At 40.5% G+C, this 59,514-nt stretch overlaps 3 protein-coding genes across 6 annotated transcripts; 2 read left to right on the top strand and 1 right to left on the bottom strand.

Annotated features, from left to right (window-relative positions):
- The first annotated feature begins 3,192 nt into the window (after positions 1–3,192).
- Positions 3,193–13,884, top strand: LOC119742456 (amyloid protein-binding protein 2-like). The gene is made up of 12 exons (XM_038218389.1): positions 3,193–3,333; positions 4,418–4,506; positions 5,195–5,346; positions 5,506–5,629; positions 6,440–6,608; positions 7,653–7,810; positions 8,196–8,301; positions 8,667–8,791; positions 9,032–9,117; positions 9,754–9,944; positions 10,259–10,424; positions 10,877–13,884. The coding sequence occupies exons 1-12, from the start codon at positions 3,193–3,195 to the stop codon at positions 11,113–11,115; spliced, it is 1,746 nt and encodes a 581-aa protein (XP_038074317.1). The 3' UTR covers positions 11,116–13,884.
- A 3,973-nt stretch (positions 13,885–17,857) lies between these two features.
- LOC119742455 (F-box only protein 21-like) lies at positions 17,858–27,812 on the bottom strand. Its single transcript, XM_038218388.1, has 12 exons — positions 27,594–27,812; positions 26,645–26,893; positions 25,638–25,762; positions 25,278–25,418; positions 24,351–24,481; positions 24,089–24,222; positions 23,340–23,552; positions 21,987–22,092; positions 21,066–21,179; positions 20,156–20,238; positions 19,548–19,705; positions 17,858–18,257 (listed from the first exon to the last, which is right to left on the bottom strand). The coding sequence occupies exons 1-12, from the start codon at positions 27,791–27,793 to the stop codon at positions 18,088–18,090; spliced, it is 1,824 nt and encodes a 607-aa protein (XP_038074316.1). The 5' UTR covers positions 27,794–27,812; the 3' UTR covers positions 17,858–18,087.
- Positions 27,813–27,829: 17 nt separating this feature from the next.
- On the top strand, positions 27,830–53,842 carry LOC119742453. Of its 4 annotated transcripts, none has more exons than XM_038218385.1 (11): positions 27,830–27,904; positions 33,356–33,560; positions 36,689–36,805; positions 37,082–37,213; positions 39,892–39,946; positions 40,630–40,725; positions 41,333–41,597; positions 43,572–44,660; positions 44,917–45,811; positions 45,973–46,079; positions 53,103–53,842. In XM_038218385.1, the coding sequence occupies exons 3-11, from the start codon at positions 36,778–36,780 to the stop codon at positions 53,310–53,312; spliced, it is 2,877 nt and encodes a 958-aa protein (XP_038074313.1). In that variant the 5' UTR covers positions 27,830–27,904; positions 33,356–33,560; positions 36,689–36,777; the 3' UTR covers positions 53,313–53,842. The 4 variants fall into 4 exon arrangements, with proteins under 4 accessions (XP_038074313.1, XP_038074312.1, XP_038074315.1 ...); XM_038218384.1 differs by having other exon boundaries at positions 33,356–34,035; XM_038218387.1 differs by lacking the exon at positions 37,082–37,213 and having other exon boundaries at positions 27,831–27,904; positions 33,356–34,035.
- The last annotated feature ends 5,672 nt before the right edge of the window (positions 53,843–59,514 follow it).

The raw sequence follows: 59,514 nt of genomic DNA, 5'->3' as shown, positions 1-59,514 counted from the left end.
AAGCGCCAGTTCTCGCAGCAGTGTCGTACCGTAGCACGGTCATTTTTATTGGGGGGGGGGGGTCAAACATTTCTTGAAAAGGGCACTTGCACATTCGTGGTGAAATGTAGACACTTTTTTTTGGACGCTTGGCCTCCGTGAAATCAAAAAGCGGTGGGGGGGGGGGGGAGGAGGTGGCTGGTACCATCTGTTGATGGGGGCGCAATATATGATGCTTTTCAGGGCGATATGATGCTTTTCAATTCACTGAGGGCGATACCGTGCATGAAATTTAAAAAAAAGGCATCTGGAAAACGTACGGCCGATGGCACAAAAAAGAGCACCACTTCTTTTTAAAAAGGGCACTTCTTAAAAAAGGGCAGTCTTTGCAAAATATTGGGGGCCTATGATGCGCAGTGTGCATGCTATCAGAAAATTAAAGTTTAAATCGTACTATAGGATAATGACCGGTAGTAATAATGCTGTTCAGTCCTCAGTGTGAAACGGTGACATCCATGCAGATAACTTCTGCTTAGCATTTAAAAACGTTTTAACACTTTTGATTGTTTTCAATTGTTCAGTAGCATACTCCAGTTGACCTCTAAACACTTGAAAAATCTGTGATAGGATTCGCCTCACTTTTTTTTTTACTACATGTACTGTACTTACATCGGACTAGTGAAACGGACTCTAGTCCACGGGCCTTTCCACTATAGTCGGCAACTTTAGTAGACTTTTAAATAACAACTTGTACCATATAGTCAAGAACAATGTTATTTACAATATTTTTGACTCGCCAGGCGGACTAAGGAATCGTGGTTTTGACTAATCCGCCCTACACGCATACATCGAGACTATATATACCAACAAGTGCACATACGCACCTGTGATTGGACTCAATTAGGCAAATGTTCTGTTAAAGTTTGGTCTGCAACTGCAGCCTATGGCATGTTGTTTTCGTGTTAACACAAAACACTGTTGATGGAGAAAAAAAAAAGACATTTTGTCTCAATATTCTGTCTTGTTTGTCTATTTTTCGTAACCAATCATCGGGCCACAATTCAAATCAATGCATCACTTAATTTTTGAGAGAGCGTGTCCACCTAGTTTTGGCTGCGCAAAAGTGAGGCAAATGTTCTGTTTGGACTGCGACTGCAGCCTATTTCCAAGTTTTTTTTTCTCCGCGTTGACACAAGACACTAGCTGTTGAGGAAGAGAACAACCATATTTTGTCTCAATCTTCTGTCTTGTTTGTCTATTTTTCATGACCAATCATCGGGCCACAATTCAATGCATCTCTTACTTTTTGAGACAGCGTGTCCACCATTGATTCTAGATGCTCATGTGGTGTGATCTGAGGCAATTTTTGACCACTTTAACCAATATTTTCCCAGCAAAAAATAATGATTTAAACACCAGTTTCGAGGTTGAAGTAATTGAATAAGCTATTATATTCTTAGCTAAAGGCGTGGGGTTCGGGGCCCGCTTAAGGGCCCCGAAAAAAAAAAATGATTGTGGCGATCTGAGGCTATGATGACCACTTTAACCAATATTTTCCAAGCAAAAGATAATAATTTGAAAATCATTTTCGAGGTTGAAGTAATTGAATAAGCAATTATATTCTAAGCTAAAGGCGTGGGGTTCGGGGTCTGAGGGCCCCGAAAAATTTTGGATTCTAAATGGTCTGTGGTGCGATCTGAGGCAATTTCTGACCACTTTAACCAATATTTTCTTAGCAAAAGATACATTGTAGTACATAAGAGGGCCCTGTAAATGAGGCACGAGTTCAAAAATCTGGGGGGGGGGGGACATTTGATATTGTGTCCCCCAAAAGTGGGGGGGGGGGACATGTCCCCCTGGCCCCCCCCCCCCCCCGGAATTGACGCCCGCGAGACACTGTTGAGGGAGAGAAAAATCATATTTTGTCTCAATTTTCTGTCTTGTTTGTCTATTTTTCAACGATTCAATTCAATGCATTTCTTATTTTTTTGAGATCATGTCCAGCCGGAGTACTGTTTCTGTGCAAAAGTGAGGCAAATGTTCTGTTTGGACTGCGACTCAGTGCAGCCTATCGCCAACTTTTTCTCCGTGTTGACACAAGACACTGTTGAGGGAGATAACAAACATATTTTGTCTCAATCTTTTGTCTTGTTTGTATATTTTTCATGACTAATCATCGGGTCACAATTCAATTCAATGCATCACTTAATTTTTGAGATAGCGTGTCCACCTGGACTATAGTTTCCGTGCCGTAAGGCAAATGTTCTGTTTGGTCGGACTGCGAATGAAGCCTGTCGCGATCGCCAAGTTTGTTTTTCTCCAAGTTTGTTTATTTTTTCTCCGCGTTGACACAAGACACTGTTGAGGGAGCGAAAAAAACATATTTTGTCTCAATCTTCTGTCTTGTTTGTCTATTTTGTTCATGAGTAATCATCGTGCTACAATTCATTTCAATGCATTGCTTATTTTTTGAGATTTTTTGTGTCCACCTGCACTATCGTTTCTGTGCAAAAAGTGCAAATGTTCTGTTTGGACTGCGACTGCTGCCTATCGCAAGTTTTTACCGTGTTGACACAAAACACTATTGATGGAGAGAAAAACAATAGTTTGTCTCAGTATCAGTTCTGTCTTGTTTGTCTATTTTTCATGATCAATCATCGGGCCAGAATTCAATTCAATGCCTCAATTAATTTTTGAATGAGGGTGGCCCCGGCCACGAGGACTATCATTTCTTTGCAAAAAGTCGGAAATTCCGCCGCTCCATTACTTCCAGTATTGTAACTGTGAATATTCACTCTTTTGTATCTCGAGTGGGGAGAGAGAAAAAAATGTGAAGCGTAAAAAACTGAAGCAAAATTAGTGATTTCAATAAACAAGCGTGTCTGTTTGTTGGTGTTTTTTTTTACAATTTTGTCTTGATAATCGATCATACATTTTTCGGGCAAGCGAGGGCGCTGTGTAGGTTTTACGATCATCCCCGAAGTGCCGATGATGTGTGCTGAACAACATCATGTACATAAATAACTAGACCGACGATTGTGCGTGCGTGTACGTACGTGTATGTAGCGATATCGTACGTGCATTGTAGAGAATATCGTGCACTGTCAATCATTTCAATAGTTTTACTTCCCAGATACATGTCATGCATGTAGTAACATGAATGTCAACAGAAGACCACAACCGTGAAATTGGCGATTTCCTCACATTCTCAAAATGGCGGTGGCCAGCGAATTGGAGTGGATCCCGGAGACATTGTACAACTCGGCCATCACTGCCGTCGTGTCGACTTATTCTCGGCACCGCCCGGAGCTCCGATCGCTGCCGGAAAACATCCAGTTCGATGTTTACTACAAGGTGAGAAATAAACAATTTCACAATCTGTCGATCGATTGATGAATGTAGGCAAACGTGCTGATATTGGCAAATCCATATATTATGGTTGACTGCTGTACTAATTGATCGGTCATTCATGTCATTTTTGTAATATTTTGGCCTTTCTTTCTAGCAACATTTGTCATTTTTAAAGAGTAAAATTTCTTTCTGAAATTTATTTTTCTTTCAGAAAAGATTTCTTTCTGACTTAGAATAGTTGGTTACCTTTCATTTACCAAATGCCTTTGGCAATTTAGAGTCTATGGTTTTACTTTGATTTGTTTTAGGGCCAATAATTTAACATGACTGTTTGACGTGTTATAATTTATATTGATGTGTGTAATGTTTGAGTTAACGTTATTTACTGAATGACTCCATTTATAATTTTAGTACATGTATCATCAGACCCTTTAAAACTACACCATCCTATTTCTACGCACTTGCTTTAATTTGCGTTGGCAACGTGCGCGATGCAAAGCGTTACCTGCGCAGATTATGAAGGATTGAGGATGATCATATTAATAAATACGCAGTAGGCCCCAGCTGTCAGATGGCAGTTGACCACCTGGTTCCCAGACCTGACAGTAGTCCACATCAGGATCTTCGGCTCTTGGAACCACCGAATCAGACTATCAACCGAATGGGTCTTGGGCTTATTACCCTTTTAACAAATTCTACCAAGCCATGAATCACCAAGTAAGACCCCCCAAAAAAATGAATTATGCTTCAATTCGATTAAAAACAGAAAAGCAAAAAAACTTATTATTAAAAGAACAAAAAGGGAAATAAAAACATTTCACAGTGCGGATTCTATCCCAGATGTAACACCCAAACTATGGCTTCGTCCCAACTGAAGTTATAGTTAGGATGATCCCAACTACAGTTAGGATCGCTGTACTATACTTAAAAATTCCCCAACTATTGTTAGGCCTGTTCCAACAACAGTTGGGACCATTGCCATAGTTGGGGCGTAATACTGATAGTTTCAAGAGATGAATGACTGAACTGTCTTCCAAACAGAGACCTTATCTCCAGCTTGTGCTGTTGTTTTCTATCACATCCGCAGCTATACAAACAGGGTCGACTTTGTCAGTTAGGCATGGAATTCTGTGAGCTGGATGTCTTTGCGAAAGTCCTGCGTGCCAACGACAAAAGGTAGTAATATACAGTGCTGTTCACATTTGTAAGTCCAACTCTGGACAGCAACTTGATAAAAGACTGGCTGATCTTTGGAGTAAATTTTTATACTACACAAGTATGGGTTCATTGCACAATTACAAATCCCTTTGTTTATTCATACCCGTAATATTTACACACACAATACTACACACTTTCCCAACCATTGGGAAATCCCAACCTCTTGTTGAGCAAGTCTTAACTATAGTTGGAAGAGTCACAACCTCTAGTTAGGAAAGTCCTAACTATAGTTGAGAGAGTTCCAACCTCTAGTTTGAAAAGTCCCAACTATAGTGGGGAGAGTCCTAGCCTCTAGTTTGAAAAGTCCTAACTATAGTGGGGAGAGTCCCAGCCTCTAGTTTGAAAAGTCCTAACTATAGTTGGAAGAGTCCCAGCCTCTGGTTAGGAAAGTCCTCACTATAGTTAGGAGAGTCCCAACATTAAGTTGGGAAAGTCCTAACTATGTTAAAAGTCCTTACTTTAGTTGTGGACAGTTCTAGCTATAGTTGGGATGCTGCTTAATGTTTACTGTGGTATTGAATCACAATTCACCAACTACCCAGATTAAACCTAAGCTGCATTGCATCACGGATCATATTTGTAAATAATTTGACAAAAGTTTTATGATACTTTCCCTCTAATTTGTGTTGATGGTCTTGTTTTGTAGACATCTACTGCACCATTGCCTGCAAGCCTTGATGGACCATGGTGTTAAGGTGGCATCGGTGCTTGCTGATTCCTACGCCACCCAGGCTGCATTGCTGCGCGTCGAGCAAACCAGCAGCATGGAGAAGGCTATACAACTGGCATTTTCACTGGGTAAGGAGCTCACTTAATACATGGAATATACACTCACGTATTTAGAGGAGAAAATGAATTGAGTTATCCTCTGTATTCCTTACCAGAAGATCTACAAGTATGAATACATTGTGTTGGTGTACCTATTCTAATTTCCCTCCACCACTGTGTTTCTCCTAGGTGGGTTCTTGTCGGAGGCTGGGTGGTACTACGAAGCGGAGAAAGTCATTGACGCTTGCCTGAGGCTGTGCATGCTGCATGAGGATGAAGCCCATCAATGCATGGCGTACGAGTGCTGTACAATGTAAGTTGTATATCTGTAATATAAAAACAGTGATGGATTTACACGGATGCCTTCAATCCAAACTTTCACCACGCCTTAAAGACATGTTTCAATTACCCCAAAATGTACCTACCAATTTAATGAGAAAAATCCTTGCTCAAAGTGAAGATAGAACTGGTACCACCGTACCAAACACCCTGTGAAATTATTCCGCCCGAAATGGTATCATTCGGGGAAAAAACCAATCATTGAAGGTGGTTTGAGAAAGTATGCCTGCAGGCACAGTTTTTTATGTGCATTAGCAATAGAATCCAGATGTGAAACCTGAAAAACTGTGCATACATTTTCTCTGATTTAAAAAAAAGAAGTTTAGTATCCACTAAGCTGAAACTTCAGTAATTCAGTTGTTATGCACCCTTCTTAGGATTTTGAACAAAATTGTAGCTTCTAAAAAGAAATTCACAAAAGGTAGATATTCCCACGTACCTTCAAGTTTTGGTTTACCTGTATGCTCAACACTTCTAATCATGAGATTTTTTTGGCAGAGCCACTGATTTTTATTTTGTTTTAATAATATTTGAAGGTTGGCAGATTTTCCTAAAACTCTGCATCTTGTTCAGACATGTACAGTAAGCACATAGGCTGAAGGAAAGTACATATAGAGGCCAGCACCTATTCCGTCACATGGGTCTTGATGCTGCTTGAAGGTTCAGGCAATGTGTAATAGGGTTCTTTTACTTGTAAATGTCGAAGGATTTCACACAAAATCTACGGTATTATAAATTCCTTTGTTATTGAAATTGATATTGAAATGTCCATGTGTATATGTAGGTTGATCCATGTGCGGAATGCTAACTGCCGGTACGCTCAGGCGGAGGACTCCTACAACAAAGCCATGAGCATTATGAATAACCTACAAGAGAAGAAGCGACAGATTAACCTGGCTGCACTCCACGGTGAAATGTGTGCTCTGCTGTTTGCTAAAAGCCAATATGATGAGGTATGGTTGGAGGGTTTTCATAAAGACAAGAAAAACTTGAGTAATGTAACTTACCTTGTTGTGTAAACTACAAATTGGAGCAACAGTTCGAACGGTTTAACTTAATTAAAGTCATATTTCTCCGGTAAGAGGACATTTCTTGACAACCTTTTTCAAACCATTGTTAATAAGACAATGGGATGAGTTTGTTCCAGAGGAGCTGGCTTTTTTGATCAATAAATTTTCAAAAATAGAGTAATCATAGCTTTCTGATGTGAAGTTTGTCTGCTGAACTGGTATTATGTACACACAAAAGGATTCCCATATGATATTTCAAAATTAAAATTGCATCGTCTGGAAGGAAACAATCATTGATGGTGATTTTAAAAAGAGTGCCTATGGGCAGAAATAGCAAATGATCCTATGTACATGTAAACATCCTGATATGAGCCTAGTGTACTTCCAGTTAAAGCTATAGTCCATCATTTGCAGCCATCCGAAAAGTAACTGGCGTAATTATTGTTGAAAAACAAACTTAGTTGAAAGATAGTAAGGGAACTAAACTCCCTGTGAAATTATTATTTCTGGGAAGATGTCATTTTGAAGTAATCAACGAAAGAAGGCATTTCCAATGGTAATTCTTAAGAAGCACGGTAGGAAAATTTAAATTAGTAGTTCGTTTTGTTATTCAGCGCAGCGCGCAAGTGTTGGAACGACGCACACGCGCGCGCGGTTGTTATAATTCGTCGGATCAGTGCGCGACGTCGTGTATAGCTTCAATTCAAAACATGATTCAGTAACTTTTGATTTGAAATTGAGATCTTAGAATGCTGTTTTTCTCGGAATGTACAGCTGAAGCTTAGCTGAAACCTTATCAGGTTAGTTGCTTAGTATCCTTTATTAGATTTTGAACTCTTTTGTTGCTTCAAACGAACAAAATGCACAAATTACAAATGATGGACTATAGCTTTAAAGTATAAGTACAGAAGTCTGGTGTAAGCAGGTTTGAATCTTACATATCAATTTCACAAAAATTAAGAATATGTACTTTGTTTTTGGTAACAGGCTTATAACCACTGTGTCCTGGCACTCAAGAGCATCAACAACAACATACCAGTCCGCTGCATCGTTCACATTCTGCGGCAGGCTGCCAAGGCCTGCGTCGTCAAGCGAGAATTCAAGAAGGCTGAGCTGCTCATCAAACATGCCATCTTTCTGGTCAGGTAAGAGGAATCAAATACTTGTGTTTGACAGGCCCGGTTCATATGACACGCAAACTTCAGTGCGAAGCAAATTTGTCCGGGTAAATGCATGTGTCACAATGGAACTTCAGTATTCATGGAAGTTGCTTTTGCTTTCGTGTGAACTTTCAGCGGGCCGATAGAGAGGAAAAAAAAGGGAACATACACATCATACATTGTAAACATCATGATTGCCCAGGCCCAAGTTTCATGTTGTCCACCGGGCTAGCTGTCCAATAAATGTCAAGCGTTCTTGACAAGTTGCTACAGTAAAAATTATATGCATGGTGATTTGGGAAAGAATAAATCTACATGTGTGTATGTGTAATCATTTGAATGAATGCAAATTTCCTTTTCTTGCTTCCAGGGAACATTTTGGAACGAGACATCCCAAATATTCCGACATCCTTCTGGACTTTGGCTTCTATCTGCTGAACATTGACTCCATCAGTCAGTCAACAGTTGTTTATCAGGTACTTTTACTTATCAAAAAAAGTACTTCTTTCCAAGATTCCTTTGATACTGCAGCTAACTGCCCACAGCAATTTGAATAACTCCTCTTTGAGCTGGCAAGTTAAAACAATTCTGAGCTTACGATAACTGCTCTGTGCTTATAGCATTTAGCACAGAAAGTCTGTGCTATGCCTGTAAGCACAGAATCCTTGGTTAAGGAACCTACACACACGCACATCAGAGTGCATGGCATGAAACGTCATGCCGTCCAACTTGTTTGAATTGGAATATTTGAGGTCAATCCAGTCAGTAAGCAGTTGGCAGCAGTTTTATTCATTAAAACGTGACCTTATACATTGTTATTGTTTGCTTTCTGCCCCGACAGCAAGCCCTAGACATCAGGCTCTCAGCGTTTGGGGGTCGCAACCTCCATGTCGCCATTGCGCACGAGGACCTGGCATACGCGTCTTACGTCCACCAGTATAGCTCAGGCAAATTTGATGACGCTCGGTAAGGATATCTTGGTTTTTTTTTATCACCGGCGTACATTTTTTGAAATGAACCAGTTAGAAACCCAACGTCATTAACCAATGAGATTCCTGCTTTTAAGCAAGAAAATGACACTGTTTTGCATTGTGACATAAGAAGACATGCGATTGGCTGTTATTATAAACGTTGTATCATTTACACATAGTAAACAATTTCGAAGTATTTACTTCATTCATTTTGTTTTATATTTTGATAATGCAGAGAGCATGCGGAAAAAGCTATCTCCATTATCACCCAGATCCTACCAGAGAATCATCTATTATTAGCATCGTCTAGAAGGGTCAAAGGTCAGTATGAAAGGTCATGACGTGACCTTTACAATCATATGCTGGTTAATTTCAGAGTAGTTCTTACCTCGATGTATGGAAGGCACTTCATCTCCAATTACAGACATGTAACATTATAAACTCCACCCATTATTACTCCACATGCCAGTGCATGAATAAACCTAATAGTTCAGTTATTTGGACCCTCTTAAGGACCAAAAAAGCTGTTGTGTTGCTGACCCAGAAATCTCTGGTCAGGCCATGAGACCATGCGGCAGCCGATATCAGCACACATTCGGTCCTCTACCCTCACAGGTACCCATTTATACTCCTTGGTGGAGAGAGGCAAGTGTCTTGCCCAAGGGCACAAACACCATGTTCCTGGCAGGGTTTGAACCCACGCATCCTCATACACGAGTCAAACACTGTAACCACTGGACCATGTCATACGTACCAGAGAATAGAACCCCAAGATAGGTCCTACATAGACTTATATGCAACAGTAGCGACCATAAGTTAGGTTTCTGGTGGTACCACACCAAAACCTTAATGGCAGACGACTTCACTTCGCATCAGAAGGTAGTCAAATTGACCAACATCTGGGACCAGTAATTCCACACTACTTTCTCTCATTTGTATTCAATCGTGTTCCCGCAGCCCTGATCCTTGAGGAGATTGCCATCGATTCCCATGACAAGGACACAGAAGGCAAGCTGCTCCAGGAGGCCCATGACCTGCACCTCTCATCTCTCAACCTGGCCAAGACGGCCTTCGGAGAGTTCAACGTCCAGACCGCTAAGCATTACGGCAACTTAGGCAGGCTGTACCAGTCCATGCACAGATACAAGGTATCACATTTCTCAGATCTTTTTTTTCTATCCTAAGTACTAGGCGCTCACTTTCACTAAGCACTGTCGTATGTCGTCACTTGCGTTGCAATGCTTGGCATATCACAACTTGCAGGACATATTGTTAGTTATTACAAAAAGCTTGTTGAGTTGAACTCATTGCAAAATATTCCACAATGGTGTAAAACATATGGTTTGACAAACATAAAGAAGTGTCTCCTCTGAGGCAGTTTCATGGATACAGTTTGAAGTACAAACCCAGCATTTGCCCTTGAACCTGAACGGTTGACAAATTTCCCCCTTTGGCTTAACAGGAGGCGGAGGAGATGCACAAGAAAGCCATCACCATCAAGGAGAGGCTTCTAGGCGAGGAGGACTACGAAGTGGCGTTGTCTGTCGGTCATCTAGCGTCGCTGTATAACTATGACATGAAGCAATACTCTGAGGCTGAGGCCCTGTACCTGAGGTCTATTGACATAGGTATGCATACGGTCGCTCATAAGGTTGTGAGTTTTCTGCTGCAGCTTGGGATCAGCGCAGTCTGGTCTCTGCCCTCACGGACATCGTTTTATACTCATGGGTGGAGAGAAGCAATTGTAGTGAAGTATCTTGCCCAAGAACACAAACACCATGTCCCCGTCAGGGTTGAATACAAATACCATTGCACAGGAGTTAGACAACGTAAACGTGACCAGTGGACCAAGATCCACCACTTGCTTGTGTCCCTCTGCAAGACGTGATCTTAATTGCTTTGCTTTACTCGGAACTCCATGGATACAACGCAGAGATGGAGTTAGACTCCATTGTCTAAGAGAATGCGACCACATGGCCAGGTGTACATTATCTGAAAGAGTAGCTTGTAGTTCAGAAAGTTTTGCAGAAGAGGGTAAATATGCTTGTTTTTAATGAAATTAACTGTTTATCACCCACAGGGAAGAAGCTGTTCGGTCCCGGCTACAGCGGTCTGGAGTACGACTACCGTGGCCTGATCCGCCTCTACATCAACACTGGCGAGTTTGAGAAGATGAACGACTACCACGAGGTACTGAACCGATGGAAGCTGCTGCGGGAGGGCTCGCCGAGTCCCGTCAATATCGTAGACTACCTGGCCAACTACAAGAGTGATCTGACCACGGAGCAGGTCATTCAGAAGTTCTTTAAGCAGGACTGAGGTCATCAGTTTCTGTTTTATGTCCAGACTTGTGATTGGAACCAATCTTAGGAACTATCTGGCCATTCTTCAGAACTGAAGCCATCTGATCTGTGTTTGTCCGGACTTGGGGTTGGAACCAGTATAAGGAACATTGTAGAACACCTGATCACAGAAAAGGTCATTCAGAAGTTCTTTGAGCGGACAGAAGCTGTTGACTCCTTGTCAATGTCTAAGAGCGGGACTGGAACCAATCTTCGAAACTATGTAAAATTAGGAGGCCCTTGTGGAGTTCTTGAAGCAGAATTGAAGCCATCTACATTTGTGAATGTCCAGGAGCAGGACTGGAACCAATCTGGGGAACTTTGTTGAAGATCAGATCACAAAAAAAAAGGTTATTAAAAGATCTTCCCTGAGAACTAAAGCTGTCGATGGATGTCAGTGACCAGGTGTGTGGCTGAAACCCATCTCAGGAGTGTCCGATCACAGAACTGGTGATTCTGAAGTTCTTTGTGATGTGCACCTGCTCTGTTTACAGGAGATAATGAGGGTTTGAACCCACTATATTTAATCATCATTAACCTTCAACTTTTTGTAACACTTGTGGTTTGCAGCAGCAAGGATTCAAACCAGCCATACCTCTTAAATACGTCGGGAACTTCCTGTAGGACTGTTCACATCATTGGCACATGACCCGCAGTTGGGAGAGCAATTCTAAATACAGAGAAATGCTGTTCCATCTGGGAAGTATTCCAGGTGGGAAACTGCATTCCATTTTCAAGACTAGTGCATTTACGGGTAGTACTGGAACCGGGTACCCTATTGAAGTAAAACACGGGTACCCGGGTACCCGTCAAAGAAACCCAACCCAAAATTCAAATCCTGGAAGTTGTCTGAAGGTTCTGAAGCTTTGTAGTGTAAACTGTAAGCTTCGCGAGCGTCATCTGTCACACGTTAAAATGCACATAAACGAGAAATCTGTTTTGGTTTTCCGTGTAGCCTGGTTTCCATTTTGAAAATTCCCAACAAAAAGGCATTTCAAAACCTTTCCTTTTCATATTCTGAGAAGTTACTTAGTAATTTGTAAAGTTGGTTACAGGTACCCGATGCCATAATCTGGAACTGGTTTCTGACATCAGCCGTCGGGCACTTGGGTACCCAGTTCCAATTCACAGCCCTATTCAAGACACTCTCTTACGTTCCATAAAATGACTAGCTGTAATTATGAATGAAAGATGATTGAATTAAAAGTTCAATTTTTTTTAATGTTTAAGTGGTACATATATGCGTACCAGAGAAAGTATATATTCATTATTTTGGCCAGATTTTCAGATGCTAAGCTTGACATGTTAGGCTTGGGTCTCTTCTTTATCTGATATATTTATTGCACCCCTAAACCCCTGTATTCCCTATCCGGTTCGTTAGTGTGACGTCAGTTCAGTCTAAACCACGCACACTAGCAATTAAGTAGCATTGGAACCATTGAAACCGGAAGTTAACGCAACTTCAGTGTTTAGCCAATGGCGCCAGTAATCATTGGTGCGCGCGCGTGCATGACGTTTTTACTAACGAACCGGATACCGCTCTTAACATCACCAGTATTGTGTTAACTAATCCAGTGAACAAAATAAGCCATTTTTAGGTGGCACCACGTCTGCTCGCATGCTGGAGAACAGCTGCTTCTTAAAGACGAGGGGCGCGCGCATTTTGGTAACCCTATTGGTCGTAGGAGCCCTGAGTGCACGCGTATTACCGGAGCGCAACTAGTGCGAGCCTAGTACCACATCAGAAAATGGCGGTTGCCGGATTAATCTATACATTGTTCATATTTTTTTTATGGATTCATCTAAGAATAAAACAAATGTAATTCAATAGGGTAAATAACAACCAAAAATAAAGTTTGAAATGTTGGTCCATAAAAGCCACTAGTTACTAGTCTTATGTAGAAATGTGTACATAACCTTCAAAATATTTAACTCAATTATGCATCAGTGGAAGGTCCAGAAATATAACTTGTTATATACCAGTTGAAAAATAGTTGGTGTTTTCGCTGCCAAAGTATGTAAGTTGCTGTTTGTTTGCACCTCACAAAAAACTGTTTGAAAAAGTTACCAGAAAAGAGTCACAAAAATCTGAAACGGCAACATTTTCTCACTTGAAATGAGTGGAATTTGTTTCTGCAGATATTGTCAAGGTTTACGTCTTACTTCTGACCAACCCAGCCAATTTTCTGACACTTTGTTTAAAGAAAACCCATCTAGGTTTGTACTACTTGTAATTGGCAGATATAATATACCTAAACTTGAAAACTCCCGTTAAAATTCCTTAACCATCCATCAGATATAGCCAATTTTTGGGAGAAAACTTATTATGAATATGTAATGTCTGATACAATTTTCACATGCCCTACCTCCCTATCTGCGAGTTTTTTTTTTTTTTGATTTAAAGTTTAGTTACACAAAAAAAAGGTTAAAGTGTAGCTTTTGAACCCCACCCCTCAGTATCCATTGTATTAATTATTTACTTTAATTTTAAAACTTAAGCTTTAAAATGTTAATGGCTTATGGCTAGCAACTTTTTTTGTTTAATTTCCTATGACTTTCAGGAAAGAAAACATCAATGTAAATAAAGCCAAACAAAAATAAAGATATGTCATAATACGTAGATGCAGTTTGGTGCAATATTTATGTAAAGCTTTATCAACCACTGTACATTACAATAAAAGCTGTACGGATAAAATAGCATTGAAAGCATTTAATCCTAATAAAGGTCTATTCAGAAAGAAGACATTGAGTTTTGTTTTTGTCCCTTTTCTTTTTCCAATCAGTTACAGGGAATTACATGCATGACCTAATTGGAACATTGGATGCTCCAACTTAAGTTGGGACCGTCTGGAGCACTTACGTTGGGATGGTCTCATCTTAAGTTGGGACGATCCCAACTTAAATTGGGATGATCCCATCTTAAGTTGGGACAGTTCCATCTTAAGTTGGGACAGTTCCATCTTAAGTTGGGACAGTTCCCATCTTAAGTTGGGACAGTTCCATCTTAAGTTGGGACGATCTCATCTTAAGTTGGGACGATCTCATCTTAAGTTGGGACAGTTCCATCTTAAGTTGGGATGATCTCATATTAAGTTGGGACGGTTTCATCTTTAGTAGGGACGATCTCATCTTAAGTTGGGATGGTCCCATTTTAAGTTCGGACAGTTCCATCTTAAGTTGGGACGGTCTCATTTTAAGTTGGGACGGTCCCATCTTAAAAACCGGTTCATACTTCATGCGAATGGAAATGCAATGGGTATTTGATATGATGAAAAACTGCAGGAATGCGGATTCGGTTACCACATCCCCCATAGACTTATGTGCATTCATCTGCTTTGTTTATCTCTCATAAAGAATTCGCTCTTGTCACACTCTGCCATTGGGCATGCAGAGCCTCGATCTGGCAACTTTACACAATAAAAATAGCCAGTTCAGTGATCTGAACCCCAACACGGGAATCACTGAACCGGCTATATTCATTGTGTAAAGTTGCCAGATCGAGGCGCTGCATGCCCATGGCGGAAGTGTGAAAAGAGCGAATTGTAGACTCTTGTTGTGCGCAGGCGCAGTTGAAATAGCAAAAAGGCTACTTACTAGAGTGCTATATACATATTGCTGTTGACTAATCCGGTGTTATATGAATTTTGGACTCCTATGAAATCGGGTCTCTTACCTTATTAGGACTCCGATCTGTCACTGTCCTAACTGTCTTCACTGAGGCATACGCAATACAATCAACGAGTCTGTATTTCACAAGAGTCCAAATTTCACACTACACCAGGCTCAGAGATGGTGTTCACTCACGATGGCCCCCATTAATGGTAGAAGCACTGTGCCAACTATTGTACAAAAAACACTTCACAGTACTTCCACCATTACTGCAGGCCACTGTTTAATAGTGAGCAACACATGTGGCTAATGGTCAACTAGTGGTTGGGTCGTGACGTGCCTAGCACATGCGCATTGAAGTTGAAGTGCAAACAACTCTAGTCGACCTACTGTCATGTCAACGACCGTGAGAAAATGGCGGTCGCACATCTGCTAAAGAATGTTTCAACACTTGATGTTTCTGTTTATTCACACCAATAATATTGATTGTGTAGTTAGGGACATCTTACATTTTCACCATTACTGTTGTACAATGGTGACAAAATCTTAAACCAACATGGAAAAACTATGCAATGAAAATTAAAGTTTGCACTCACAGTTTTGGTTTTTCCGCCATTTTGTGTTGATAGTTGGTCCCCTCTGCACTATGCCATGAAAAATTGGTATTGATAACCAGCCATAAATCGTGGCACGACCAACCGTGGTAGGCTGGTCCTGAATAGTCGACTAGACTTGTCCAACCATCATCGACTAGCGTGCATTCAATCAGAGTTAGTTGAACCATGGTTAACTATGGTCCCTGATCCAACTTGCCCTGTGTTCAGATCGGTCATCTGCATTATTTCATCAACAGTCAAATTTATACAAACCAGATATGCTAATTGTTATTAGGTTAGGGGGCTTTACTCAAACACTCCAGTTAGTAGATATGATTCCATGGGGAGGTTATAATTAGCTCATTGATGTTTAGTCCCTAGCTCTTGATATTGTGTACTTAACACAACTTACATGATTGACAAGCAATCTGAATATGATTTTCAAGAATTCAAGTTGAAGATGAGGTAAAAATATTACAACAGGAAGTTATACTTTCATAATATATCAAATTTTCCCTGAAAACTATGTACAAAATATATTCACAAACCTTTAACAACAATTGCAATAAAAAGTGAATAATTCCCTTTGTGCGTAAATTCTTTTGAAAAAAATTCCATTATTTGAAAAATTCATCTCAACAATCACATTTCTTCGGAGTCACATTTTATCAAAACTTTTAGTTTGAAAATACTGCATGGTAAACTGCGAATCAAAAAAAAATTAGCAATATATACAGTGCAACTACGTTCCATGAATATTAAAAGATATTTTTTACTCTGCAAATATAACCATTTACACTTTGCCCTTCACATTTTGTTAACAAGATTATGATAGATTTTAGCATGAAAAACAGCAGAGATGTACAAGGAAACTGCAAGCTTAGGGCTTTATAGCTCAGTTGGTGGCACACTGGTGCACAGTTCCAGTGGTCAAAAATTCACATCCCACGCCAGTCTGTCTTTACTTTAAAGCTGCAATAACCATGCTCATGATATTCAATATATTCCATTTTTGTCTCCCAATAATGTTTGTTTTATGTGTATGTTATATTAAAGGGAATGTACAACATTTGCTTTTGCTGTAATTTTCAGAAATAAATGGATTTGGAGGAATAGTATGTTAAAGCAAATATTGTTACACTGACTTGTTTCACGTTTTGGGTTCATAGATGCTGGAAAAAAAATCATGTTCTTGTAATCTGATTCCCTGACCCCACTTAAGATGAAACAAATCAATTTATAGACTTTGGGAATTATAAGGTCAGAGAATCATGCTAGCTGGCTTGTACCCCTTCACAGGTGTGTAATCAATTGCAAAGAAAATGCGGAATAACTAAATATGAACAATTCGGAGCAGTTTTTGAAGGGAAAAAACTCCAGTTTTCTCCAACGCTGGTTGGACAACCAGCGTTGGAAATTGATACCAAAATACCACTTACTTAAAGTTGCCAGCACACCAGGAGCCATGATTGTACAGAACGTTTTATAGACTGTCCTTCCCTAACAGTCGTGTAAAGAATGTTGTAGTAATTTGATCATTTTGTTTTTAGATGATTGCAAATGTTGTATCTTCCCTTTAAGACAGAAAAAGCTTTGTTCTATTTTGGATGTTGCCAACCCTCTGAAAATACACTTTCATTTTGGGTTACTTTGACGCCAATTATGCACAAAAGATTGCCAGGCCCAAAAATAATTCCAAATTTGTTAGAAGTAAAAATACCTTGACTAAAGGTGGGTTGATTTCTTTTTTCAATGTCTCATTCAAAAGTGAATAACTTTTGTATTGCTAGAAAATAAGCAATTTGAAAACAAAAAAACACAGTTTTTTTGCAACAATATGCAACACTTGTCAAAATGACACTCCTGCCCAGTGTAGCAAGATCTATCAAGTTAAACATTCTCAAGGCCAAACTGCCTCAGAGTCTATGGTCACCAACTACAGCAGGATACAACTGTGGCATTGTTTGATTGGACTTGCTCTTATTCAGGGATGTAGTTGAGTCCATCACAAGTCCATTCCCAGTCCAGTCACAAGAAACAGTGGATGAGCAATAACGAAGGAATGCCTTTGTCCAAGCTCATTTGAATAGCCTGCAATTTGAACTGGGACAGGGGGACTTGTGATGGACTCGCTGTGGAGTGCCCTGGCCTCGTGGTCTGGAGCACTGAATTCGTGGTCTGCGGGTAATTCCGCAGGTTGTTGGTTCAAGTCCAGCCTGGGGTCATGGTGCGTGTGCCCTTGGGCAAGGCACTTTGTCACTCATTGCTTCTCCCCACCCAGGGGTAAATTGGGTGCCTGTGAGGGCAGAGATGGTTGTTGTGGTTGATATTAGCTGCTTTGTTTGTAATGCTTTTATTGGCCCAAAATGCGTCGACATTTTATAAATCGTAACAGCGAAGAAAATAGACATAATTAATCATTTGTTGATAAAGTGTTGGAAGCAAAATTGGGGTTGGGGGGGTTGGGGGGCAAGGAAACAACTAAAGCCCCCCCCCCCCCCAATGAGCAGGGTAATAATGATGTAGCGCTTTGAATACCAATACTGGTGGATAGGTGCACTTTTTTAAATACCCATTATTATTATTATTATTATCCCTGCTCCCGTTGTCTCAGAATTGGCCATTTATGCACAGGTGTCGATGACTCAATGAAGCAAGGTCCAACAGACTTTTACACCTGATGCACTGAGAGTTGCGCTAAGCAGAGTAAGGGTAAATCCTCAGTTTGATGGAGCACGGCACAGTTACTCCGGGTAGAGTTCTGCAGCTTTCTGCGTCGTCACTGCCACGTCGTCCGGGTACTGACAGGCCAATTCTGCATTCGGCAGGTAACATTTCTGTGTGAACTCTTGGAAGTATCGGCCCACCTCAGGATGCGATATGGTGATAGGGGCATCGATGAAGTCCAGATTTTCTGCCCAAAAAAGGATTGATAAACAAGCTACAGACCAAATGCATTCCAGGTACCTCGGAGGGTGTTCTTTGCTAATTTAACTTAGTTACAGTGAATGCACAAAAAGATTACACATATCTATTCCAGCGATAAAAAATGATAGCTCTATACCAAAAATTAACAAATAAAACAAGTAATCCTACCTCTTCCATGTCAACTGTATCATTTTGATTGAGGTAAAACATCTTGCTTAAGGACTTAAGCACCATGAAACAATAATGCATCAAATTAAACTTTCTGAAAATATTTGCAAATTACCTGTCTTAATCAATATACCTTTTTTTTCTTCTTCTTTTTTTAAATGCATATTTGTCTGAACAAGACTAAATGCCAATCCAGCTACAGGGCTACAAGCGAAATAAAAAAAGAGTAAATACTCAAGAAAACTGAAGGTAGGAATTAACATTCCTCTAGAAACAGGACAGATTGCAAAGTTGGAGGGAAACAAGCACCGGCGAAGGAATACCAAAGAGATGCAGCACGTGGGAAAAAAGCTGCTAGAATATCCTTTTGTTCTACATCTAGGTACTGCAACAGTTTATGGATGAAAACAGGCAGAAAGGCAACTTTCTCTCTCAAACACTCTGATTGGAGGAACCAGGTTGGATAGACTAGTGCAGCATTGACCATGAAAATATCTGCCCCCCCAAAAAAAACCCAGAGCATGGCAACAGACCTAGCTGCAAATAATTTGATGACGTCAGGATTTACCAAGGTGTGATAGAACACTCTACATCTTAGCCCCACCTACACTTATCTGTAGTCGCATACGAGGTCGTGCGCTAGAAATCCAGCGCAAAATTAAGAAAAACATAAGCTTTCACTGACGATTGAACGTTTACGGCGTATGGACGATTAATGACGATCGGCAGCATATCCTCGCTATGCACGCAGTGCATTACAAATACAGCGTTAACAGCGACCTAATGCGGCCACTATTTTATGTTAATCAGCTGGACCCGATCGAACGTCTTGGTTCAATCGTCAGCGAAAGCTTATGTTTTTCTTAATTTTGCACTGGATTTCTAGCGCACGACCTTGTATGCAACTACAGATAAGTGTAGGTGGGGTTCAGATGTGGAGTGTTTAATCACACCTTGGTAAATCCTGACGTCATCAAATTTTTTGCAGCTATTCGCCTTTTGCGGACGTTTTATAAACCAAATTTTGTGTGCATTGGTGGCTGCTGTGTGTAATGTGAGACATCGACGCTCACTGAAACAATTTCCTTTGAGGTTCATGAGCACATACCCTGAGCAGCATAGCGACTGGAGGAGTCCTCCACCATCACATTATAGAAGGGTTGCTTCTCCTGGTTGGGCAGTCGATGCACGCCCATCTGATGCTGCCACTGTCTGGACAGCTTGCAGACTGGATCCCAGCCGTAGATCACACAGGAATAGTTATATCTATGGGATAAAAGTCATCAAACAAAATACATGTATGTACATGTGCTGGAATCGAACCTGGAACCAAAACCTGGCTAGTCAGGTGTTCTATTCAACTTTTGCGATTCATGTGTGAATTGTTTGACTGACAACGCCACTGTCACACACATGAAAATCAAAAAGACTACGTGCTGGAATAGAATTACAGTACATATAAATAATAAGTAGTGTATTTAGGAGGCACATGTCTTAACCAGTTAACGCCGGAGGCCGTGTAAACACGGTCTAGCAATGTATATTCGCAGGGGCGGGTGACAGGTTTAAATCGTCAAGCTTTCCCGAGCTTCCGGCGATAGACAATACAAATGGTCACGTTGGTCACCCAGAACAAGGGACCAGGAAAATGAATTTAATAACAAAAAAGATACATTCCATTCAGAAATGTTTTCAAAGAATAATATTTATTATTACCTTCTGTGCTTCATCACCATGCCGACTGCATAAGCAACTTCTTCATTGTCCTCTCGTCGCTTCGGTGCTGGCATTGTTGGCTCCTGTACATAGTAACACAGGTACCAATTTTATGCCCGGGAAGAAACAACTACACAAACATGACTGCCCAAAATTTGTGAGGCGTTCTCGCAAAATGAGACAGAACTGGGCAGAGGTCGAATTGAGGGTTTGCAGGTATTAGGAAAGAGAATAAAATTCTCCTTACAAACTGTTTGTGGCACTTCAATCGGACATTCCGTTGACAAATTATGGCTGTTTAAAAGTTCGCATTTATCAACATGTCGAAAAGTAAAATACTGAGAAAAGGGACATTGAACTTTTGAGTTTTGTAGTCGTGAAAATGAAAGATGCCAATGGTTTTCCTTTCACTTTCATTCTACGATTTTTATACTATATTCCACTTTACTGTACTTTTACTTTATTCCACGATTCTGTTACGTATGTGCAGAGACATATCAAAGATTATAATGGAGGGTAAACGTTATAAATGGGGTAAACGTTTTTCTTGACTGGAGATTTCATTGGTTACCATTATTCTTAAGTTCCGATAGGAAGGGTTCACAAGTACAAGAAGCAGCCAGTAGGCAGAGTTTGCACCAGTAAAAGGGTCACAGATAAATGCAAGAAAAACAACGCTGCTGGAGTATCTCTTTTGGGGGCAGGGGTAAGAATGCTTTTTGTGTCATCAGTTTCAAAAAAATAACTTGATCCCACAAAAATAGTTGGAATTTTTTTTTTATCTTTAAAATATTGATTTAGAATTGGCCACTCACTGAATTTCCTACCCAGATTTGAAAGTCATGGTATATTTTTTGTTTTTTTGGGGGGTGGGGTGTTTTTTTTGGGGGGGGGGGGGATATAAACTCACAGCATCTTCTTCTCCATCCTTCTGAATGGCCTCATCTATCATTTCCCTGAAGATGGCCACGCCCATGATCTCCATGTCATTCTGTGGCCTCACTGCTGGTAACATTGCTAGGGACTGTGCAAAGATACAATAAGACAAAACTGCCAAAACCATTTCACTGCATCATTTGTTTTTGCTTAAACCCCCTTCAGTTTCAACATTGTCAGTTCCATATATCTCTCAGATAGTCAGACCCAAGATCTAACACACTATTGAGTGTGTATCCAGTGGAGTGGAGTGCTGTGGCCTTGTGGTTAAGAGCATTGGATTCGTGGTCTGCAGCTAAAAGCTGCAGGTTGTGGGTTGGAGTCCAGCCTGGGGTTATGGTGCGTGTGCCCTTGGGCAAGGCACTTTGTCACTCATTGCTTCTCTCCACCCAGGAGTAAATGGGTACCTGTGAGGGCAGAGATGGTTATTGTGATTGAAGTAGCTTCCTTGCGCCCAACAGGGGCAGCATCGAGCTGTATGGGCTCCGTGCGCCAACGGAGAGGGCGCCCTTTTACTTAGCAACGACGTCCTATGGGCGGGACACATTCATTTTGCTGGTTGACGCCCGCACCGTTCCTTGTGTGTGACGCACGTACACCAGGGGATTTGTACTATGTACACACAGTGGCTACGCTTCGCTGCAAAATATAGGCAAGATGGCGTCTTTCGGTCACCCCTAACTGAATTTTCTTTGCCTGTGAGGGGGTACTTGTGAACGGAGCGGATACTCCCCACAGAGCTGAGATGGTATTTGGAATATTTCATGGGCCCAATGACCAGCCCGTAATAATGATGTACACCAAGAGCACCAGTCCTGGTGGATACTTGCACTTTATACATACCCATTATTCTTCTGATTATTATTAACCAAATTCTGAGTAAAAGACTAGGTACCTCAGTGTAATTAATATGGCGTTCCACATAGCACTTGACACAGCCCATGACTGTGTCAAAGTCTTCTGGACTCAAAACAGCTTGTAGTTCTAATCCGTCAAAATCACTGAAATCAAAATGACAAGAAAAGCAAATCAATACTTTGATTTCTAATAACGTTGGAATATTTTACAAACATGACGCACTTTACAAAACCAATTGTGAGTTTTTTGTTTTTGTTTTTGTATCTATGTATAATTGAATTTCTTTTCTGTTAAATAAAGAATGTCAGAACAATCAAAGAAAAAATGTAACTTGAACAGATGCAAAATATGGGGACAAAAGTCCAAATGATTATGAAATGAAAACAACAATGAAATTAAAAATGAAAATTGATATCATAAAATTGATACCATAAAATGAGAAAAGGCAAATAGGGTCATTTGCTTTTCATGCATTTTGTTCGTTTCCAATATCTCCACTCAAAATCCAAAGAAGAAAGTTCCAACCTAACCTGTTGAAGTTTCAGGTCAGTGGATACTTTTCGAAAACCAGTGAAGAACCATGCACAATGTGTTGATCGCAAAACACGATTACGTCCATTGCCCTCTTCATTTCCAAAAATCAGCCAATGGACTAATCGCTGGAAATCACCTACATTTCTTGATTCTTCTAAATGACAGCAAGCCAGACGGAATCATTTAATGGGGTGTTTAGTACCAGTACAATTTTTAATCCAAGTAAGTTTTTTTGATAATAATTCGGTAGGTCACTTGTGGGATAAATGCAAATGATCCTATATGCCTTTGACCAGTTCACGTCGGATGACGGGTATACATGCAAAGGTTTTGCGGTATTCGGAACGGATTACGGATAAACACGCAACAAGCGAGGCCAGAAATATCTGTCAGCGACCTGCTTGCAGCGAGCGAGGCCGGAAATATCAGGGTGTTCTACCCGCAGATGAAAGCAATCCTGCGGCTGGGTCCTCTTGGCGTGCTCACAGTAGGTGACTGCATCACGGATAACGTTCTCCAGGAAAACCTTGAGGACTCCGCGGGTTTCTTCGTAGATGAGACCGGAGATACGCTTGACTCCTCCATGGCAGGCCAGCCGACGAATGGCTGGTGTAATGGTTTTCCCTGGATGTTATCAGAGAGAACCTTGCGATGATGCTTGCCACGGCCAGACATGTTTGTATCTTCTCAGTCAGTTGTAGATGATATCAGGGTGTTCTACCTGCAGATGACGGCCTGAACTCGTCTGGCGGTTCGTGAAAACAATCCTGCGCCTGGGTCCGGGCAATGTCACAATAATCTCGGCGCAAAGTGGTTAAGAACCCCCTCTCCCCCTTCTCTATTCTCATCCCCTTACCTGGTTCTGCCGTGTGAAATGCCATGCCGCAGGTGCATGATGTTTGCCGTCATTCTTCGGAACACATCCCTAGGAGGGCAGGCATTTAAGTACTCCGGCCGGAAACCTAAAAGGTCCAGGCGGGCATTCCCCATCAGGATTTCCGCCGAGGTCATCACATGACCTTTCTTGAAGACGTCGACGAACAGGTTGGTGTCCAACTCTTTGAAACCACTGTAAAGAAACACAATTTTTTTGTTCTTTATACAGAGTGAGTAAAAAAACCCGAAACCCAAATGTCGGGACTATTGTTTTATTGAAGTACTGCATGTAGCACTTTCAAAATCTAGGATATGAAAGCCCAACTCATAAGCTTTCTTATTAATAGTACAAGAATCATTCAAATCACTCATGAACTTTTCAAGTTACAGAATTTTAAACACAACCACGGTTTTAAGGTTCTGTCCACGGATCACAAAAAAAGGTGTGCGTTCTTTCAGCAAAACAAAAACAATTCACACACATCCCTATGTGATTTCTTTTCGTTTCGCTGACAGAACATTGAATTCAGCGTGAGCTCTTCAGTACTGAATTAAATACACAACCTTGGTTTAGTTTTTGATGTTTTTAGAGTAAACACATTGATGAACTTTGGCTTGCAAAAATGAAGTATCTAGACCTACACATTCAACATCTTAGCTTGATTTATTAATCTATTTTTTTTAACAAAACTTAGTTCAGGGTCTACACAAGAGTAAGAAGTGTCGTACTCTGAGGAATAATTCCAGCGGAGCAGGAAGTGACCGGGGAAGTTGACAGGCCGAAGCACTAGGCCGAGTCTCCTGACCACCGCTTCATACAGGATGCACAGCGTGATGGGTATGCCTAGCTTTCTTGTCAGGACCTGCAAGAACCGACAGACATCGTGAAAATGGGGTGAAGGATGCCAGAGTAATAGCCATGGTTCAACTGAGGAATCAGGGCTCGATCAGTTTTTATCTTTCTTTAAAGCCTTTTCGCCTTGGACCTTACCAGAGACATGAAGGAGTTGCTCTCGTTGTAGTAATCTTCACTGTTGCCTTGGAAGTTCATCTCCTTAATCAAGACCTCATTGACTGCATCCAGGACGTCTTGGCACTGATTGGGTGTCATCTCAACCACTCCTGAATCGTCCAAGAACAAACACAAATATGACAGAGAATTCAGCTCGTACCATTCCATAAAGTAGTGTGTGGCAGCAAGGGTCTATGATATGCAAGCAGATTCGGTGATTGATTATGCAAAACAAGACTGCGTCTTAACCTCGAGATTCTGACCATTCAGGGGGCGCCTTCTACCGGGTTTTCCGTAACTTGTTGTTGTATTACAAAATCATGGCAGTCACATTGACCAATCAATAGCTTAGTACACATTTCCGATCGCATGACATCACAATTTCTAAAGCTGACTGCGATTGGCTGGCGCGGTGGGTTGCATGCTGAGATATATCAGACGTTGGTTATGGAGAGGGCTCCTTTGGTCAGTGGGCGGTACTCAGACTATACATAAAGTGTCACGGCTCTCAATCAGATTCACAGTTTGGTGACAACTACTCACCCATGGACACAAAATGGCACCAGTGCACAGTACAATGACAAGATAAACTCTGCATGAATCACTGCAAACAGCATCCGTTTTAGCATTTTTTTGCAGAAGTTGAGACAGTGGTTGCCACAACTATTGGAGAATCCAATCAAGTGAACCACAGTTTGACTAACCTTCACCGAACTCAAGCCAGGTGAGGTTGGTTGGTCTGGTCTAGTCCAAACAATTTGGGACCTGATTTCATTTCGTACAATCCAGAGTTACAAATCTTACCATGCATTGAACACATTTCGTTGACAGCTTTACAAAACATTGAATGGTGTTAATTAAACATAGATTTTCTACCAAGTAGTGGTCAACTGTCTGGACTGATACCTTCAACGTTGCCATGGCAACACGGGTGATCCGTTTTCAGCTTCCTCCTGGCTCTTTCCGCAATCTCTTTCACTTCCTTTCTGACGCTCTCCTCAGGAGATGGACTGAAGGGATTGTACCACCTCTCAAATAAAATGGCACCTACAATCAACAAAAGACACACCAAACGTGGAAAAATCTTAAGCTTGGAGGTTAATGGATGATTTAACAGGATTGAGGAAGGTCAAGCCAAGTCATCATTCATACTTTATGTAGGCTTACTGTACCCGGAAGTAAAAAAAGATCTGCCGCTAAGGTTGCTGGACTCACAACTGCAAAGATACACGACATAGGCAGGGACACCCTTTGCCTTGCGCTCACCTTCCAGGAGCTTCTGTTGCTCAATGGGGAGCCCAAAGTAGGCTTGCCACTCTTGTCTGAGCTGCATGTGGCGGACGTAGCGCAGAGCCTTCTGAGCGTAGTACCTCAGGGTCAAGTCCTTGTGGCTGATGATTCAAACAAGTAGAGGTTTAAGTTGCATTTCCCGTGCTATTTTTGAGTTTCATCCTGGAAAACAGATTGCTTCTTTCTAATTTACTATTTTTCTGGCAGAACCAAAGTTATGCACTTATGATTGACACATCAACCAAAAAAATCGGCTCATGTTTACTTACTGGATTATAAATTTACAATTTTGAATTATTGACTGCAAGACAATAATTCCGTTCTCATGGGGTAGGCTGGTTCCCGTCCCACAATCAGTATTGATAATGTATGGACTGGGAGCCAGGCTACTCACAAAGGCGATCTGTTGGGAAGAGTTCTGTATCTGGCCACCACTTATTCAACATCAACAAGCGCTCCTAGGCGAGCGGATGAGACTGGTGTGTTTAATCATGATGATTTCTCTCCCCTCCAGATTCAATTCCCATGGATGTTCATTAAGTAACTGATTTATAAGAGGCCACAAAAGGAAAGGGAAGGGGTGAGAGTCGAGGAGGGAAAGAAGAGAAAATAACAATATAAGATGAAAGTTTTCAGGCTTCAAAATTTATTGAACAAAAGTGGTGGCCGGATACGGAACTCTTTCCGACATGTTTCTGCCCTAAACAAAAAAGATTTTTTTTTCAGAAGGTTGCAGACATCAAAAAAAGAAAGAAAGGGGCAGGTTTTTTTGGTTGGAATGAAACACACAAGTTTCATGGAGCATTCTCCCTCAGCTTTGCCTCTGGAAACCAGAACACCTCCACGGATCACCTGAGGAGGCTACATGTGCATGTAGTCTTACCACACCCCTCGACATAGTCAATATTTGTAAACTAGCCCCTCTTTCTTTAGACGGTGCCTGGTGGGTACAAAAAAAAATTGAACTGACTAAATATGCTCACTGTTTTTCATCATTCACAATGGCCATCAGGACCTCATCGGTCAGCGCCCGGCACAGCTCGTTGCGGAGGTACAGCTCCTTCAATGGCTTGAAGTGAGAGTACGTCACCTCCTCCTTGTGGAAGCATTTTGCCGAGAGGCAAGCCACGAGGTCCCTTGCAGTCTCTGGTAGATTGTGGAGCTGCCTGCAGTGGTCTAGCCAGGCGGAGGTAGGCTTTGTGGTTTCACTGAAATGTCGCAGACATGGCCACCTGCATAAAATGGAGTGACACTGACAGTTATCTATTTACTGTTAACAAAACGAAAAATACACAACACAGGACGCACTCAAATTAAAACTATGCATACACCCTCAGACTCTGAAAATTACAGCACAGAATATTTGATGAAAATTGTGCTATTGCAGAAAAACATGCAACACAAAATCAGGCCAACTTTGCTGACTCTTGAGAAAACAAAATTCTCCAAAATTTTCATGAGGCAAAGACAAAGTCCTCGGTGTTTCAGCAGCCAAGTTAGAAATCTCAATTCAATTTTTAAAGGAGACTTTAATCTTTCACCCTAATACGAAGTCACAACGACAATGTTGGCGCAGAACCTGACTAAGATATGTCACAGTAAAAATTTTAAGTCCCCAAAAAACAGTCAAAAAATGTTCAGTGCCTATCCAGCAAAATATTGTTCATCAGTGTTCATGATTGTTTGTTTCATACTGACCATCATTGAGATAATCAGGATGCAACATTCTACCCAATAATTCATTCAAACAATTGATATTGACATTCTACTTAACAGAGCTACGTGACATTAAATGCTCAAAACTAATCTTGCTCAACAACATACCAAAAACCACTAACACTACAGCATACAAAGTGTAACTAGTAACAGTCAACAGTACACAACACTCAGAATGAATACAGAAAAGTAAGTGGTTACACAATCGGAACCCACCGAGTAAGAAGCTTAACTTTCCACAGCTCATTGTCGCTGGTGATTGAATGACAACTCTTACAAGTTGCCCCAAAGTTAACAACATCTCTAAAGGAGAGATCGGGCTGAGTTAACACCAAAGTTATGATTTCGGTGGGTATAAAAACAAAGAAGTTGACGCCGCCTGTATCGGCATTGGTGTTGTCTGCAGGGTCTGCCATGGCTCACATTGATGAAAGTGCGCCCTCAAGTGTTCAAGGTGAACTATTGTTTACAAACAAGCAGAGCGCGCGCCGGGTGCACGTGTTCAACTTCAACTTTGGTGACATGATGTAAGTTTTTGAGGTTATTTTGATTTGTTTTCGGATATATTACAGCTTAAACTTACACATTTCCTCTTACAGGTAATTTAACAACCACACACCGTTCTGATGGCATTATTTAGTCCTAATCTGGTTCGTAAGAGACGTTGTCAAAGTTGAGACTCAAGCATTTCAGGTAATCTCACGCTCTCACGCCAACTCGGTTTTTTCACGCTAAGAAAAAAATAAATAAATAGTTGACTCCAGACTCGAAAATGATGTTTAAATGATGATCATTTTCATACAAAAAATAAAGATCCATGTCTCTTTAAAAATTGGGAACCATGGCTTTAAGACCTCAGTTGGCAACTTTTTTTTTATAAGCAGACCTTCGTCAGATTTCAGACCAGACAAATATGCACTGATCAGACCTGGGTCAGCTGTGGAGAAAATAATAATTAGTAAAATCAACTCAAACAACATGTAGGCTAGGTAGTTTGGGCAGCATATCGATCTGTATAGTCTCAAACATGCAGCGCGCACAGTGAATTGAACACATCCAAATTCTCACTAGTTGTGTGAATCATAGACTTGCGATTCAAGTCGTTTGTTTGTTGTGTGCACAGTAACAGGTCTGCATCATGTGTCACTGTCAGGTCGGAAATCCAACACTGGATTTCCCCTGGATCAATGTAAATTATGAAATTGGCCTACATAGGTATTATACTTTCATGTTAACATTTTCAGGTGTGAAAGTATATGTTTGCAGAACTAACAATGACTTCTTGCCCTTGAGGACTTTTTTTCCTGCTACCATGACTCAAACAGCACCTGGCTATCAAACACACTGTAGATTTAAAAAGCAGTAGGCCCTAGATGCAATAAGTTGTTCCTTCCTCTTGCAGCTTGGAGGCTAACGGAGTATTCAAATTTTAATACCACATCATCATCGGCAGCAGTAAATAATTCAATCAATCCGTCCTTCAGCCGGTGGGATTTTTGCGGGAAACCCAGGCCAAGCTGCAGCGCCGCATTTCCCGGCATCTCAGGGGTGGTTACCAATGGTCATGTTTCCTGCTAGTCTTGCACGTACAGCTCAATCCGCTTCCATATATAGCGCCATTTGTCATGTTGAATTAATTGCACGGTTCCTGGCGAAAGTTACAGGGCTTTGTGTGCCAGGTCTGACGTTAGGACCTTTTTTTAGTGGAGCGCAGTGAACCGTAACGGCGTAAACTTTCTGTGGATGGTATGATGCACTTGCAAGTGTGCAGTTGGTCTTGCGTGCTATTATTGGAGTTGCCGCGGATGTGTACTTTGCCGGATTGGGAATATCTACATTTATCTGTTCTTGCAGTTGAACAATAAGTCTGGAGTGTCTTGACAGAAACCAGGGATTTCTGTTATGAGAAAATCGGCATCAGCTCTGTTCCCATTTTGTTGCACTAGTTGTATAGCCGTGTGATGAAACAAGCTGGTGTTTGAGTATTACCAGCTTGTTGCCAATGCTGAACATTCCAATTTACAACATATATTCTGGATTTACAAATATGGCAGAAATAATCCTCCAAAACCTGTCCCCATTGGAAGTGCAGCACAGTGAACCATGACAGTGTTAGATTTTTTTGAATGGTATGATGCACCTGCAAGCCTGTAGCATGTTACCAGCTTGTTGCCCACGCTGAACATTCCGATTAACAACATATATTCTTGATTTACAAATCTACATAGCCAACATGAACGAAATGGCAGAAATAATCCTCCCAAACCTGTCCCCATTGGAAGTCACAGTTGATTAAAAAGGTCAAAGGAAGCTGTAGTTGGTTCTGGTAAAGGTTCTTACTCAAGGACACGTGCATCGACTCGGCAAACTTAAAAGTTCAGTCTTGGTGCTCAATTGATCACAGTATTGTATGCCGATTATTGAGGGTTATGGGCATGGGCGCTGAGCAAGCCCCCCTCCCCCCAACCCTAACCTCCGAAAAAAAGACAAGGGGGGGGGAAGTTATGTCATAGAACTATCGGGAACTAGAAACTGACACGAAAATGGCATAAAATGCTGCTATATATTAATACTTATACCATTTTTTTTAAAGCATCAAATGTACTAGCCCCCCCCCCCCTCAATTTTTGTTTCATGGCTGGTGATTTGTCATGATGCCCATGGAATACATCAGCTGGTGGGGGGGGGGGGGGAGTAGGGAAGGGGAATTTAGGGAAGGGGAATTTAAATCCAAACTGCACCTTCAAATCCACATGTGTGACGCATCAGTTTAACAGCAAGGCACAATTACCTCTGCCCGTAATGGCCTGATTAACTGAATAAATTTGGGATTTCCAAGAGCGAGCTTGCATTAAACTCTAATCTATCCTTGTCAGCTGATTGGAACATGTGAACATATTTCCACATTTTTGTGTTTGGAGCGCGTCTGCGTTAACTACCTCTGACAAGATTGGTTCTGACATCCGATTGGTTCGGATGAGTCTTGATATTTTATGCCCCTGTAAAAATGGCCTGGTGTAATGCGAAACTTCCTTTTGCACTCCGTGCTATTGTTGTGTGTCTCGGTCACTGAACCACTTCTGCTAAATGTCAAGACCAAACCTAATCACTGTACCTTTTACCCTGACGGGAAATTGGCCAATTTGCACAAAAAAAATGTTCTTTCATGTAGGTACAGGATGGGCTCATTGCACTGACATTTTCATTGGTTAGGGGATATGTGTGCACCAGTGTTGTAGATCTATACGTGTAATTCATGCACTGAGCATGACAGGTAATTTGGAATGATTAATGCCATCTAAAGGTAATTTACAACATTTGCAAACATCAAAAAACAAATCTACCAAAATTATTATGAAATACCTTACTGGACTGTAAGTGATAATAGTCCTGTGAAATCATAGCCCCTGGTGATGTGCCGTCATATTTTTTTTTTTAAAGTTGAATTTGTGAATCAATTTCAAGTGATGGTTGGCCGACATCACAAAGCCTACGTCGATGTACAAAAATTATCTTAAGACCAGAAATAAAGTGTCAAAATCAATGACAATGTTGATGAGCTCCCTTATTACTTTAGAAAACTATACATGATTCATCCACACACTTGTGTACCCCTAACTGATATGGACATATTGACCCATCCTCCTTTTGTGAAACTTACTTTTTGAGGCAGAACTGGAATAGCCATTTTTTTTCATGCCTTGTGAAGAAATTGTTCTAGTGTCATGGTTATGGATTAGCCATTTTGTTTGGCACTTTGTCCACTTTTTCCCTGTCCCTGTTGCATCTGATGTCTATGATTTTATAATTCTGGATGCACTCCATATTTTTGCAGTTGTCCTCCAAGAGTGATTATGAATAGCAAAGGGCCTCCTGGCAACAAATACATCATTGTAGGAAGTCTCTCCTAATGATACTTAAATGGCAAATTACAAAGTTTGAAGGTAACAGAGACAGGAAAAATGTCACACCTAGGACACTTATTTAAAGAATAACCCTTCTTCTTTGCACTTGTGGGTCAGTGAGTTTGCAAACTGGAATGAAGCAGTGACTCTCCAATGCATGTGAAATACACAGATGTGATAGATACACACTAGAAAAAATATGATAGGCAATTTCAGTTTGTCACAATTTAGCTTTTTGGTTTTTTCAGCAGTTTTCAGCAGTTATTGAAGTTTTCGAACTCGACTAAAATCCTCCAAAACTCAACCAGAAAAGGACTTCACTTCTCACATCAACAAAACAAATCAATTGAGTGTATTCAAAGTTTGTAAGAACTTATCTTTAACAAATTTTGTGGTTTGAAATTTCTAGATTTGCTTCTTCTTTTTTAAAATCACTTTTGAACTTTTTTTTCAAATTAAGGAGTCTTGACCGGGGCTTCCCGGTCTTAGAATCTGAGATATTGATTCAAGGCTTGGACCTTACGAGACCGACATGTCCACAGTTGGAAACTTTCAAATTGCCAAGCCGTTATAGGTACAGCCCAAAACAGTCTCAAGACCAAAATGCCTGCTTTATCCATTTTTTTGCTAATGAAAAGCAGATTTAAAAGGAAAGTGGTGTAGGCGGAGAAAAGAGTTTCCTTTTTCCCGTTAAACACTTGAAATATTGGCCTCATGAGGGTACCCAGAAATAAAGATTGATTTAAGTGTGGATATATTGGCGACCTTGCCCTCTTCAGTTATCTGTCTTTCCTCATTAAACAGAGTAGTGAAGATGAATTTATCTGGGTTTCATGTGACATGAATGATTTGGAAAGCTTGAAAGTACATGACGCTCTTATTACCACAGCTGTTTAATCTTTCCATTCTAGCTTTCGATGAGCCTGTTTAAGACTCCAAAATTCAGATTTGGCACGTCACACACACACGCATGCACGAATGGAATAAGAGCACCAAATGCAACCTGGTGACGAAAAGTGCAATTTCTGCTCCAAGATGTTATCATAACTCTAAAAAAAGGTCCTTTGACCCTCGTGTATCAGTTGACTCACATGCAAGCCCTGTTTATAGATTTATATTTCCTACTGCAAAATAGGCTTCAGGCCACGTGGGATTTGAAATAAGTTCAAACAAACCTACTGAATTGTCAAGGAAAACGTTAACCCGCAATGAAGATAGGACAGATATATAGACACTAAGTAGAATGGTTCTGCCAGTTTTAAAAAAATGTAAATGTTTGTCGAAACTATACGTCCAACAGGAGGGGATGAGGAAGCAGTTGTTATTACAAATGGCGCAGTTGGCTTCCATAACATCGCAAAGATGTTTCTTAAGTTTGACATGATGAACTTTATATTTGACCTCATGTGGAAATGCATAATCTGCTGCATATTACCATAGGTTTTCAAGAGGAACATTCAGAGAAAGCTGTGAAAGTATGGGAATGTGGACATTATGAATTTAGAAGCCGCCACAGTATTGACTTGGGTTTCATAATCGTGGCACTATTTGTGAACTTGTATAAAAAAAAGACTAAGAAAACCATGTGCCATTGCCCATACAGCTACATGTAGTTCAGTATGCTTATGCCTTGGCTAAAAGTAGGTTGGGGAAATCTTTTCTTTTCTGACTACTTTTTTTTTTTTTTTTTAACTAAAAACATGCAGAATTGACCAACTTCACAGGTTTTGTTAATGCCAAAAAAATAGTTCTGCTTCCGGTTACCCTACCTACCCTATTTTGACTACGCTAACTTTTGGGGGAAGAGGGGAAAAAAAACCCCAAACCATTACTTACTAGCTTTTACCCTTGACTACATGCACACACCCATATATGATGAACAAAAAAACAACCTGGGTTTTTTGGGCCTAACTAACTCAATGATTTGGTCATGAAGTTGATTCTTTTTTCAAAAGTTAGTGCAAATGTTCAACAAGCCTCTTCTTTTATGAGATTTTTTAAGTTGACTTTTTTGTATAATTATGACACCTCCCCCTTTCTTCCCCCCCCCCCCCCGAACACGTACACACACAGGATGATCCCTAATGGATGACGCACCCTACCGAGCCCCCAGTGACCCTCTTAACATGGCACGGTCCTCCATGACACCAGAACATGTGAACGTTACTTATAGCCATGGAAGCAGGATGGCCGATGGTGACGCATGGAGAAGGCCCACGCGCAGCAGCAGTTCTGCACCAGACATGGTCATTTTCCTCGTGGCTCCCAACGTGAAAAGGTGTGTGTGCTCGATGGAGGACTCCATATCAGCATTTTCTCCTAATTTGTCTTATCCGATTTGGATTTCCAAACTGTATATTTGTTGAATTTCTATGAATTTGTTGTACAACTTCAGAGCACCGTATGATTTTAGAAAAGACTATTTCGTGCTGTTTTGGACTTGTTCAACAAACTTATGTTTAAAAAAACTCAGTGTTCTAGCTGTGTGTACATAAATTGAGCCCGATTCATTGGATGTTTGGATTGTTCTGTGGAAATATGTACCAAGCATGGCCCTCTTTTGAAACTCGGCAGTTTGTGTGGACAATCACTATTAACTGACTTATTGCAGTACCAAAGATTGCGTGCTGGGCTAGCTGCAAATTTACATTTCGCTCAACTGATTTGGACATTTCTTAAGAGTGGCGGTTAACCAAAGGATCTACTGGACAAGGAATATTTTCACTATTAATGAACGAAACACTTGAAGGAAGGTGAGTTTTAAGAGCTAATCTTTTTCCTAATGAACTGTGGTAAAGTTGCTACTTTTTGGTTCTAAGCTTTTTTGATAGTAGTCAAGAATTGGATTTTTCTTGAGTTTCAGAACTTTTAATTCAGTTGGAATCACATGTCAGGTTTTACAAGTAACGAGGAATGGGACACTGATAAATTTCTTTGAATTTCTGTGGCGCATTTGATTTGAAAAGCTTGTGACTTGACAGACTGCAATATTTTTTATAACTTGATTATACAGCTCAAAGTTTACAAGTTTTTACCTGTATAAAGCATGGAAATATTTTACGAATCTCCTCTGAAATTAAGATCTCTATTTGTAATCTTTCAACTACAAATGGTATGGCATCCACCGAACCACTTGAATGTTCATTCTTGCATTTTTGAAGTTAGTGAAATATGAAAGTTTTCACATAATCACATTCTTCTTCTTCTTCCCTAAAGCACAGCCCTCTTATTAGGAGCTAAGTAGCTCCTAAGGATTATCAAACTGGATACAGTGCAAAGGGTGTGATGCGGGAACAAAATTTCCCGAAAAGATTAGTGCAGAAAACAAATTGATGAAGCGCAAGTAAAAAGGGAGGACAATGGTTCAGTGGGTTCCGTAAGACCTCTCCAGTGATGGGGCGGACACAATTCACAACATTCGTCTGCAGCAGACGGATATATTATTTGAGTGCCATTTTCAGAAGGGAGTATGTTACAGATACGAAGATATAGAAGGGAAATCTTATGTGGTCTCAAAGCGCTTCACAATTATTACCCCTTGTTTATCAGGCAATGAGGCCATTTTTTTTGGCAGCAGCTGGAGATCAGCGCATTCTTATGTCTCTACCCATTTATACTCCTGGATGGAGAGAGGCAATTGTAGTAAAGTGTCTTGCCCAAGAAAACAAGCCCGATGTTTCCCGTCAGGATTTGAACCCACGTACCACGGCACATGAGTCAAACCATTGGACCACAGTGTTCCATGTCCAATTCTGCAATGAAACTGACATCTGATCACCCATCATCAACACAGAAAGAAAAAACCCTATGTTGAACAAATGAACAGTTTTCAAGTAACCTCAGTTAGTAATTTTTGTTTCTGCCTCTGTCAATTGGAAACTGAGAAAGTTCTTCAGCGGAAAACCTTGTCTGGAAGATTAAAGAATATAATTTTTACATTTGTACATGTAATTCCACGTGGTTTGAAGAAGAAATTAAAGGGACAATAAATAATATTTTATTCAGGTTTTAAGGAAAAATTTCAAATCGGCACTGAAACCGAGGGCCCTAGTTTTTGTTGTTGTTGAGAGGATTAAAACAAACAAAAAGTCCTCTATTCATACAATGGCTTAGCACTGAAAGCTTCGGTTTCAATGCTATTGCATTTCATTTTTGTGCAAAAGTTTGAACATTTTGGGTTTTTTTAGAGAGAGAAGGGTAAAATCAGTGTTTGTCAAATTTATGAACTACTCCATGGCGCACACACACAAAATCAGAAAAAAGAGTAACCTTTATCAGTCAAGCTGAATCACTGTTTTTTGCCATCCAAGTTCTAAAATGAGTAACAACATTCCCAAAACATTCTTTGCAAATAGTTCTGTGAAGGTTTAAGATCGATGAACGTGTGAAGGTTGAAGATTGATGGAATTTCTATTAAAAAAAAAAGAAGTGCAATGTTGTTTAAAATTACCAGTAAAATACCACGTTGCCATTTTAATTTTAAAAGTGACTAAGTGACTCATTCCGTGTGTCACCCAAGCACAAGATGCTTTGGAGGGAAGCCAGTCATTAACTTCATATCCTGCGTGTATGGTCTGCATTCATCTATCAAATAAAGTTGCCTTTTTTTTTTTTTTTGGTTGTCTTCGTGCCAAGTTTCCTTACTGTCTTCCTCCACCAAATGACGTCTTTGTGCTCCAGGATTCACTTAGATTTTTGTGTATGTATCCAAATTGCGTTACATATTATACGCTTGTAGCTATTAAAGGTTAACGCTCTTTCCATGGAGGAAGATTAAAAGGTTAACCTAAGTGGATAGTGATTAGTTAAAGGTGAAATGTAGTTAAAGGTGAAATGTACAGATTGGCAAATTTGGAGGCTCACTTTTAGACCAAACAATGTAGGGGTCTGAAATGGTGGGAGTATTTTTGGAAAACCTCATTTCTAAGAAATGAAAAATTCTGTTTAAAGAAACTTTTCAAAAATGTCAGGAAACATGTCCAGGAAAATTTTGAAATAGAAAGAAGGCATTATCCGGACGCCACTTCATTGGTTGTGTACAAAAGAGTATGGAGAGTCAAGAACATTTTCAACGTATTTTCTAACAAAATTGGAAAAGTTTGTCAGTCCCAGATTCATGTCTTTTCAACATTTTTTTGGCAATAACTGACCTTCATTGAAATTTTCAGGAAAAAAGGAAACTTTTGGGTTTTTTTTACCTCAAATTCCTTGTTTTTTTTTTGGGGGGGGTCAAGGGGGAGGCCTTGAATAAAAAGGATGAAGAAAAATTATTGCAAAATGTTCATATAATGGCAAGGTTCAAATCCTCAGCATAGTTTTGTGCTTTGCTGATTTCACAGCTATTAAAAAGTAACCGTAAATAATTAGTTAATGTAACTTTTCCTTCTTTTTCTTTTTTATTTCCAGGGATCTACAAAGTGAAAATCCAGAGCGCTTTTGCTCAAATGATCTCTGTTGGATGAATAAGGCAAACAAGCCAGACGACAACCATAACCATGATGTCAACAGTGACCTCCAGACAAGGTGAGAGTTCAAAGGTTGAAAGGCATACTTTTAATTACCAATAATGGTAATTATTTACCATTACCATAATAACCATTACCATAAATTACCATTAAATTTGTTGACAGTTTTTCAGATAACAAGCCATACATTGTACATGATGAAGACTTGTGGAGGTGACATAGATTTTCAAAAGTTTGTTTTTGTTTTGTTTAAATTGAATTGACAATCTTTAAGAAGAAAAAAAAGACACTCTCGGTACAACTTTTGTTGTTTTATCGTCAAAACAAATTCCAGCCTCATTCTCCGAGAATTTGGACAGCAAGTGGCTGGCCCAGCAAACCGGGAAGGAGAACATCCTCCTGATCCGAAAAACTTCCAAATACGTACACCTCCGACGTCGGCAGTCAAAGAGTCTAATCATTCAGGGTAAGGCCGGGTGGAATATAAACCCCTTGAGCATTACCAAAAGAGGGCGCTCTTGCAATTTTATTGGCCAAAATAAACGGCAGCAGATAAATAAAAACATGTGAACAAACTTGTGGCGAATTACATGTTCAAATGTGTGCAGGAGTTGGCTGAAAAGTTAAGAACGTACTACCTCAGAAAAGTTTGTTGTGGCGCCCTCTTGCGATGATGCATAAAGGAACTAAGTGTTTTTGTCTATCATCCTTCATTCCATGCTTCTGTGCTTGAGAACAAAAAAAATATTGAATTTTTGAAGAAGAAAAAGAAAATGAAATGAACAATATAAATGCATGTTTAAATATTCATTTGCATCCTGCTTTTGTTTTCATGTTTTCATGTTTGTTTTAATAGCCATTAAAAGGCCATGTACAATAAGTTGTTTGTCTCTTGTTACGTTGGCTGTCCGATATTTTGGTGAAATGATCTTTGTTGTTTGCACAGAAGGATGTAGTGGCACAGAATCAAGAAAAGATTGCTTCGCCAATGAGAGCGATAACGCTGTCTGTAGAGGATGATAAACAAAAACATAATTCTACCTGGCCTTTTCCAATTCGTAAATAAGTACAGATCTTCATTGTATTTTTTTTTTGGGGGGGGGAGGGGGGGAGGGAATGGCATGTTGCATTGAAATTGTAAGGCAAGATTAATTCATACATTAGAAGGATTTTTCAAGAAAAGCTTTTTGATAAAGTTTTTGTGAAGTCAAGGAAATTTGGAAAATACTTGCCTAATAATTTGTACTCTTTTCGTAGATTTCAAGAACTATATGGAGCATTTCTTAATGAGTACCATCTCCAAGGAGTGCTTAGTCGATAGTATTTCTTCAATTTATCCCAGACAAGTCACTGTCAGAATTAAAGCCTTATTTGGGGCCCCCGGCTAGTGGGAGCAATGTCCGGTCTTCACGGAAATCACGTTCTGCACCTGGCACCCGGCCCAAACCACAAAGGAAACTCAGAATAAAACTGTAATTCTCCGTCCTTTTTCCCCACGGTGGTATTTTTAAAACATGCTTTCAATCATCACCCATCTCATTCAAAAAAAATTACATGTTTCTCATCTGGAATTTTTTTAAAAATTGGTAAGGGAGGCCCTAAGTTGTTTTCTATTTTTTCCCCCAATTTTCGGGTTTTTTTTTTCAAAGATGGCTGCCATATGTTTAAGATGGTTGCTTAAGCATAATTAAATATGATGCTTGAGCATATTTAGATATGATACTTTTTATGATGCTTAGTATAACATAACAAATGATATCATTAAGGTCTGCCTGTCAAGCCAGTTGCCAAATTCACAAACAGTACTTTGCAAGTGGAATGACAAGTGAAAAGTGATATTTAGGAACCTATATCTGGGCATCACTTTATGAAATTAATTGTACAGGGCAGTAAGCTGATGAAATCGCCCTACAAAAATGAATGGTAGACTTGAGAGTAGGTACGACAGATATTTAAACAAATATATATTTATAAATATTTTAAATTTAAAAAAAAAATTGCTTTGAAAAATAAATAACCAGCGACGTCCAAAAAAGGCGGCATACACACCTGGCCAATTACTGACTTGAAGTCAAGTCTAAACTATAAGTAGCACAGGCTTGAGATGCTCTAGGCAGGTTCATTACTCACACACCTCCTTTTAAATGCCCTTTTGACATGAGGTGAGTCAAAGGAAGGTCTGATGTCTCCCCCCCCCCCCCCCCCCACCCACCCCCCTCTTCTTGGGTGGACAGTTGATCACAAAGAAGCTCTTCGGGCAGAAATCAACAGGTGGTGATGAGGAGAGGACTCTGCCTGGTCTCACGGGTGGATTAGGAATCCTGTGTGTGACCCTATGACTTTGGCCAGGGTCTTCACTTTATATCCACCATGGGCTTATAAGCTTCTCCTTTGATTGGTTGGAGGATTAAACCTGTCAGTTTCGATTTCCCTCCGTGGTTAAAGGGTTTAGATGTTGAAATAGGGCAGGGTGAAGCACCAGCTATCTAGCAAGAATTAAGTTACTCTGTATGGCAGAGTTTTAGTCTAGAACATGCCTGCCAGAAGATTGGTTCATACTTGACGCGAATGCGAATCCAAAACAAACTCGACCTCACAAAACATTCGCTGCGAAATTCGCCGTTGTTGAAAATGTAAATGTTCAAGTTGTGACAAATTGGAGCGCAAAAACTTGACATCACAAATTTTACACCAAGTATAAACTGGCCTTAAGACAAGTGGCGTAACTAGGGTTAAACTTTTGGAGGGACCTTCGGCTGCATACATTTTTCAAGAGGGGGCACATGTAGGCCCTATGTATTTGTTCACATTAGGATTTTAAACCGGGGCACCTGGGGGACATCCGTTAGGGGGCACGGACATCCGCTGGGGGGGGGGGGGGGGACATGCCCCCACCCTCCATATGCCCCCCTCCCCTATCCCCATTCCCCTACCCCCATTCCCCTATCCCCACACCCTCCCCTCTGAGTTACGCCACTGCTTTACACTGGTTTAAGCTTACTTTTAATTTTAAACCTGTCAAACTTGTGAGCTTGTTGATAAACAAATTTTTATAAGATTTTTCAGAATGGTTTTGGCCTAATGGGCTGAATCTCTATTACAAATACCTTTTGGTCATTTTTGTCTTATTTTGAAATTTTACAGCAGACAAGTACAGGCTGAACTATGTGGAGGTTGAGATTGGGCCACCGAAGAGAAGGTAATGCTGGTCATTTTTGTCAACAATTCTGGCAAACTAAACCTTAGATTCCTGTGACACTTAAAGGTCAAAGAAACCTTTTCAGAGAAGATGAAGAAGAATATACTTGGGTTTTTACAGGTGGGAGGGGCTGAAGCCCAAATACACAAAGACCCAGCCTATTGGTGATGTTCAGACTTGGGTCATGAAGATGAAAGGCAGGCTTAATCTCAATGGCATCAGCACCTCCCTAAGACCCGTGTTAAGGACTTCCAGTAGATATCTGTACGAACACTTTTCCCCAAATCAGGCAAAATAGTGATAGGAGTGTTAAATCTCAGGATTTGATAGTTTTAAAGCTAAGTTTAGGAATCATGCCCATTTTCAGGGAGCTACTATAAACACACAAATTAGCTGCTTGAAAAAAAAGCATTATTGTGGGAAGAAAATGAAAAAAAAAATTAAAGACAAAATTTCATGAGATATTACTTGTAACTAGGTCTCGACTAGTTCTTGCTAAAAAAAAAAAATTTCACTGTTTTTTTTTGGACAAAGACTCGAAATTTGGCTCTAGAGGTACTTTCCCTCTTACTAAAGAATTACTTGCCCCCCAAGGAATGAAATAACAGAGATGATTTGTTGTATTTTCAGCTGCAGATTAGAAATTTAATCTACGCTTTTCTTTCTTTCATTCCTTCATTCAGAGATGGTACGGATAAAGTACCGGTCATAAAAGTCTCCAATGGCAACAGTAACCGGGTAAACTACAGCACCATTGTTTTCCCCAACAAAAATTCCAGGTGAGCTGAATTGTCTCTTTAAGTTTTTTTTCTCAAATCCTTCTGCATTTAATCATACTTTAAAACTACTGTAGGTTATGTTCCATACCAGTGTCTGTGTAGTTTGAAGGGGGGGGGGGAGACCAAACAGCCAATCTGTGAAATGTTTTCTAAGAGTCCATTACATGTGCAGGATGTTAAACAGATATACCCAGCACGATATGGGACGGAGGGGTACCCCCCCCCCATACCCTATGCAAACCCTAGACTATTGTTACCTAACACATCCCCCTAGATATCTCAAAAGAATTCCTGAGATTCTGGTAACACAATGACCAACACAAAAGGGGGGGGGGGTCCCTCTGTCCCATATCGTGCTACAAATGTATACAGTTGACTGGGAGTGTAACGGAAAGATGGATAATTAAAATATCTAACATGGACAGTCTTACTTAAACAGTTGAATATCTGGAAAATTTCAGGGTTTTGTTTATTATCTCAAACTCTGTTTACAAAATTTGCCCCTTTTATGACGTAGAACCTCTTCCTTAATCTCTTGCTAAGGGCTTGCATCCTTGCACATACCGTACTGTTAACTGCCTTTTTGTAAATAATTGTAAAATTCCAGTTCAACCGCCAAGAATGCCAACCAGGAGAAAGCTGACAGCAACGGGACCCGGTCAGTTCCTCAAATTCCCCCTCACCACGGACCCACCAGCCCCACCTTCATGTTCGCCTCTCAGACCAGCAAGGAAGGCTGCCATCCCACCACGCGGGTCAGCAATTCTGCCCCAGGGGGTGTGGCCAGCGGAGGAGGGCGAAAGAGGGCGGGGCAAGGGGGACATTCCAAACTGGAGCGAAAGGGGAGCCAGCTTACCGAGGCACAGATGCAGGTAGAGCAAAAGTTAATTGTCCACAAAATGTTGAAAATAATTTGTGTATCATACTTTTGTCTGTTGACAGATTTTGTTTGCTTTTTTTGAGAAATGTAATACAAGTCATACATGTACCCATTTGAATAAGAGACACAGGAAAGTGATCTCTTTTTTTACCATAAAGTCTGACAGAACACTCTCTTGCATTAACGGCTTCATGTGATTGGTCATTATCACAAATTGCCATTTTCTCTATCCAGTCACAGATCTGCTTGTATGTTTTGTGGGTCAATGTCACTATTGTGAAAACAAATAATCTACCATTTAGTCACATAGTTATAACTGAGCCAATGATTTGTCATGTTGCAAGATGTGACTTTTAAAACCAAGAAAACAGTATACTTGAACTGCAACAAAAGTACGGTAGCTACTAAAGCCCAATTTGATTAAAAAAAAGGGCAAAATTAACACATTTACAAAGCTGTTTACTGTTACTTATTATTTTTATTTTGATGATTTAATAGTGTCACATATCACCTTTGAAATCTATGATGTAACAGTTTGACTCACTGAACTTTTCCAAACATAAGTGAGGTGCTAAGCAGAATATTATTGATCACCAAATTCAGTAAATGAGAACTAAAGTAACACAAACCACACACAGACAGTATATGGCCGATGACCTGTACTCCTTTTTTTATACTCTTGGTGAGGTGTGTTTTAACAGCTGTATACAATTTGTCAAGCTATGTACATGTACATGTATGAGTTGGCAATATTGCTCATTCGCCAGATTAGTACTGCCCATTTGTGATGAATATAGCCTGTCTGCTTGATGGCGGCTAGACAAGAAATCTGAGTCATAAAATTTCGTTTTTTTCACTTACTTACTTTGAAAAAATTAAGTGATTTTAATAAATTTAGATTTCCCACTGATTGCATATAGTCATCGTGCAAAGAAAGTAAGCAATTTATTACAAGCCATGTGCTTTGTTCTGCTTCATAAAAGCTGTAAATTCAGTTAGTAATTCTCAAATGGCATTTCAACCATCGCATTTGCAACTGGAAAAGGGACATTTGAAACCTTGTGAAAAAAAAATGGTTTCGAAAACTGGTTTCAAACATTTCTTTCAAAAAGCAACTTAGCGCATTGAGATCCAAGATATACCAAATGCAGTTATTCTTATTTGTTTTTCAGTATTTTACGTGCTTTAAGTAAGTCACTCAGTGAGTCAGCTTTGCGACATCTGTCTCAAATTTCAAGGAGCAGGGCCAAGTATCTTCCTTGATGCCGCACAGATTATCCCAACCCACTCCCTCTGATATAATGTGTCCTATTTGGCTTTAACCCCACCATCAGCTCTAAAATGGCTTGATTGGTGTCGAGCAGTCTAGATGTCATTTCTTTCTAAAAAAAAAAAGTGGGCGGTGGTTTAATTCTTGCGGTTTTCCAGAAACTTCCATCAGAGTTTCGAAATAGCCTCACCCAATTGGCAGCAGTCCATCTCGGAGTTGCAGTGTCATGCAGAGGGCTTGGCTTTGCATTATTCTTGGCCGTCTGCCACCATCCGCCTTTCTTTCTTTTTTCTGTTTTTGCGGTTTTCTAAAACATGTGAATCATCGTGCCGGTCGAAGTATTAAGGTGGGTCATGTCCATGCAGATCATCTAAATAGAAGTTCCTTGGATTTTAACCAAGGTGATTTTTTTTTTACACCAAAAACTGGGTCAGAGCCAAAAGTGTTCTTGATATGCACCTTGATGTACATTTCTGTGAAATTGTTGGATGCGTTGCTTGCTTTTACAGAAAAGATCCAGACATCCCAAAATGCAGTCAAGCTTACCACGACACTGACAATGTCTTTTCATTCTGCCCTCAAGTTGTCGGTATGGTGACACATTGACTGAGTTTATTACCAGAAAGAACAATAGCATTGAATTTTCAAAAGAGTTTTCCTCTCATGCAAGTGTTCTGATTATTCTTATCCTGCCAGCAACAGCAACAACAGCAACAACAGCAGCTGGAAATCTCCAAGACGCCTCCTAACTCTCCACCCAGGAGGAGAGCCCTGTCCACCCCAACTCGCTCCCGGAAATTCCCAAGTGACCCAGATGTGACAGAGACCATCGAGGTCCAGCAGGAAAAGGAGCCCATTCCTCCCAAAACAAGGACACTACCGCCCCGCGAGAAGCCATGGAAACCGGACCCCGTGGATCTAGATTGCAAAGAGGACGGGGCCGGGGTGGAGTCTTTGAGCAGCAGGAGGGCTGATCTCCAAAAAGCGCAGGCTGCGTCGCTGGATTCCGGAATGCTCTCCAACTCGGCGCCTTCCAGCCAACTGACCCATGCCATGCAGGCCATGCGGATGAAAGCACGCCGGAAGTCCTCCTCTGGAGATGCCTACGAAGTTGTGAGTGATCCGACTGCGATGGCTCAAATGGCAGCCCTTTGCTCACAGGAAGCACCGACTGTGTCCCCAGCTGCCACTGAACCCCCACCCCTCTCGCCGGAAGCGGTCAACATCCTCCACAGCTCTCCTGTGATGAAGCGGCACAGGACCGAGTTGGAGAAGGCCTTTGCCCGCCGCAAGCTCACCGGACGCATCTCGGGAGAGCCGGACGGGTATGCGTCCCACTCCGGAAGCCACTCTTCCTCAGGGGAGAGCTCCCCGCAGGAAGGGATGCCCAGTCAGTTCTCTGAGGTGTCCTCCATGGGTGCCAGGTTCATCCCAGTCCTGCCAATCATCAAGTCCAGCAAGGATCGGGGCACTCCTGATGGCCAGAAAGCATCCTGTGGGGAGTACCGAAATGCAACGAAATGCAAACCCATCCCTGCCCCACGGTTCGGCCAACAGAGTCGGGAATCCTCCTCAGAGAGCATCAACGATCCCTTATATCTGAACCAGCGTCCGATGCCCTCGCCCCCTTCACACCAGCAGGCAAGTCCCGCAAGGCCAGATGTAACAGCATCATCGCAGCAAGTTGGTGACGATACCTACATGAACATTGCCTTTGGCAAAACAAAACAGGACAATGCTCATCGTTATGAGAATGTCTTCCTTGACGATCGGACTGTCAGTCTGGTAAGGAGAATTTTTAATCCTCTGAAGTTTCATTTTTATCTTCCTTCAACCATCCTAGCTTGTATCATTCTCCATCGGCATAGACGTGGAAGATTCTCTTCCCTGCCCTTTTACCGAACCAACAAATAGACTTGCTGTTTTTATGCTTCCAGTAATAACTATCAAATAGAGTTAGAATGATTTATAGTAGATTGAATACTGTATATGCAAACACGCCAAATATAATACTAATTCTCTTATTTGTTTGCTCTGGAAGGATCGATGCTCTAATGCCAGCGATTCTCCTCGAGATAGTCTGGAGATCCATTCCAACCGTCCAATCCCAGCACCCAGGATGCACGGCAGCAACAGCATACATGCTGCATCCCCTGCCGCTTCTGGTGACCATAGCAACCAGCATCACCAGAGCAACCAACATCGTCACCAAGACACCCAACATCACCAGGGCAAGCAGCGTAATCACCAAGGCAACCAGCATCACCACCAAGGCAACCAGGCCAAGCCAACCAGCAGCCAGTACCAGCAGGGGAAGCAGCATGGCCACACGCGGCAGGGCAGCTATGGCAGCACTGCTGTCATCCTCAGCCACATCAATGCCGTTATTGCACCCCTGTCTCCCAGTAGTTCGGTCAGCCCTGGCAACAAGTCCAAGCAGGGTACCTCAGCAGCAGCAGCTGCTCATCAGGTACTGAACGACTCGTTAGAAGCCCTGTACGCGACCCCTTGTAAGCACGGACAGTCACAAAGCAGTGTCAGCAACCACCATGGCCAGAAGCCAATGAAAGCCACCCACGGTATTGCCCCTGAGGTTCCCCCAAGTCCAAAGCCTGAGATCCCCAGCCACTCCAGTTCTCACCGGCGGGGCTCCCATGATAGCACCGGCAGTATCGGATCAAAGGTCACAGAGGCTGAAAAATCCTCCAGTATCGGCAAGGCCCTGGGCCACCTGATTAGGGACGGGGAGAAGCGTGAGCGGAAACACCGGGACCGGCCGCATGGAGAGAAGAAATCCCGGGAGGATAGGAAAGCACATGCAGAGAAGAAGGGTCACCATGGCGACAGGGAAAAGAGGGGTCATGGGAAAAGGCACCGAGGTGACAGTCACAGTTCGTCTAGCTCCAGTAAGTCGAAACTGGAAAGACCTAGCTATGGTAAGCCGTCCTTGAGAAACCTTGACATATTGATGAACTTTGTCCATTTTTGTTATGTATTTTTAAAAAATAAAATGGAATTTTACATTAACTAGTGTTGAAAAACCAAACAAACAAGATGGCATTTCTAAGGTTTTCAATCTGTTGTCCTTGATGTGCAGGCAACCAGCCATGGTATTACGGACGCATGCTGCGACAGGAATGTGAGTACCTGATGCTGTCACAGGGCCAGTCCTGCCAGTACCTTGTACGAGATAGTTCACATAGGGTGAGTTGCTTGACTTTGTAGTGAATACAGGTTGTCCCACAAAATCCTAACAGTCGAAAACCAATTAATAAAGGTATATTGCATGTGAGTTTTGGAATATTTTCAAATTACCTCTTAAAGTCAGATAACCAATGTACCATACAAACTTTATTGCATTGAAATCGATGCTTGGAACAAATGCTATGCTTCATCGAACTCAGGGGTTGAAAATCGTCTTGGGCCACCTTCCTTGCAAGGGAGAAAGCACAGTTAGACAAACACTTCAAGGATTTATTTCCTTTGTTAAAGAGTAATGTGTGACTTATTCTACCGGCTTCAATCTGTAAACTTGATAAATAAAAAAGGTGGCCCAAGTGGTTTTTTTCAAGTCCGTATTGTGGTTGCTGTATCGTTTGAACATAACATCCTAATGATACCAACTGAAAAGCATTTGGAAGACCAAATAATTCTACTCGGCAATACATCAGACATGATTTTAAATACTACCCCCACTTTTCTAAAAAAAAAGAAGAAGAAAAAAAAACATGCTCGATTCGACTGTTGGGTTTGTTGTGGGACAACCTGTATTTTAAATGCTGGTTTACTCGTCAGGCAAAGTTTAGGGTTAAGCAAATTTGTATGGGAAACTGTTAAACTTCAGTTTTTAATGTCATTAGATTTATGCTGAAACCTTTAAAATATTTGAATCATCTATGAAGTGCTTATATCAAAAGTTTCTGAAGGGAATTTGTCAGAAGACGGCATGGTTTGACAGGCCCAATTTAATCTTGGTAAACTCACAGGAGTGGAATGGCATCATGCTATATTTTCCCCACATTATACATAATCTCAAAAGAACATCTATGTTGTTTTTTTTATGCCAAGATTCTCTTCTATCTGTGCATGTTTGGTGGTGCATTCTGGCCCCTCCCAAACCATAATAACAATGGGTTTTGCCAGCAATATAATTCAATAATATAATGCAATGAGCACTTGTGTTGTCAGTTCTGCCCAGAAACCTGTGAGAAACAAGCTTGCTCAAGCGTGTGACTATAGGACTGCTAGTGCTCCTCCTGCTGACATGAAACACTCAACCACTGAACTATCAGGGTTGGCTGATACTAGTATTGTGCATTTACAGATAGTACAGGAACCGAGTACCCTATTAAAGTAAAACACAGATACCCAGGCACCCGTAAAAGAAACCCAACCCAAAATCAAATCCCGGAAGTTGTCTGAAGGGCTTTATAGCTCTACGGTGTAAACTGCATTTTTCGTGAGCATCATCTGTGACATTTGTATTGGTTTTCCACGTAGCCTGGTTTTCACTTTGAAAATTCCCCCCAAGTGGCATTCAAAAGCTTTCTTTTTCGTTGTTTAAGAAGTTGAAAAGTAATTTGTAAAATTGAGTACTGGTACCCAATCTCATCGTCTGGTGGGTACTCGGTTGTGATGCACAGCCCTAGCTGGTACTAGCTACAAAACTGATACAGCAGCAGGTTACCACAATGAATGACTTTTTGACAGATTTTTTTAATGGAATTTTTGCGTCACAGAGATGATACATCTCCCCAGTGCAAAGAAAAAAATGCATCGAGGGAGTCAAACCACATTGTACTGGTGAAAGCATGGGTGTGACCCTAATCCAAACGCTGCCAATTCCAATTACAAAGACATACGTTATATTGTTTGGATTCAACATGTGTCATAATTTGGAACCTTCATGACAGAGTTGACAGCAAAAAAAAAATTGAAATGATCAAACTGCTTCCAGGTGGGGTTTGGGACTACTTTATATTTTTCCTCTGTTGGTGACCTTAGAGCAACCTTTTGGCACAGCTGTTTGAGTCGGAGTTTTAGACTTTTGGGAGAATAGTGGCATCAGTCATATGGCATTGTTCTTTAGCCGCTGTAAAATTCAAACAAGAATCACAGTTCTTGGTGAAGATCATCTGCACAAGCGCACAGTATAAACTGGAGTTTCGCAATTCAGCAGTATTACAATGTTCAGCCTGGAAATCCACTTGTACAAGGAAAAAAAACATGAGTTACCATTTTTTTAAATGGAAATTCAACAACTTATCTTGTTTTCTTAGAAAGAATGATACAGGTAAATGATGCAGGTTTTTTTCAGTAGTTTAGACTTTTGAAATTGCAAATAAGACCATTAAATGTCATAATCTTGTTAAACTAGGAAAAGTTAAAATTATTAAATGTCAGTTGTACATGTTATGTCCTGATGCGATACACATTTCACATCCCTCTTTGAACTAAAAATGGAAGACCATGGTCTGATGCTGTCATTATCACAAGCTGGCTTTTGAATTGACAAACGTTCTATATTTCCATGTGTGTAATTTTGGTTCAAAGCGTAAATGCAGTGTTAACATTTATATCCACTCAAAAAGGGAATATTTGTTTCCATTTTCAGTTCTCTGGTTGGTCTGACATTTGAGTTTTCTGATAGATATTGAAGCGGTTGACTTGTAAAAGATTGTTTCTGATTGGTTCCAACGATAGAAATCAGTAACATTTTAAAGGCACAAAGGAACATTTCTATTACCTGGATATGTACCCGGAAAATTCTTGCTTAAAGTGCAGATAGGACTGGTACAAAATACCCTGTGAAATGATTCTGCCTGAAATTGTATCATCTGGAAGAAAACTATCATTGAAGGTGCTTTAAGAAAGTGTGCCCGCAGACACAGTTTTTTACGTGCAGAAGCCAGTTACCAGATCCCAAATATTGTGCATACATTTTCTAGTGTGTAGTTTCCGCTGAGCTGAAACTTCAACAGATTAGTTGTTATACACTCTTCTTAAGATTTTGAGCAATTTTGTTGCTTCAAACGAACAAAAATCCACAAAATGTGAATGATTTTTTTTAACTTTAAGGTATGATACAAAAGCACAGTTTAGATAAGTTAAGTTCATGAATTCTGTAGAAAACAAACAAACAAAGAGCCTCTTCCATGCCCCTTCTTGGCTCAATGCCAGGTCCCTCTGAGCAATGTTTGGATTTGAGTCACCGTCGTTACGGGTGTGCGTCATGCTTTCCCTGTGTTTTGCTGGCATTGACGTGGCACTAGCTACACGCAACTTTGCTGGGAATAAGAAGTCATGCTGACATGAGAACTTTATTTGGTTGAGCTGAGCTTTTGTCCTCTTTTCTTTCATTTTTAAATGTCACATATTTTGCATTAAGAAACAAAGAAGGAATTGTATACATTTGCAATTTTTAAAGATAGTAAACTGCAGGCGGGCTCCATTTTCATTTAGTTTATGTTAGTCATGTGCTGTGGACTGATTTGGATGTCTAAAAAAAATGTTCGAGTTGAGGAAAGGGTGCTCATTGCATACTTCTCTTGATTATAATTCTCTGATTGCATGTACAGATACTCATCTACCACTACCAGTCATACTGTGATAGGGCTCATCATCAAGTCTACGTATCAGACAAACTTTCTTAGCTATCCTCCCAGCACCCTTGTCCAACTAAACTAACTTCTATATCATTACCCATGCTCAATTCTCCAGGGTGGCAGAAAAGTTATGGCAATGTATCTTGCTCAGGGACACGAACACTAGTACTGCATCCTCATTTGTCACCAGACTCAAGGGCCCAAATCAATTTGTAGAATAAGTGACGAGTTATTGGAGTTCAGTATGCCATGCTACATGACTGTGTCACTCTGCTTGATAACCTTGTCATGGCGTTTGTTAAGGCAGCGTTCCATTAACACGTTAGTCCCTGTACCGCCCCAAAGTGCCCTGCCTGTTACTCCTTCATTCATCATCATTGGTCGACCGAGGCCAGAGCATTGGCTAGCACCCTCCACAAGGACTTGTCATTCATTAGGACTGGCTAGGTCTTCCATTTCCACATCGAGGTATTCGCATATGAGTTTTGGGTATGTTTTTCTTGATTTCCCCCTACTTTTCTTTCCGTGTGTAGTTGTCCACAGGATGAATCTGGACACTGGTTCTCCTGTGTGCCAGTAGCAGTGTCCAGCTAGTTGGAGGCAGCTCTTGCGGATGTTATGTGAGCTAGAGCCTGTCCCGGTACAGTTCTCTGTTGGTCAGTTGTCAATTTGTCACTCCAGTGGACATTAAAACAACCCTAACGCCCTAGCATGATTTACTAGGAACCATACCCATCCTGGCAAATTCCAACACCATATGGGAAACTACACACACATATTTTTGACTTCTGGAGGTGTGCCAACCCAATGTGAAAGACTGTCAGTTTAGGGGTACTGTACCCATCCTGACAGATTCCAACAAAACATGCCATTGGGGGTTGAGTTCTGTTAGGGTTAATTAAGACATTTCCTCAGTGTTCTTGTGTAGTTCCTGTCGAGCTTTTCGCACGTTCTTTTGTGAGGGACCATGTAGCAGCTCTATAGAGTAGTACGCTTCGACGGTAGCTGTTAAAGATGTTGATGAGGGGCCTTCATATTCTGGACTTCCACACTGGATTCATCTTGTTGCACTTGCCATGCTAGGCCGATGCGCTGGTTGACTTCTTTTCTTATTTATACTCCTTATACCACCCCAAACTGCTGTCTTTGGTTTTAGGAATTCATCAAGGAGTAATTGTATAGTGCAATGTGATACAAGTGCTAATAGGTGAGGTCATGAGAAACATCCCTCCACCCTCTTGTCACCAAGAACACGGTGACATCGCTTTTGACAAGTGTCAAACACCTGGCAATGATTAGAAGGGGAAGGTCGGGGGTAGGGGTCATCAAACTTTGCCTGACCCAGCGAGCTGCTTGAAAGGCCTATAGCTCTCTCAACAACATCTCACTCTCCCTGGTGATGGGTGGGTGCTGTCCAGACAAAAAAAAAGGTCTTCGTCATCATTCTGCTTCGAAACAATCATCCCGAAAAGAAAATCTGATCAGTCACTGTTTGTCTTGGGGCGACAGCTGGGTGCGTCATTGCTCCATTGTGATTGGGTCAGGCTACGGCTACTATGAGTCAGGTGGATTTTTTAGAGGTGGGATAAAGCCCGTAGCAGTAAACCCCCGACTGCAAATTCGGTGATGGGTCAGTGAAAATACCTTGTATTAATTGGTGATGATTAAAAAGTGGTTTGGAAAGAATCAAAAAGGGATTGAAACATTCAGTAGTCATTTCGACCCAGCAATTGAGAATTTTAGTTGCCAACTACGGTGATATCAATGCTATTTTTCACGAACTTTTGTTGACAGAGTAACTGTATCTGGATTTTTGTATATGTGTGAGAGATTTTGGATACATCCAGCATGCAGGAAAGGGAAATTGAATTTTGTTGGAGGGAAATCTCTTTGGCAGGGGTTTCTTTGGATATTTTCATGACATCTGAAGTTTTGTGAAAAGTCTTTGGTGATAAAGTTGTACTAATTGTACTAAATTTATACAAACATACATGCTACACTATGCGATACTTATAAATATGAACTGTATTTATAAGTTAAATGTGAATCTGCTCAATTAACAGCTGTCTCAATAAATCAATCAAAGGTGTCGGTTAACCCTTAAAGGGAATATACAACATTTGCAAACATCGGAAAACAAAACTACCCTTTTTTTACGAAAAACCTTACTAGGATGTTGGTAAATGACAGTTTAAAGCATCCTGTAAAATTATGGCACCAGGTGTGAAGTCATTTTCAAGAAAATTGGTATTTTGTATAAATTTCCAACGGTGGTCGGCCGACCACCGTAGGAAAAACCTGACTATTTCTCAACTACTGCTCCAATTTACCATTTTTGTTCAGTCCAAATTTTGTTTGCTATTGGTTACATGTTCATGAACGGGTGCAGGCCAGCTAGAGTGGTTCCATTACCTTACAATTTTCTGGCATCTATAAATTGATCCATTTCATCTTTAGTGGAGTCAGGGAACCAGACTCCTCGAACAGTTTTGTTTTTCTTAGTTTTTCCAGCATTTTCGAACACAAAACTTCAAACATGTCAGTGAAACAATATTTGATCTATTATACTAACCCCTCAAATAGTTCATTTCTGAAAATTACAACAATTGCCAATGATGTACATGTACATTCCCTTTAAGTCACTATACTGCACGAAACCGCCCTGCCTATTGCTCACTGCAACGCCTGAAACCACTCTAGCACTCTATAGTTTAGATTTTTTAGTGAATTAACACAATTTGTAGTTCAAGTGTTTATGGGTTAATGTTGTAGAGAAGCAATGTCCACGTTCTTTAACATAGATATATTCAATCTGTTTTCCATTTTTTTTTTCAAGTTGGCAAATTTGAACCTTAATTTGAGTGTTTCCTTTTAACAAACCAAAAAGAAAAAAGATCCGCCCTGAAAGTATTTGGTCTAGAGGCTAGACGTTGTTATGGTTTGATACCCGCGGCCTCGATAACGCGCCGCTGCGAGAGGGCGCTATCACGACCCACCAATATCGCCCACAGACTTGTCAGAACAACATCTAGGGAATCTGCTGAAATCTCCCCCCGAAAAATGGGGGAAACTAGTGCGCATGCGCGACTTCTGCAGGCAATTACTGTTCACTTTCAGCCCTACACATACTACACATAACAAAAGAGCTGACCAGTGAAGTTGCACAGAGGTCTTGCTGCATCTTTTATTGCACTGGAAGTGGAAGAAATTTGAGAGTTTGCTTCGGAACTACTATAATTTGTTTGAATAGCGCGCTGCATATATTACGCCAAACAGGTGTGCGCACATTACACAACCAATACGAGTTTCCCTAGATGTTGTTCTGACAAGTCCGTGGGCGATATTGTTTGGTCGTGATAGGGCCCTTTCGTGGCGGTGGGTTTTCATGTATCAAACCATAACAACATCTAGCCCCTAGACTAGAAAGTAGACTGAATCCTGATCCATATTATCGATTCCAAAAGGGGGCAGGAACCAGTCTGCCTGCCCAACAATGCATCAGCTCACAATAACATGCAGGGTGTTACAGTGCTACCTAGCATCCACTATGGTTGAACTTACCGTTAAAAACTTTCAGCTTGTAAAATGAGGTCACGTAGAATGTCACTTTTCTCTCAAACAGACCGGTGACTTGATGCTGTCCGTGCTGTACGGCTCCAAGGTCCACCACTACGTCATCCAGACCACGCCCAATCACAAATTCCACATCGCCCACCATGACTTCAACATGGTGGAGGACATTCTGGAGTTCTACCATCACCACGTCATCATGTACTCGCCGGAGAAGGAACCAGTCTACCTCACTGAGCCTTTCATTCTCAAGCACAAGTGAAGGGAGGGAGGGCAGAGACCAGACCAGAATTCATTTTTTAAAAAATATGTATATAGTTTACACCATTGTTAAATGTAGGATTTTCATTCTATTTCAACCTTTCTTATGAAAAAAAATCTTGAAAATTTGGAAAGGCTGGTGCATCCCTGATATCAAGATGACCTTTCCCAAATAAAAAAAAAAAAAAAAATTGTAACAAATTAAACTTTATGTATAGCAGCTTTGTTCAGAACTTTTGAAAGTTATGGCATTTTATTCAGTGAATGGCATTTTATTCAGTGTCTTGTGAATATGATTGTGTTGTAAAAATAAATGAAGATATGTAATTTTTTGTGATCTAATTGCTGGCAATTTGATCAAGATTGATTGGTTTAGGAATTTAGCCCCTTTTTTTTAGCCTACTGGCATAGCTATGTTTGATCTAAATCCCTTGGCATTTTTGCTAGGATGCAACCTCAATCCTGCAAAATCCTCCAACTGCCTCCATGTAAAAATTGCACACAGCCTCAATCCTGCAAAATCATCAGTTATTTCTTAAATGTGATGGCCCTTGGAGGGGTGACCACTGCCTCATTAATCCTGCAAAATCCTCCAGCAATCACTGTCAATATGCTGAGGCAGAGCCAGCGACATCCTGGAACAGTTCGGAGGAGTTCAAGTGTAATGTAGGTCTAAATTTATGCTGAGCACAACACAAGGGCCGGCCCAAGACCTTGACACAGTGCAGATCCTCCAAAATCGGCCACACATTTTGTTTATTTGTTGGGGTAGGTAGTTTGCTACTCACTGTCACTCGTTGATGGTGACTGCATTAAGGAGTGCATCAGAATTATACAATCATAGATGATAGGTGTAACAGGGACAGGAAAAAAGTGTGGACCCCAAATTTATAGAATGCCCCATAAGTTAGATTAGCAAAAAACTATCAAGTGTGATGTACATTGTACTGTGAACTGCACAAAGTGGGTTGTGAGACTTTTTTGGGGTGGATAAAATCAAACATTCTTGGCTTAATTTTCATCTTCATTTTTTAACATGCACTGCGACATGTTTTTTTTAATGATGTGTCAAAACCCATGTATGTTTTGCATGCATTTATGTACAACCTATATAAAACTGTATCCCATTTTATAAAATTAAAAATCTCTATAAAAAAAAAAAATTAAAGCCAGTACCCCAATTACCATATATATTAATATAATTTTGTACAAAAAAAATGGCTTTATCATATCCACACATTTAAGATATATAGTAATGACGGGAATGTGTGTTTGATTTTGGAGCTTCAAATACTCACAAGTATTTCTTACTGACTGATGTTATTTTCTTGAATGCATTAAATTAAAAATGCAATAAGAACGCAATAATCATGCAATAAGAATGTGCAATAAATGACATGTCAAACATTAGAAATTTTAACTGTTCAACATGACATTACTTGTACACCTACAGCCTGTCTCCAAAAAAATGGTACAATCAGAAAAAAAAATTGGTTTAAACATGAAATTTCATAATAAGTCATTTTTACTTGGCATAATATTAAAGAACAAAGACTGGGCTTTCCAATAGTGTTTGTTTGATCTTTTTTGCTTTTGTCAATTCAGAGATATAATCAATTTAGTGCGATACACCAAAATCGATTTTGTGCCACTTTTATGCATGGGCAGAGTTGTTTCGAGTACTGTGCCATGCTGTCTTGAAGCTCACAAAAGATTGGAACTTGGCAAAAGAAACAAACTCGATTTTTGTGTTCCGCAGTAAACTGGAGTTATCTCTGGATTGACAAAAGCAAATGAGATGAAACAAAAAGTATTGGAAAGCCTGGTCTTTTTTCTTTAATGTGATGCTCAAAACGACTTACTTATGTTGAGATTTAATGTTGAAAAAAAATCGTTTTCGATTGTACCATTTTTTTTGGAGACAGGCTGTATATTATATAGCAAAGTATACTTTATATATATACCCTTTTGAAATGGCTTTAGATATGTGTACATGTGTTGTGTGATAATATATTTTATGAGAAAAATATAATATATTAAAAGTCAACAATCCTGACGCGTATCAACCTAGAAAAGAATTTGAAGTTCTGTTTATTCCAGGGTGTATGAGAAAATTTTATTTTTGAGGGGTGGTTTTTTCGGGGGGGGGGGGTGGGCATTACTGTGGTTTGTTTGTTTCCGATTATTTGTTTGTTGGGGTGTTTGTTTGTTTTTGCTGTGCTTGAACAAATTAATTGTCAATAAAAGAGCTACAGCCGTCGTGCCCTTCTGTAAATAGTGTACAGAAGATTTTTTTGTTGTTGTAATAATGACGCCGGCGAGTTGTGCATGTCTGCAGGTTGTGGGTTCGAGTCCAGCCTGGGGTTATGGTGTGTACCCTTGGGCAAGGCACTTTGTCACTCATTGCTTCTCCCCACCCAGGAGTAAATTGGGTACCTGTGAGGGCAGAGATGGTTATTGTGATTGCTTCTAGCTGCTTTGCGCCGAAATGGCAGCATTGAGCTGTATACTCCCCAGGGAGCTGAGATTGTCTTTGGAATGTTTCATTGGCCCAATGAGCAGGGGTAATAATGATGTAGCGCCTTGAGCACCAATGCTGGCTGATATCTGGGCTTTATAACTTCACATTATTCTAAAGGTGTTTTTTTTCTTGGGGGGGGGGGTTCACAAATAAAAATTATTTATGGAGATAACAGGTTGAAATTTAAGACATGTTCTTTTTTCCTTCTGAGAAACTCCTCAGAAAAATTAAACAAGAGAATGTGTGTGGCCTTGCATGAACTGTGCTGACATTTCGGCTGATATCCTGTGGGTTGTCACTGCAAATTTGTGGCTTTTGGTTGTCGGGGCAACCCGAAATCACGCGCAGGATTGGTGTTGAGGCTTTGCCAAGCGAGACTTGGATGCCGTCCAAGAAAACTGGAGAAGGTCAAGTGGGTGTTTGAGAGGTGAAACATCTTGGGGAAATTGAAACCTCCTCAACGAAACTAAAAATCTAGTCCAATAAGGGTGAACAAAGAAACTGAACCGAGTGGGATCTGAACTGGTGGACTTTGGAATACCACACCGGTCGCTCTACCAACTGAGCTAGCCAGTCCTACACTCAACCAAAAAAGAAAGCCCCCCTTAATACTTTTTTGCCTAACTCGAAAACTACTGGGCACATCTTGCTCAAATTACGACTGATCAGTACAGAAATTCCTCAGCAATCCAGCCATACCCTTTGTTTGGCCCAAAACAGTGATAATGTGCACAAAATTATGCAATTTATGACAAATGCTACCAAAAAAAAGTTGCAATTTTGTATATGTGCAAGGTGAGAGTGAACCACAACCTGCACGTATACAAAAATGCAACTGTTTTCAGTATCATTTGTCATAAATTGCATAATTTTGTACACATTATCACTGTTTTGAGCCCAATAAAAGAGTATGGCTGGATTGCTAAGGAATTTATGTACTGATATGTCGTTATTTGAGTGAGAGGTTCTCAGTAGTTTTTGAGTTAGACAAAAAGTATTTGAAGGGGGACTTTCTTTTTTGGCTGAGTGTGTGTTGGCAGTTTTTCAACTGGTCAATATCTTTGTTCATATATGGTAAAGTAAAGTCTGTCACAAGCCAGTTAAGTCACAAGTCTATATTGAAACACGTACACATGTGACTCATGTTGGCCCAGCAGGCCCCAGGTACCTGTATGCATCAACCAGATTATCTGCACCCTGAAAAGTAAGTTGCGATCATGTAAGTCGATACTTTTTATTTCAGTCAGCAAAGTCAAAAAAGACACATGTACAGTTTCAACTCATCTGACAATTGTTGAGCCTGGGTGATTCCAAATGCTAAATGGTCAACCACTTATTATTGGTCCTGTGTTAGTTTCCTTGTCTTCTATCTCTGTGAACCAACTTTGAATTTCATTGTGATTTGGTTTTCCATGACTTTATTTCCAGCATGCATATTCCATGGAATATAGGTTTTTTTTCTTATCCCTAGAACTGACGATTTCATCCTCTCCTTGTTTGAAGTTTCTTCAGGCATTGCACAGAACCAACTTTGAATTCCTTGTGATCTGGTTTTCCGTGACTTTATTTCCGGCATGGATATTCTAAGGAATATGGGTTTCATCCCATTTATAGAACTGATGATTTCATCCTCTCCTTGTTTCAAGATTCTTCAGGCACTGCAGACACAAGTCTGCATATTGTGTACAACAACTCCACATTTTGAACAGTGAACTGTATTAAAACATCATGCATTCTGTACACTTTCTAGGCTTTGGGGAACCTTCATGCACATTTGTCCCCTTATAAGTCTCCCCCACTACACAAAGTGAGTGACTCACAGGCATGCTGTGGTGATCGGGCTCTTCCGTTTCTATAGCCGATGGAACATCGTCATCATCATCATCATCAAGCTGTATAGCTGCACATTATACACTCAACTCACTAACCTTTTTTTAAAAATAGCTGTCACTTATTATGATGGAAATGTATATGATCAGAAGTTGGCTTATATGTGTGGTGATATCATGGGGTTATGTGCGCTACTTGAAAGTACAAACTTACCATCTCGGGACCAGAAATTATCAGCGTAAAATTGGGAATTGTCCCAATTTTTTTTTTGAAATATCTCTATATTGTCTCAGTATTTGTTGAATATGTGAAACAGCATGCAACTGCTTATTGGTGATGGAGCCCAAACAAAGGTGTTACACAATTGATATTGTAGTTTAGCCAATGAAGGCATAAAAAAACTGCCTTAGTCTATGTTTCCATGATAGAAGTTGTGATTTGTGGTCTAGCAGTACACGCCATTTCAATTTTCATGATAAAGGAATTTTGTTTTAGTAGTGTTACACTTTTGGAAACATTGAATGTGAGGGGTAAAAGTAGGGGTAATTGAGTCAAAACCATAACCAATCACTCTTAAAATCGACAAGTCCATCGTCACATTATATATATGAATCCTCTGGTGTCACCTCAAACACACATGAAAATTCTGACCATCCATATCCCTTTTACCTACACCCAAAGTCTGTGTATATTCTTCTTACATTTTGCTTCATAATTTCAGCTGGAATATTAAAAACAATCGGTAACGCTACTGTCTTTTTTTTTTTAAATGCAGCGATAAAACTAAAATTTGTGTAATACACTCATCCCTTTTTTCCAAATCAGTTTTGGAATTTCACGATTTCTGAAGGAGAGAAAACGCATATCAAGAGATGGCTGCCATTCAAAACGTAGCAGGAAATTTGTTGTGAGACACAACGCCCACTGACTTATCTAACCTCAGTGCATCCCCAGGGACCAACGATGCTGACACATTTTTGGGGCGAGGGGTAGATTTGCTTAAATTTAAGTGACAAGATTGAAGTGTATATCTCTCTTCAAAGATCAGAACCCTTTAGAGATTTTTCTGTTGTGTGTAACTGTCAGAGCAGAAGCCAGGGGTTGGCTTCAAATTAAGTGATAATTTGTTATAACAGAAGTCAGATATTATGTGGATAAATACCATATGGCTCACTCCACAGCCCGTGTCACATCTCAAGACTTGTGATGTTTGTACTGTTGCAAGGTCGGTAACTTTAATTGTGTGCGACGTGACTATGGGTAAAAAAAGTCGCATCGTAATTTGTTGAAAAGATATTTTTTGCACGAAAATAATTTGTTGAAAAGATATTTTTTGCACGAAAATAATTTGAAAAGTGTCAGTCTACATGTAGCATATGAACTCTCAACAAGATTATTGTGTAAGCATTTTTTTTTTTAAAGACCCAAGATTTGAAATGGATAGTTTTGTTTATACCTTGTGATATCAGGCATGGTTCAGATGTACAGTTGTGTATTACATTCACAACTTCTTGCATTGAGCCCTATGTATAGATAAATTATGAACAAAAAAATACAACATGAAATTCATCTGACCCCAAGTCAAGTCCTAAATAAAACATATCGATGACTAGTCCTAAATCTACTAGTCAGCGTAACTTCCGCAGCCAGGGACACACCCTGTTCCCTTCCCCTCAGAATTTGGATAAGACATCGAGAGCTTTTTAAAGATCTTTTAAACACATTTAGTGCATCCCCATCTCTAGAATATATGGACCCCAAGTGATCCCGGTCAATTGGACCCTAGTTAAGCCACAGCTACTATAGTACCACGTGGTTCAGCTCCACAAGCAAACACTTAGCAAATACAACA

This window comes from Patiria miniata, unplaced genomic scaffold, assembly GCF_015706575.1.
Source record: "Patiria miniata isolate m_02_andy unplaced genomic scaffold, ASM1570657v1 HiC_scaffold_6, whole genome shotgun sequence".
Classification (NCBI taxonomy): Eukaryota; Metazoa; Echinodermata; class Asteroidea; order Valvatida; family Asterinidae; genus Patiria; species Patiria miniata.
The sequence above is the reverse complement of the archived record's forward strand: the minus strand, read 5'-3'. Positions and strand labels throughout refer to the sequence as shown.

Bases quoted from the DNA above. Each gene is read 5' to 3' on its own strand.
- LOC119742456 (XM_038218389.1), top strand. From the start codon at position 3,193: ATGGCGGTGGCCAGCGAATTGGAGTGGATCCCGGAGACATTGTACAAC. The intron at 3,334-4,417 runs GTGAGAAATAAA...TCACATCCGCAG, and splicing joins AGTTCGATGTTTACTACAAG to CTATACAAACAGGGTCGACT. The intron at 9,945-10,258 runs GTATCACATTTC...TTGGCTTAACAG, and splicing joins AGTCCATGCACAGATACAAG to GAGGCGGAGGAGATGCACAA.
- LOC119742455 (XM_038218388.1), bottom strand. From the start codon at position 27,793: ATGGCAGACCCTGCAGACAACACCAATGCCGATACAGGCGGCGTCAAC. The intron at 23,553-24,088 runs GTACGACACTTC...GTTTCTTTACAG, and splicing joins CGCTGGAATTATTCCTCAGA to TGGTTTCAAAGAGTTGGACA. The intron at 21,180-21,986 runs GTACCTAGTCTT...ATCTTTGCACAG, and splicing joins GCCATATTAATTACACTGAG to TCCCTAGCAATGTTACCAGC.
- LOC119742453 (XM_038218385.1), top strand. From the start codon at position 36,778: ATGATGTCAACAGTGACCTCCAGACAAG. The intron at 40,726-41,332 runs GTGAGCTGAATT...GTAAAATTCCAG, and splicing joins TTCCCCAACAAAAATTCCAG to TTCAACCGCCAAGAATGCCA. The intron at 45,812-45,972 runs GTAAGCCGTCCT...CTTGATGTGCAG, and splicing joins ACTGGAAAGACCTAGCTATG to GCAACCAGCCATGGTATTAC.